Raw genomic sequence first — 69,760 nt, 5'->3', positions numbered from 1 at the left:
TGGCAGGTTAACTTTCAGAACAGCTGTATAGAGACTTTTCTGTTGTTGTTAAAACACCCACTTTTCATGTGTTTGCAATAGATTTTAAAAAATAGCTAGAAAGGATATTTAGCCAATAATTTCTCCAGCTATGGATACTTCTCAAAACTTTTCCTCTAAAAATCTGCAGTTAAAAGTTTAATAACTTTAAGTAACAAGAAATTGATGATCCTGAAAAAAAAAAAAGGTAAGGAGGAACATCTATGTTTGGGTGTCATTAGGAGGTGCCGATTATTTAAGTTATTCAAGCAATAGTATAATGGCAATTTCTCTTAATAAACTGCCCATTGTCTCCTAAAGAGAACTTCTGAGATGATTTTTATTTTCACCGAGCGTTATACAGCATCCAAAGCACTTCTCTATTTCAGTCCTGACTTCCAGCTCTACTTCTGACTCAAAATGCAGGGCTGAGTGGAGGGTGGACCAATCCAAGTGTTAAACACTTCATCTACTGCATTTTATTGATACAGTAACAAAGTGCCACTCAATCTTCAATGGATACCGTTATGAACAAAATACAGTGGTCGGAAGCACACACAATATATCTGCCTGGGTATGTTGATTTTCTTCATATGATTAGTGACCAATGAACACCTTTATCAGAAGTAATTTATCCAATGCAGTCTTCCCATGGCCTTTTTAAATTACTACAACTGTAGCACCTAAGTGAAGCCTTGATAAACAAGTACACAATATCAAGCTGAAACCAAATTTTCTGTAGTTTTTAGGAAAAGGTGTTCCTTTTTTGCTGGGGAAAAAAAAAATGTGGAAGCTTCACTGGAAAATCAGAATTTCCAGAGAAGACAAACCAACTTTATCTCTAAACAGAAAAGTTCCTGTGTTTAATTCATTTCACCAGTCATGTAAACCTAAATATTTTCAGCTATGAAATGCAGTTGGGGTGGAGAGGAAGCCACCATCTTCTTTGATGTGTTTAGTTAATTTCCAAACCTCTGGCAGCCTGAACATTGACAGAATGTCTAAATATGTGCTTATCTAACATTTGTCACTATTTGTCAGTGTGCCTGCCAAACAAAGCAACAACTGACTGTGGATTATTACACCCAAGGTGTGAAACAAGGAATTCAATGTGTAAAAGTTCCCATAATAAAATTTCTGACATTATTCATCAGCTAATAAGAAAACTTCAGTCCCAAACTGACAATAACAAGATTCAGGGCAATAACAAGAACCAAGTTCAATTGGACCATTTTATACATCTCCATTCTAGGTAAATGAAAACCATTTCTTCAAATTGAAGTGTTTTTGGTCCTAAAATCTGTAAGAGAAGTCAGCTGCAACTGCAATTATGGTGTTAACATAATTGTTATGGTGTAAACAATACTGTCCAAACGAACTACTGCTCATTCTCCCAGCTCAGTTCTCCAAATAACAAAATCCTAAGTATTAACTAGCCCTTCGCTTTTCACATTTCCATACCAGTAACATTTATGCAGCTATTTAAGGAATAAAGCTACAACCAAGATGAGTTCAGAGCAATTCTTATCACTTTAGGTAGTCTAGTTTTGAAAAATTCACAATGAACCAGAGGTATCAGAATAATTATCACCAAGTATTCTTTATGTTTTCCAAGCACAAGACGTAGAATACACATTCAAGTGCACCAGAATGGTCAGACTCTCCAATAGGCAGCAAAAGGGACAAATGTTACTGATTTAACACTACCTATGTAATTAGGGGCTTCCCTCGTAGCTCAGCTGGAAGAATCCACCTGCAATGCCAGAGACTCTGGTTCAATTCCTGGGTTGGGAAGATCCCTTGGAGAAGGGACAGGATACCCCTTCCAGTATTCTGGCCTGGAGAATTCCATGGACAGAGGAGCCTGGCAGGCTACAGTCCATGGGGTAGCAGTCAGACACAACTGAGCGGCTTTCACTTTCACGTAATTAACACCTCCAACAAAAGCATAATTTGGTAAATCCTTTTCTAACTTGAATGGGCCATTTCTCACCGTTCCTTTCCATTTCAAAGTGAATTGACTCCCAGTTAAGACAGAAGTAATGACACAAAAGCTAGATTCTGCCTAGATGGATATCCTGATTAAGCTGAGAAATGCAGTTCTCAAAATCCATTAATTCATGCCCCAGTTCAACCTATAAAGACATTTGTTTTCTTATCCATGTAAAATGTTTCTATCTCATCTTCTGGCAAGGTCAGCACAATAGAAAGATCTCAGCATTAAGTGATAACTGCCACTAATGGCATAACCATGACATTAAGTGTCTTAGTCTAGCAACTTATACTTTCCATAACAGCTTTCAGAATCATCTTTAGGTTGCAAACTAAATAATTTCTTAAAAAATAATAAATTTTTACTAAAAAGCTACTGAATATCTTGCCGTTATTCTGATTAGAGATTAAGAAGTAAAAATTTTTAAATACTTCAAATTTCACAACTTTCCATACAGGGCAATTTAATCTGCACCTGTAACTTAAAAAAAGAACTCTTACGTTGACCTAAGTGATGGGTTGACCAGGGGTCAGCAAACATTTTCTGTGAAGGACCATTATGTTTTAAGCTTTGGGGACTATATACATCATTCACTTTTAAAAGGTAGAAGCCATTCTTAGCTCAGGAACTGTACAAAAAACAGACCTCAGGCTGAAATCTGTTGACCTCTGGCTTAGATGTAGCACTAATTTAAATGATACTCATTTCCAATGTTAGCACTTGCCACCATGGACAAAATCTTAATGGTTTTAATAATTTATATCCTAATCACTTTCTGAAATTAAGCTTATACTTTAGGTTACGTTTCCTTACATTCGTACTGTTCATGGGGTTCTCAAGGCAAGAATACTGAAGTGGTTCGCCATGCCCTTCTCCAGAATGAAAAGGCAAAAAGATAGGACACTGAATGATGAACTCCCCAGGTCGGTAGGTGCCCAATATGCTACTGGAGATCAGTGGAGAAATAACTCCAGAATGAATGATGGGATGGAGCCAAAGCAAAAACAATACCCAGCTGTGGCTGTGACTGATGCTAGAAGCAAGGTCCGATGCTGTAAAGAGCAATATTGCATAGGAACCTGGAATGTTAGGTCCATGAATCAAGGCAAATTGGAAGTGGTCAAACTGCTGCCGCCAAGTTGCTTCAGTCGTGTCCGACTCTGTGCGACCCCATAGACGGCAGCCCACCAGGCTCCGCCGTCCCTGGGATTCTCCAGGCAAGAATACTGGAGTGGGTTGCCATTTCCTTCTCCAGTGGTCAAACAGGAGATGGCAAGAGTGAATGTCGACATTCTAGGAATCAGCGAACTAAGATGGACTGGAATGGATGAATTTAACTCAGATGACCATTATATCGACTCCAGTGGGCAGGAATCCCTTAGAAGAAATGGAGTAGCCATCATGGTCAACAAAAGAGTCCGAAATGCAGTACTTGGATTCAATCTCAAAAACGACAGAATGATCTCTGTTCGTTTCCAAGGCAAACCATTCAATATCACGGTGATCCAAGTCTATGCTCCCACCAGTAACGCTGAAGAAGCTGAACTTGAACGGTTCTATGAAGACCTACAAGACCTTCTAGAACTAACACCCAAAAAAGATGTCCTTTTCATTATAGGGGACTGGAATGCAAAACTAGGAAGTCAGGAAACACCTGGCGTAATGGGCAAATTTGGCCTTGGAGTACAGAATGAAGCAGGGCAAACGCTAATAAGAGTTTTGCCTAGAGAATGCACTGGTCATAGCAAACACCCTCTTCCAACAACACAAGAGAAGACTCTACACATGGACATTACCAGATGGTCAACACCGAAATCAGATTGATTATATTCTTTGCAGCCAAAGATGGAGAAGCTCTATACAGTCAGCAAAAACAAGACCGGGAGCAGACTGTGGCTCAGATCATGAACTCCTTATTGCCAAATTCAGACTTAAATTGAAGAAAGTAGGGAAAACCACTAGACCATTCAGGTATGACCTAAATCAAATCCCTTATGATTATACAGAGGAAGTGACAAAATAGATTTAAAGGGCTAGATCTGATAGACAGAGTGCCTGATGAACTATGGATGGAGGTTCGTGGCATTGCACAGGAGACAGGGATTAAGACCATCCCCATGGAAAAGAAATGCAAAAAAGCAAAATAGCTGTCTGAGGAGGCCTTACAGATAGCTGGGAAAAGAAGAGAAGTGAAAAGCAAAGGAGAAAAGGAAAGACATTCCCATCTGAAAGCAGAGTTCCAAAGAATAGCAAGGAGAGATGAGAAAGCCTTCCTCAGCGATCAATGCAAAGAAATAGAGGAAAACTACAGAATGGGAAAGACTAGAGATCTCTTCAAGAAAATGAGAGATACCAAGGGAACATTTCATGCAAAGATGGGCTCGATAAAGGACAGAAACGGTATGGACCTAACAGAAGCAGAAGATATTAAGAAGAGATTGCAAGAATACACAGAACTGTACAAAAAAGATCTTCACGACCCAGATAATCACGATGGTGTGATCACTCACCTAGAGCCAGACATCCTGGAATGTGAAGTCGAGTGGGCCTTAGAAAGCATCACTACGAACAAAGCTAGTGGTGATGGAATTCCAGTTGAGCTATTTCAAATCCTGAAAGATGATGCTGTGAAAGCGCTGCACTCAATATGCCAGCAAATGTGGAAAACTCAGCAGTGGCCATAGGACTGGAAAAGGTCAGTTTTCATTCCAATCCCAAAGAAAGGCAATGCCAAAGAATGCTCAAACTACCCCACAATTGCACTCATCTCACACGCTAGTAAAGTAATGCTCAAAATTCTCCAAGCCAGGCTTCAGCAATACGTGAACTGTGAACTTCCAATGTTCAAGCTGGTTTTAGAAAAGGCAGAGGAACCAGAGATCAAATTGCCAACATCTGCTGGATCATCAAAAAAGCAAGAGAGTTCCAGAAAAACATCTGTTTCTGCTTTATTGACTATGCCAAAGCCTTTGACTGTGTGGATCACAATAAACTGTGGAAAATTCTGAAAGAGATGGGAATACCAGACCATCTGACCTGTCTCTTGAGAAACCTGTATGCAGGTCAGGAAGCAACAGTTAGAACTGGACATGGAACAACAGACTGGTTCCAAATAGTTAAAGGAGTACGTCAAGGCTGTATATTGTCACCCTGCTTATTTAACTTATATGCAGAGTACATCACAAGAAACGCTGGGCTGGAAGAAACACAAGCTGGAATCAAGATTGCCGGAAATATCAATAACCTCAGATATGCACACCACCCTTATGGCAGAAGTGAAGAAGAACTAAAGAGTCTCTTGATGAAAGTGAAAGAGAGTGAAAAAATTGGCTTAAAGCTCAACATTCAGAAAACTAAGATCACGGCATCTGGTCCCATCACTTCTTGGGAAATAGATGGGGAAACACTGTCAGACTTTATTTTTGGGGGCTTCAAAATCACTGCTGATGGTGATTGCAGACATGAAATTAAGACACTTACTCCGGAAGGAAGGTTGACCAACCTAGATAGCATATTTAAAAGCAGAGATATTACTTTGCCAACAAAGGTCCGTCTAGTCAAGGCTATGGTTTTTCCAGTGGTCATGTATGGATGTTTGAGTTGGACGGTGAAGAAAGCTGAGCGCCGAAGAATTGATGCTTTTGAACTCTGTTGGAGAAGACTCTGGAGAGTCCCTTGGACTGCAAAGAGATCCAACCAGTCCATCCTAAAGGAGATCAGTCCTGGGTGTTCATTGGAAGGACTGATGTTGAAGCTGAAACTCCAATACTTTGGCCACCTCATGCGAAGAGTTGACTCAATGGAAAAGACCCTAATGCTGGGAAGGATTGGGGGCAGGAGGAGAAGGGGACGACAGAGGATGAGATGGTTGGATGGCATCACTGACTGGATGGACATGGGTTTGGGTAAACTCTGGGAGTTGGTGATGGACAGGGAGGCCTGGCCTGCTGCGATTCATGGGGTCACCAAGAGTCGGACACGACTGAGCGACTGAACTACTTACATTACTGACTTAATGAATTCCTCTCAACCACGTTTCAATCACTTCTCATATAACCCCCATATTTGATCATTAGATCAAGATTCTCAAGTTGAAAGAATATGTCAGAGGTAAACCTAGCCTGAGCAAAAAAATCATTTGAGCCTGAATTTCTGAAAGTTGACCATGTACAGATCAATGAGAAAATGACAATTTTACAACGTTTATGGTTTATCTAATCAGGTGTGAAATACTGATGAGGGATTTTACTGCTTTGTTACTAGATTTTAAGTGTTCTGCCTAAACATTTATTTCAGTAGAAATACAAATGTCTGGGTCAGAATCTATTTTCTAAGCACTTAATTGCTTTCTTTATAAAGCAAGAGTTACAGGCACCCACGAGCCTAAGAATTTGCTATTAGAATAGATGTCTTCTAGATGTCCACTAGTATACATGATAATGATCTTCAAGTCAAAATCATTCAGGTTCTAGCAGCTCCACATTTCTGAGTTTTTTTAACCCTTTGATATTTGTTGGTTCTTTCCATATGTTAGTCTCTTAAAGATATGTTTGAAAAACCTAATGTACAGTATTCATACTTTCTATGCAACTCCCTAACAGCGTATAGCAAAAATTTTCTATTTCCAACCACCTATAGCAATTAGAAAAATAATACAATAAAAACAAATACCTAATATTCTCCCTCCATATAACACCAAAAACAACCCCCAAACGTATTACTTATTTACAACTTGAGATATGTTCTGTCTCCACTTTTTAAATGAAACTGAGTAAAGTAACTTAGATATATAGTGCCTAGTGGCACATTTTAAAATCTTTCATAACTGCACAAAGGTCTCAAAATATTTAACTATAAGCCACCTTATCTCCAGCATCTCAATGTAAACTGAAAATATCTTAATAAAAAATATAAACTGTACCACTATTTCACTTTAAAAGCATCAAGACAGAAGTTCATTAGAACATTCTGTCAGCCATTATTACCTTATTTGTGAAAAGACAAACCCCCGACATAACTTTCACTCAAACATAGAGTTTCCTACAAGAAATGTCAATTGTCCTGTCAGTCCTTGAAATTCATTTTACAAGAATTAAATTTTGTAATTAAAATAGGTAGTCTCCCAATTGCTATTTGACACACTAGGTTAACAAATACTCCATATAAACAAGCCTGTTTGTGAAAAAATGAAATATGAACATTACCCTTGGGGGTACACACATACGTCAGAAGACACGTGATGATAAATGGGCTCCTATTTGATTGCTTTTATGACTTTTAAGAAGTGAGCATGAAAATAAAATCTTTATTTTCAGTTATTACCCACCAATAAGAGAAAGTTAGGTTCACAGTTTTAGCTAGTGACACAAAGTGAACTAGGAGGCAAATTTACATCCATCAGATACAACTAATGGACTGACTTTTAAAATCCAGGCTATCTTGAAAGCTTGCAACATACCAGATATTGCTGTGTATTCTCTAGTGACAGAATGCCAGCAATGGCTGACAATGCGTAGAACTTGTGTTTTTAATAGGTGTTTCTATATGTTGCTAGAAATCAGGTTTATTACAAGTTCGTGTCCAAAAATGAGTTAAGATACTTTAAACACACTATGTATGGGTATATTTAGGAATGTGTATGTTGCAATCTCAAGAGGGGTCAATAGTCCATATGGACTAAATTAATACTTGCCTCTGGGTAGCAGGTATGTTTGTAAATATAAAATTATGTTTAACATTAGCACCAGTGCAGAACATGCTCAGCATCATAAGATCCAAAACACCAGCACAAGTTTATCCACCTTTTAAAAAACCAATTACCTCCTTCCTAAAATGTCAAAACTAGTAGGTCACTAAATCAATTAATCTAATCCCAATGCGTAACTCTTGTACTGTACGGTTTCTCCTTTAGAAGTATAGGGGAAAACTAATGAGCTAAACAGACATTTTATGACTTAATGTCTTATATCAAGTATTTGTAAAATTGGACATTACCACATAGATAGAAAATTACTAATAGTGACAAAAAGATCTTTAAATCTGTAAATAAAGCCCCTTTCCTGTTAATCAATGTTGCAGAAGACTTAAAAAAAAAAATCCTAGAAAGGCTGTTTATTATTTTCTCCATGTATGTTTTAGTAAGTGGTGATGCTCTTGATCAAAGAATCCATTATTAACCTAATTTTGTAACAGAGGAAGAGGTAAAAAGATACTTGTTACCTTCTACAGAATCTATCAACTTAAGACCAAAATTAACAGCAATATAGGAAATTTGGAAACAGTAAAATTTTTGGTTTTCATTTCATGGATGGTGCTGCTGTTCCAACCTTATAAAGTAAAGCTGTCCACTTTCCAAACCCCAGAAATTAACAACCTCCAACCTTACCATGCTAACCAGTACCCTTTGGTTTCTTTAGAACAAGGAAAAGTTAAAGGGTTGATTATGGATGTACAATTTTGATTTTGGGACCTTTCACACATACAAATCATACTGAGCGGCCACTTACTTTACAGAGCAGTTTAAATGTTAACACATTAGCCAAATTAACTTATTGCACCCACCCTATTGGAGGAGGAAAAATCCAACACCCATAAAACTACTTCGCTTGACAGTATGTGTCTATCAACAATAAGTAGCTTAAACAACTTTCACCAGTAAGGTGTCTAGACTGATTTTTAAAATGGGCAAGTGACATTTTAAAAGTAAATATAACTGAAATTGAATCAATTATAATTTGAACCTAATGAACCATGCAGGAGCAAGGGTTAATAAACCAATGTGCTTTGAATTTGTTCAAGTATTGATATTTCTGTATATAAAGATTTAGCATATATAACAGCTATCATGAGAAGTGAAAAAGACCTTATCCCCAGAAATGAAAATATTAAAACTAAGTTAAAATACATAAAGTAGTTAGTATTCCACACAGCATAAAATTTGACAAAGTTTACATGTCCCAGTTGACCATGTGTGAAAATGCAAAGCAGGTATTAAAATTGATATTATTATGTCCAATATTTAAAACCAGTTTGTAATAGGGGGAACATCTAAATCCTTAATTAAAAAACACAAATGAAGTGAAAGCTTTAAACTGGTACACACTGTTCACACCTATATTTCAAGTTTGGAAATGCATATTTGCAAGCAGCAATACAAAAGTATTCATGAAGAATGCATAATCTCTGAAAATTATGAAAACATCCCTGCTACCAATACATTTCTAAATACAAAACTGACTACCATATTGTTACTTCTGTGTAGCAGGAGAAGTTCATTTTCAAAACAGATAAAATTCAGTCTTTAGGTGTGAATGGTATGAATGACAGTCTTTTTTTTTGTTTTTTTTAAATTTCTTAGTCGTTTGGGATCCTTAAGCATGCAAGCCTCAAAGAGGAGGGTCCACAAAGGAACCAGGGCTGTCTTATGGCATCCAGTTAAGCCAGAGCTGGGAATGCCTCTGGGTCATCCACATCAGGAGCAGAAGCACTTGACTGAAAAAGAAACAAGCAAAATTAATGATTCTCCAATCTTATTAATATATTTCCAGTGGCTACATTTAGACAGATTCTTAAAAAAACAAAGTTTTATTACAGTAAGTAAAATATGCCAAAGCTTTTACTTTCAAAAGTTAAAATTATGGATCAGACTAGGACTTGGGGGGGATAAACTGGGAGACTGAGATCAACATATACACACTACTATATATAAAATAGGTAACTAATAATGACCGACTGTATTGTAACAACCTATATATAAAAAGAATCTAAAAACAAGTGAATATATGTGTATATATATAACAGATCCACTCTGCAGAAACGAATACAACATTGTAAACTCCAGTAAAATTAAAAAAACAAACAGGGCTACAAATATTTGCAATGAACCCTGCCCTGAATTTTCTATCAAGATCTGAGAAAACTCCTGGTAACACCATGGGTTATTTGTTTTTCTAACAAATCACACTAGTAGATTCACACAAGGTATGTATGTGGATTCACTGTTGTTCAATATTCTTTTATTTTTCCCACTTGCTAATCATAAGAATAGCAATGAAAGCAGGCTAAGAAACCAATTATAATTATTTAAGCAGCATATTTCGGAGAAGGCAATGGCACCCTACTCCAGTACTCTTGCCTGGAAAATCTCATGGATGGAAGGGCCTGGTAGGCTGCAGTCCATGGGGTCGCTAAGAGTCGGACACGACTAAACGACTTCACTTTCACTTTTCACTTTCATGCATTGGAGAAGGAAATGGCAACCCACTCCAGTGTTCTTGCGTGGAGAATCCCAGGGACGGCGGAGCCTGCTGGGCTGCCATCAATGGGGTCGCACAGAGTCGGACACGACTGAGGTGACTTAGTAGCAAGCAGCATATTTATAATTGATAGGAAGGAACTCAATGGCTATTTATAGTCAAAATACAAATTACAAAACAAAAAAGTATTGAAAAGATCCATATACACAATGCTGCTAAGTCGCTTCAGTCGTGTCCGACTCTGTGTGACCCCATAGACGGCAGCCCACCAGGCTCCGCCGTCCCTGGGATTCTCTAGGCAAGAACACTGGAGTGGGTTGCCATGCTGGCCTTTAAAAAGAACCCATGTTACAGAGGGAAAAAACAAAATATCACTACACTGTTACAGATGACCATAAAATCTAGGATATTAAGTTACTACTATAATTAAACATTGTCAGACTCAATCAAGCAGATGGGGTGCCAATTTATCAGATGTAGAGAATTCAGGACATTATGGTTGGTTCTGAAATAGACTGTAAGACACAATGAACTAACTCAAATTTACTTTGGTTCCTTGCACCTGAATTTCATCTTCTGTAGAATGGGAATTTTTTTTAAAAGCACAGTACCATGACAAGCACTAAATTAAATTAAGTGTTCAATAAAGGGTGATAAACTTAACCACTGGCAGCACTAAACAGTCATTTAAGTGCTTTGAACAAAAATATAACCTAAAATGTAATTTCTTAAAGGCATGCCAACCTTTTTCTTCTACTTATATCCCCAAAAGGAGTTAGGTCAGTCATCCATCAAAAGAGGTCCCTCAAATTACTTACAACGGTAGAATATGTCTTAAAATTACCTTGTCAGTCCTGATGCCACGGTTTGGACGTCCACCACGTCCACGGCCACCTCGTCCTCCCCTGCCACCACGTCCTGGGCGGCCAAGGTCTCCAAAATTGATCTCCAGCTGAGATGTTATATCATTTGCTGGCTTCCGGAAATGGTGATCCATAACTGAGTCTTCAGCATGAGCCTAAAATTTCAAATGAAGGCCACTGGGTGATTTGATTAATAGGAAAGCAACGTTGTTTATTTCTAAATGAGCTTCCTACAACCTGTCCTTTGTGTGAAAAAATGTAGCAACAGGTAATTAGTAAGCTTTGGGATCAGCTACAGTAATCTAGCAGGAAGAATTTCTTTCACTTTTCTCCACTTCATATTCCCTTAACTTTAATTATAGGTGATACTAGCAAGTCTTGATTAGAGGTATTATCACAACTACTCAAGTGGCTGGGCCCCATCTCAAACCTACTGAAGTAAAATCTTTAGCAGTGAAGTATGAATGAAGTGTTAGTTGCTCACTCGTGTCTGACTCTTTGCAACGCTATGGACTGTAGCCTACCAAGCTCCTCCGTCCATGGGATTCTCCAGGCAAGAATACTTGAATGGGTAGCCATTTCCTTCTCCAGGGGATCGTTCTGATCCAGGGATAGAAGCTTGGTCTCCTGCACTTCAGGCAGATTCTTTACCCTCTGAGCCACCAGGGGTGAATAAGTACATTTAAAATATGCCCTTCGGATTAGGATTCCAATCTGAACCTCTGATGAAGACTTTCAGATAGATGGTATATATTTCTGTCATAAACATTACTGAATCTCTTCATTAAGTTTTAGTTGCATGATACAGTGTGCTAGGGGCTGGTGCACTGGGATGACCCAGAGGGATGGGATGGGGAGAGAGGTGGGAGGGGGGTTCTGGATGGGGAACACATGTACACCCATGGCAGATTCATGACAATGTATGGCAAAACCAATACAACATTGTAAAGTAAAAAAAGAAAAAAAGAGTTCTAGAGAGAACTTTTGCTCTATACCAACTATGACTTGAGGAAGAAATTGTGTATAGACTTCTCAAAATGCTTTTCTGTTTATACTTAAACATGTTCTTCCATATAAATTGGAGAACTACAGATTCAAGTGAAACATGTTACATAAACAACCTTCAAAAACTGTGCACAAATAAAACCATGCCTTAAATTTACCAAAGGAACCTTCTTTAAAATGAAGTCATCATATTTGTGAAATTCAGATCCCAAGCCACATGACAGACTGCAAAAATGCCAAGCAATCTCACATTGCTTAATGCCTGATTTTCTTTTGTACATTTGGGAGAATGGGTTTTAATCTTCTAGTTGGAAACTTCCTACACTAATTTAAAGTATGTTTTAATTTTTCTAAATACATGTATAATCCTCTTTTCTGAAGGGTATTTCATTCTAAATATACTGTAATATTACAACTGTTAATAATTACCTTTTCAAGTACAAATTGTTTATTTGGAACAGACTTTCATTCCTTTAATCATCTAATACCCAAACTAAATTACATCCCTTTTGTGTCTTTCTTTAAAAAGAAAGGTTTTTAAAAATATTTTCAAATTTTTTAAATTTAAAAAAATATTAATTTTAACATTTAAAAAATATTAAATTTAAAGGAGCCTAAAATACAAAATCACTAGCAAATAAGTCAATTACATATGTGAAGTGTCTGATTTTAAATGTTAGCTATTGCAAAACAACAATATCAATTTATTAGTTAAAACCATTTATAAATTTCTAGAGCAAGAAGCAAAAAAGCTTAAGGTTATATATTACTGAAAACAATCTTGAAGGTATTACTATAGTAAATAAGAGGAAGCATGGATATTCAGGTTACATCCCCACTCTTCAAGTAAACAACCAGGATCAATTTACAGGGCTTTTTTTCTATAGCACTGTGCAATAATTAAGGAAATAAGAGCTTGGTCTCAGCTGTCAATAATTCAGTTCTCCATTTCTCAAAAAAGTGTCTTCCTTTCCCTAACTACTTCATTTTTATTGTGAAGATGAAGGTAAGTATAATAAAAGAAAAAAGAGTACTCAAAACACTGTATACAACAAACTTAAAGACCAGTTATCAAGTTACAATGAGGTTGCATCCTGATAAACCCCAGATTATCTTTAAGTCCAAAATACATTTAATATACCTAACCTACTAAATACATCATAGCTTGGCCTAGCCTACCTTCAATGTGCTTAGGACATCTACATTAGCCTACAGCAGAGCAAAATCATCTAGAACAAATCCACAAAGCCTTTATTATAATGTGTTAAATATCTCACGTAGTTTATTAAATGTAGTATTCAAAGTGAAAAGCAAAAAAACCCACACAACTGTTTTTTAAGTGTATCAGTCCTTCTTTATCCTCAAGATCAGGAGCCTGACTGGGAACTGCAGTTCACTGCTGCTGCCCAGCATCACAGACAACTGAATACTGCATATTTAGCCTGGGAGATAAAAATTTGAAATATGGTTTCTACTATGTATGTGTGTTGCTTTCACACCATTGTAAAGTAAGAAAACCAAAAGTTCTACATCAGAGACACTCTGTATTCAAGTGATAAGGCCATATATGCCAATAAGGCCAGATTCCAAGGACAGCGTCACAAAAGCAGCCTAACTATGAGGGTCCAAGCATATGTAAGTGGTTGATAACAAAAATGTTTATTCATAACCAATTTCACATTTTATAATTATCAGAAAATTCTGATTATATATATATATATATATCACCCTGTGTAATAATTACTTCTGAAAAGCTCAATATAAAACACTTAAAGATGGGATACTTAACCAGATATCTATAAAATTCATTAAGAGTTTGAAGGGTATTATGGTAATGATAAAATCTAAGATTATACCAAAGTATTTCATGTCTGTGTCCTGTTCTGAAGAATAATTCTGCAGGGACCCCAGAAACTTATGAATAATTGTCTCAAACGTGCCAAAGTACTTTTTTTGCATTATCCTAGTGGAGGTGATGGAATTCCAGTTGAGCTATTTCAAATCCTCAAAGATGATGCTGTGAAAGTGCTGCACTCAATATGCCAGCAAATCTGGAAAACTCAGCAGTGGCCACAGGACTGGAAAAGGTCAGTTTTCATTCCAATCCCAAAAAAAGGCAATGCCAAAGAATGCTCAAACTACTGCAAAATTGCACTCATCTTACACACTAGTAAAGTAATGCTCAAAATTCTCCAAGCCAGGCTTCAGCAATACGTGAACTGTGAACTTCCAGATGTTCAAGCTGGTTTTAGAAAAGGCAGAGGAACCAGAGATCAAATAGCCAACATCCACTGGATCATTGAAAAAGCAAGAAGAGTTCCAGAAAAACACCTATTTCTGCTTTATTGACTATGCCAAAGCCTTTGTGTGGATCACAATAAACTGTGGAAAATTCTCAAAGAGATGGGAATACCAGACCATCTGACCTATCTCTTGAGAAACCTGTATGCAGGTCAGGAAGCAACAGTTAGAACTAGACATGGAACAACAGACTGGTTCCAAATAGGAAAAGGAGTACATCAAGGCTGTATATTGTCACCCTGCTTATTTAACTTATATGCAGAGTACATCACGAGAAACGCTGGGCTGGAAGAAGCACAAGCTGGAATCAAGATTGCCGGGAGAAATATCAATAACCTCAGATATGCAGATGACACCACCCTTATGGCAGAAAGCAAAGAATTAAAGAGCCTCTTGATGAAAGTGGAAGAGGAGAGTGAAAAAGTTGGCTTAAAGCTCAACATTCAGAAAACTAAGATTATGGCATCTGCTCCCATCACTTCATGGGAAATAGATGGGGAAAACAGTGCAAACAGTGTCAGACTTTATTTTGGGGGGCTCCAAAATCACTGCTGATGGTGATTGCAGCCATGAAATTAAAAGACGCTTACTCCTTGGAAGGAAGGTTATGACCAACCTAGACAGCATATTGAAAAGCAGACATTACTCTGCCAACAGAGGTTTGTCTAGTCAAGGCTATGGTTTTTCCAGTAGTCATGTATGGATGTGAGAGTTGGATGGTGAAGAAAGCTGAGTGCCGAAGAATTGATGCTTTTGAACTGTGGTGTTGGAGAAGACTCTTGAGAGTCCCTTGGGCTACAAGGAGATCCAACCAGTCCATCCTAAAGGAGATCAGTCCTGGATGTTTATTGGAAGGACTGATGTTGAAGCTGAAACTCCAATACTTTGGCCACCTCATGAGAAGAGTTGACTCATTGGAAAAGACCCTAATGCTGGGAAGGATTGGGGGCAGGAGAAGGGGATGACAGACAATGAGATGGCTGGACGGTATCACCGACTCGATGGACATGGGTTTGGGTAGACTCTGGGAGTTGGTGATGGACAGGAAGGTCTGGCGTGCTGCGATTCATGGGGTCGCAAAGAGTCGGACAAGACTCAGCGACTGAACTGAACTGAAGCAGTTTAATAATTAGTTCAAATAAATAATCTCCCCAAAGTGAACTTCTATGGTTCTTTAAATCAAGATTCTCTTTGGATTTTACAGATACACAAAACAACTTTATCAGGAAGAACTACAAGAAACCCAAAGCATTCTAATGAAGCAAAATGTTTTTTCTTTACTGACAGGAAATAACACACGACTGTCTCATTCATACTACCTTCATGATGCCTATGTTTAAAAAATCATCTCTAAAGTTTCTATTTTAGCGCAGAATATTTCCAAGCTTGTTTCACAATTATTTTGCTTAGAAAATTAAAATGTAGAAAGATTTTTACTGTATTTTTTACATTACAGGTTACCTTCATAACATTTCAGTTTAACTGTGACTAAAAGCTCATACTTACATAAACCCTAAAAAGATATAACAGTAGGATACTCCCCTAAGAATGTGTGCCCCAAGACTTAAATAAAAGCCACCAAATCGAAAGTCACAAGTCTTTCTCAAGTATTTTCATTAGTTTCCTTGTTTCCTAAGGAAAGGAAACTCATAAATTCTCTGGTCTTCACAAGCTATTACTCTTCAGTAAAGACTTACTAAAGATTCCTGGATATTATTTATACATGGCAAAGGCAGACAGTTTAAAGTTATACCACATAAAAAATGCCAACCTTTCAACCTAATACAAGTCTTAATGACTCCCAGTTAAGATTTTTAAAAAGATTACAACTTTAAAAGAATAATTTCTTAAGACTATATCATAATGCAGTTTATTTTCCTTTGGGGGCAATATATGTCTCAAATAATCCTATGTAAAACTTTATTTTAAAACAAAAATTGTATATGCAATTCAAGACAAGTCTGAACATTTTCAACCACCACAAAACTTCACTTTACCTCTTCACTTTTTGACTTATGAAGAACAAATCCCTTCTTCCACTGCCCATCAGCACCTTCATTTGGTTTTCGGATATTAAATTCTACTTTTGCCCGGTCCTTATTTTGAATAGCCTTCCACTCATCCAAAGTCATTTCTTTTGGACCCTCTTCCTTTACTTCTTCAACTTCATTCTCCCTGTGTGAAGATGTTTCAGTATTACACCTGGTAGGGGGCTCATAAAATCACAGAACTTATAAGTGTAAGTGAGGAAGTACCAACCTTAGCTGGTTGGTAATCATCTAGATTACCCAAGGACAGGAAAATCAGTTTTCTTTGTAACCCAATGGCTAACATGTGACTTGGTAGCGACCAGGAATTCACTGTTTGTTGAATCAGTGAAAATACGGATAACGAAGGAACATACAATTCATCTTCATAAACTCTTAAATGATCATCTATCAGTAACACAATCTTGAACTGGCTTTATTAAACCTAGAACACATTTTTTAAAACCACACTACTGTTTTTAAAACTTACAGTATGTGATTGAAATCTAATTTAGCTTCTGCTAAAACACATTTTTAATTTCCATAATACGTAATTTATAACACACATGAAGGTAATCATCTAGGCTGCCCATGACAACCAAGTTTTTACATTTAAGAATATAAGAGAACTGTTCCCCCATACTTTTTGTTAACATTAAAGCAAATCTTTAATTTCTACAAATCCAATCTTTATATATACTCCAACTTTCAAACCAGTGTGTACATGAACAGGAAACTAAAGTTTCACTAGTAATGGAACTTTCTATAAAATACTGGTTTTCAATACTTAATACAAAATTGCTTTATTTCTAATATAATTCTCAGACTATAACTATTATATATTATCCTGTTTCTTTTTTACAGAAACAAAGCATGCACCTAGGAATTCACTATTTAATCTCAATTTTCAATTGTTACCAAACAAGTTTGCTATTTTGGGAGCACCGCTTCTTTCCAAAGATAGCAGGTGATTTCAGTTAGCCTCAGAGCTCAAATAACTCACATACATGCTATTCTTTACTGTTTGAAAAATCTCATCTTAAACTCCCCAGACCAAGTTTATACTGAAATGATGCAATTTTAAGTATCAAGTCCAACCCTGTCAGTTTGCAGATCAGAAAACTAAAGATAGAAAAAGGTCCCAGTTACTCCTAACTTGTAACCTAGCCAAGAGCAGAACTCAGCATACATTTATCACATCATGAAACCATGACATCTACCTCCAAGGGTTGTTGTAAGAATCAAATGAAACAAAACTGAAACTCAAGAACTATACTTAAAGGAACCAATCAAATTCAGCCAAAACTGTTTTTCTTAAATTTACACTTGCATATGTAAGCTAATGTCATCATCATGGTCTTTAGGCTCAACACCCCGAACTCCAATTTCAGATTTCAGTCCTGGGAACTGAGCTAAAATTTGCTTCCAATACCCTATCAATACCAATATATCTCTTACATAACTGTTTGTATGTATAAACAGTTACAATCTTGGCAGATTACTCTTAAGGTTATTTAAATATGTTTAAACATTTAAACAAATTAAATATTTACTCATTTAAATAAATGAAGGTTCTTCATTAAGGGAACAATATTTGTGTTGAGCTTTGTAACTAAGTGTTGTATAAGGTTCATTTAACTTACATATTCCATTGTTTACCACACAAAATATTCATAGTTTCATATAAAATAAAACAAAGTTCAACACATCACTCAACACCATGTATTTTTATCTTACAGTAATAATAGTAATAACTAAAATAACTAACAGTATAACTAAAAATAATATATTTTTAGTAATAACTAAAAATAATAGTAATTTTCTCTAATAATAAATCAATTATTATTCCTTATTTAAGCAAATCCACTAAATATGACTTTCTAATCATTAAAAGTACTTCACTCTAAGAACAATTCTGGAGAAAAAGAGTTTAGAAAAGCATCCCCTCCCTAAATGAATGATTATGCCTTGACTAAGAATTACTGACCTAAATAATCTGCAATGCAAGACTTTAAACTACATACTGAAAGAAATGACTAACATATAACTTCTGCTTGTATTGATGGAAGACAGAGGAAGGCATAAAACTATTTCTACCAGCATAACTTGAATCTTTAAAACTCTCTAACCCTTGAACAAACAATTTCAAAACTGTCTCGTACCTCAAAACTCAGAAAATAAGAAACCTAGTGAAATGATAACATATTCTGGCCCTTGCTCTCCTCACACATTTTAAAACAAGCCAATAATGCTGTATTCCACATTCTATGTCAACAGAAAAAACCCTCAAAGAGATGGAGGAACTAATTTTAATAGTCACATTTTCTCATTTTCAACTGTCTTAGTATAAAATGTATACAGCTACTGAGCCCAAAGTACTTTGAACTATGAGCTGCAAATAATTCTCAGGTTATTCTCAGGTTAGCCCTGTGCTCAGGGCTAACAGGATTTACTAAGATACATATCTTCCTTATCTTTTTAAGACACCAATGGTAATTCCAAACAGAAATAACCATTTCTATTTGTCAAACCATTACAGCCCAACATATACATGTGTAAACTACTCCTCTACTATTTGAAGGAATGGAGTATAATAAAGTATCTCCTGTTAAAAAGCAAATATTTAACAACATTAAGCCTATAGATTGTTTTTTTGGTAAATCCCAAACATTGCAATACTCAAGCATTACCACCACACACAAAATCACTTACTTATTTTCAGTGTCCGCAACTGGATGTTCTTCACCTTCAGGTGTTTCCTCAGTCACATTTGATTGTTCCAAGTCACTGCAATTATAAGATATTTGTTTCTGAATGTATTTGGGGGACTCTCTAAGGAAAGAAAGAAAAAAAAAGGCATCTAGGTCCATGTACATGTAGTTTTTAAAAGAGTCTTTATACAGAAGTATTTTAAAATTCTCACATTCCCAGTTTTTTCCTACTGAATTTACTCCCCTGTAGAAAATAATTTAAAAATATATACTAATCCAAGTTATAGCTCAAGCACATTATTCAAAAAGTAGAATGGCAGCAGTTCTAATACAAAGCCCCGCCAAGCTTTTCAAGTTTTTATAATCACCAAAGGGTCAATAGCTAGAATACGAACTATAATATAAGTAACATACAATAGCAGAATACTCAAATAACTTCAATATAAGGTTTCAATAAAAGTGATATACCTATATGAAAAGTATCACTTTTGAAACATAGGAAAATTGGTCATTCGACACATTATAACCCAAATGTATCTAAAAAAAATGACCCATCATCTTGTAAGGAAGTAGCTGAGATGACAGCATCCATTCTTGTCCCAAGGACAAGTAAATGTTTAACAGAAGTAAGGGCAAACCTCAAAAGTAAACTATACAATTTTATTAAAATCATTTATTAAAAAACAGAAATACCAACGTTAACTCATCTTTGACAGTTCCCCAGTTGTGAGATCCGCTCCCTCCACGTTTGTCCTCATGCTTCAGGCCACTGTAATGTGAAAAAGAACTAACAAAACTGAGTTAACATAATACTCTTTAGTTCTAGAAATTCAAATTTTGTTTTATTAAAGAAGTAGATTCAAATATTAAAGTATAATAAAAACCAATATAAGACTTACGATCTATCACTCCCACTATGCCTATCAAATTCACGTTTGCCACGAGAATCAAAGCCATCTCCTCGGCCCATTCCACGTCCACGACCTCCTCGACCTCTTCCAAGGCCACCACGGCCTCGGATAGGCCGGTCAATAATCGGTCTACAACAAATGAAAAATATTACATACTTCTAAGGTTTCTGGAAAAAAAATGAGGGAAAGTAAAAGACTCAAAAATACAGGAACATATTTATTGGCTCATATCCCAACTGTTAAATATGTTTTAGAAAATTCAAAATAGTCTATTTCTAAACAGTTTTAAAGGGAATCAGAACTAGGAAATTCCCCAAAGTAAGAAGCTTACTTTGACATTCTTTTTTACTACTAATGCATACACTCTTCCACTGTTACTCATTTCACATTATAATCTAATAAAACTGCTATTCACTCATATACTTAAAAATTAAAATAAACACATCTAACCTAGCATAATTGAAGTGTTTCACTACAAGAAATCTAAATCTGAATACCAAAAACTGTTACCAAAATGTCATTAATAACACACACACTCACATGGTCTGCTGAAAAAACTGATACAATTAACCAACCACACTGCTTCCTGGCAATTATGCTCAATTTATATGTGTTAAGATGTATGTCTATAGACTGACAATACATGAAGAGATTAAGAAACAATCTTGCCTATCAACAGAAAATTCTCCTCCTTCACCCTTTTCTTCAAGTGGCTTTTCAAATCTTCTTTCACGAGGTGGTCGCCTTTCTGGTCTCCTATCAATTATCTTCCCTTCACCCTGAAGTTGTTGATCAGGTCTTCTTCCAACGCGTCTTATTCCTAAAACGGTTAGAAAAAAAAAAAACCCACATAAGCAAATCATTTCTGCAACACAAAACATTTACACCTAGACTGTTAGAAAAAAAAAATGCTACTCTTTAAGTCCACTACTAGCACTTTCTGTTGAAAAAGGCTAACACTGGGCACCTCTGAAGTTTAACAAAGTACTTCAGAAAAATTTCTATTTAAATAAACTTGTTTCAAAATTCCATTTAGTTTGCCAAACCATTTCCCCCCCTAAAGCACTCTCTGTAACTGACCTGGAAGTCCTTTAGTTATTTCTCTCACTTTTCAAGATGCCCACCTCTTAATTTAAAATTCTAAATTCAAAGAAATTTTAAGCAAATGATATAGTAAAAACAATTAATGACAGTAGCCATTTACAAATAGTCAAGCAAACCAACACAACACCAGATAAGGACCCTTAAAAAAAAACAACACACCAACACTGAAGGCATTATTTTATTTTACATAATCTGAAGAGGAAAAAAAAGAGTAAAAAGACTGATGATTTTATTAATTACAAAACTGAAGGGAAAGCAAATGGCATTTAAGATTATATCCAATGAATAATAAGGTCTTACTGTATAATATGGGAAACTATATTCAATATCTTGTGACAAACCATAATGGAATATATTAAAAAAGATTATATATACACACATGTATAACTGAATCACTTCAGTGTACAGCAGAAAGTAACATATTTTGTAAATGAACTATACTTCAATAAAAAATTTTAAAAAAGATTACATCTCTATAGTTGAAAGTAGCTACTTAACCCTCTTCCTACTGCAGTTTATATATATATGTGTATACATGCAAACATATACATACATACCACCCCTAATTTTAAAACACACTGTTATGCAACCAGAAGCTATTATTACAGAGAAATTTTTTTTGGTTTGCCCTTACAATTATGTTTTCAAGAAATCTTTAAAAACCACAGACACAAATTAAGCAAGAAGAAACAAACTTGTGACACTAAATGATGGCTGAAGCATTTACTGATTTCCCTCCTTACCCTTTTTCTGTTTGTGTCTAAGGCCAAAAGGCCCCATGGTGACCTTAAGGATAAGTAGACTGATGGTTAAATTTAGACTGTAAAATTTTAGGTATGTTCTAATTCCCAAACCACAATTTCTGCCAGTTACCTGAGGAATTGATTTCACAACAAGAAAGTAAGTTGGTTCACCCTGGTTCTTTCTAAGAAAGTGTACCACCACCAAGATGCTCCCAACTGTTCAGTTGCTTGCAGTCGAATGGTAAATGTCAAACTCTTAAATGAAATTTTAAGGCCCATTCCACATAAACTCTCAGGACAGACCACAAATGTTAGACCTTACACCAAGGCATTCAAAAAAAATTTCCTCAGAGGTAGTGTATGGGGTGGAGCCAGGGAACCAGTTCTTACAATATCCAAGCCTCACACACCCAAATGAACAATGGTTTGCTTCCCTACTCCAATATTCAGTATCAGGCTTACAGAATCTAAAACACTTACAAATAAATCCATGCAGCAATTGACATTTAAAAATGTGTCTCTAGATTTTTCACTATATTCCATGCTTTCAACATTAAAAAACAAATGAGAATAGACCTTGGTGATGTTCAGTGGTGTCGATTCTCAAGTTCCTCAAGTGGGCAAAAGACAAACTACAAAATTCATAGAATATAAACAGTAAATATCTACCTAAAGCATATCTAGGATTGTGCCAGGACCTCTATTCAAAGGCACAGAACACATGATCAGGTTAACAATCCTTCCTACTACAAGAGTCCAGGACTTTGTTTACAGGTCTGTACTTCCCCAATGCCCAGAAATGACTGCTACATAGTAGGCTCTCAAAATGAATTTTTTTCATTCAACATTTTTATAACCTGTGTTTTATGCAATTTAAGGTGAAGTGTGCTCTGAAATGCTGACCTAAGGAAAATGTTGATAGCTAATAATGGAAATTTTCCCAAGGAAAGACTACTGAATGATAAATGCAGTCCTGCTTATAAATTAATCAAATAACTAACTTTATAATTTAAAATACTAGGTTCCAGGTAAAAGTTTATTTCATAAACGGACTTTATGATCAAACTGAGGGGTTTAAAGCACACCTCACGTTTTGAACATTCAAAACGAGTGAACAAACTTCAGATTCCATTTTTTCACGTACCTTCTTTGAATTAGTGTGATAAAGGAGGTAAACTTGAGCAGTTTAAATGCCTACACTAGTCAGTGTTACTTAACATAGAAATTAAATGATTTATTACATTGTGCTACAGCCTGTAGAGCCTGCTATAAAGCCTAGCTGAGTATTTAGCCTCAAAGATGCATACTTTCTAATACTCCAACTTGTGCTTCCCTCTCCAACCTGTAATTTTAATATAATTGTTTTATTTACCACCTAGGTTCTTCATCCCAAGCCTCACAAAGTTCTCTCTATATTTCATAAAAATTCTAAACCAAAACTTAACACAATTGTTTTTATTTTTAAATTAGTTGAAGGCTATCAAACTCAACTAAAGCTAAGAACTCCTTTCTGAAGCACGTGGCAAAATTTCAACTTTCAACACACAGAGACAATCTTTACGATTCAGAGCTTAGGTCCTACACCTACTTACTACGGATCTTTAAGATTTTTCCTTACTCCTCACTACTATGCTTTTTCACCCACCACCAAAGAGAAACCAGGAATGAGGGAGAGTGCAAACACCAAGTTCACGGCAATCCCGCGAAGTTTACAATGACCTGAAAGCAGCTACTACCCGCCAATGAAATCCCGACCATGCTTCACGCACATGGGGAGAAAAAGACATAGACTCAAAAGCACTCTGCGGTGGCTACCGCTGTGACAGCCACGAGGCTCAGGCCAGGGGCACACCACACGAAACGCTGCGTGGGGGGCGGGGGGTTCGACCGGGTAGATAAAAGAGATCTTGACTCGAGAACGAGTTTCAGGATTTCCTGCCAACACGTTTTCATTCAGAAGTCCCGCTTCTGCTCAATCCCGAGTGGCCAAATTCCTCTCCCAACAGCTTGCTCACTCCAGCAAGTTATTAAGTTTGTAATAGTTAAGGGGGCGATGGGGGGGACAATAAAGCACGTGTGCACCTACAAGGGCAGCTTATTCCACAATATCCGAGAGGTTCGAACATGCGGGTGGGGGGTGTGTACGTAGGCAGAAAACTCTACCCTCTTTCTCAGGCGTACCCCGCACCATCCTGGGACAAGATGGCAAGACAGAAGCCTAAAGGAGACAACCTCACCTCAGGGCAGCAGACTGAGGGGGGAGCTCCGAGCAGGAAGAAGCCGCGGAGCCCCCGCTACCCGCTTCACTACAAGTGCTCCGAGCAGTGGCTCCCTTCACCGAGCCTCGGTCCATGCGCTCGCCCGCCAAGGAATCCGGCGGGAAGGCAACAGCCTCCCAGGATCCCGACCACGCTTCTCGGCTCAGACCTGAGGCGGGAAGGGGTGGTTCCAGTATCCTTGCAGGTGGCGGTTTGAACTTGGGCTTACACGCTCCCAACACCTTCGCAGGACCTGGCTTTTGTCGCGTTGAGGGAAACGCAGGGATATCGGCGGCCAAGGGCTGCGAGCCCTCGGAGCCCCAGAGGCGAGTGTTAGCCCCAAGTCCCCTCGCTCCTTCCTTCCATCCTGGGTGTCTACCACTGCTTTTACCTTCTTTCTTAAGCGCCACGGGCGGCTGCGTCTCCTCCTTCTTGTCAACCACGCCGACGCTGGGGGGCAGCGGATTCTTGCGATCTTTCTGGGACTCTTTACGCAGCTGTTTGCCCGCCGCATTGGAGTTGGTCTGAGCTGCGGCCTGAGCTGCGCTCTTGGCCCCAGGGCCCCCAACGCCGCCCCCGCCGGCTTCTTTTTTCTTGTTCTCTGCTGCCTTCAACACCTCGAAGGGGTCCGATTCGTCGTCAAATAACTGGTCGAATCGGTTGGTGACCACGCAGCCGAAGCCTTCCTGTAAGTGCCCAGGCATGATGGTGGCTCGGCGGCGCGTTCCTCCACGGATTGCAGCGGGCCGCGCCGAGCCAAGAGCGCCTGCTTCAGCTCTTCCCACAAGATGGCCGGGCCGAGAGAGGGGGGCTGCCTTCTCTTCCGGCGCTAGGCACACATCCGGGAGCGGCCAGCGCCGCACGGTACCACGGGGTCTGTAGTCCCGAGTCGCTTTTCCTGAGGCGGCTCCCGGCACCAGAACTACAATTCCCAGAATACACGGCTCAACAACTCTTCGCGCGCGCCTCAGAGGCGGCACCTCACCGAGGGAGTGGGGCGTGCAAGCTGAGGGAGAGCGCGGTGGGGCGGAGTCCTGCCACCTGCTAACGCCGCCCTTAAACGCTTTGGGTCTCCTGCTGCGCTGAAAACAGGAAAACGTGACGGCGTGTTTTGCTCGCGAAAGTTCTCGGTCTTCGGTTTTACTCCCCGCCTCTGGCCCAGTACTAACTTTCCCCACCTCTCCGGGGAGGATCAAGGTGACTCTCAGTCTTACAAGTGGAGACTCACCAACTTCCAGGGCCGGCGGATTGCTGAGGTGCCGCACTGGCCTCGCGAAAGTGGAACCCGCTCTCTTCCAAATCCCTAGCTGCTCGGTTGCTGGAGTTCCCTTCCTGCAGCCCTAATAATGAATCGAAGCGTCTCTGTTTAATGTTAGGCGGAATACTCTTCCTCTCGCGGGGACTTGAACTGGAGCAGCAGAATTAATCCAAAAGACAAGTTGAACTAGCAAAGTGAGTGTTGCGGGCTTTTCTTGTATGAGAAGTGCTGTCTTGCGACCGGTGCTTTAATTGTTAACTCCTGGCAGTGCAGCTCTAGCCAGACACTGGGAAAGCCTCCAAAAGGCATTGTTTGTAGAAACACTTTTTAGAGTCTAGACTGACATTAGTGCCCGGCAAGTCAAGGATTGGGTGTTAGTAAAAGGTACTCAAGAAATAACATTAAAATGTTATCTGAAGAGCATCTGAATGTGTGATGTGCTAGGAGATGCAGTGACCAGAGAGAAAGATGTCATAGAATTGTCTTTAATTCGCATTGGTATTAGCTGAGAATATTAAAGTCCGTTAAAAGTGTGTCATGCATTTTCAAGCATATTTGGTAACATGGTGAGGGTAAATGTATTATCATAATTTTTAAACCTTTTTCTATTAACGCAGAATATAGAAAATGCATCTCTATGTTCCAGGTACTATGAATAACCTTAATGTCAACAACAACTTGTTAGGTAAATAATTTTCCCTTTTCACAGGTGAAACCATTTCCTAGTTGAAATGACTTATCAAGTTCACGTCTGTAAAAGTTTAAGTGCCAGGAGTTAACTCCAGTCTTCTAACTCCACTGTAAGACACTTGACATCAGTTTTTTAATCCAGACTCGGCCTTCTGATAGAAATCAATCAATATAAATTAATTTCCAATATTTAATAAGACTTAAATGTTGTTGTATGTCAGGCAGGGTATGTAACATGGCTGAATGTAATCTTATCGATTTCTGAGCAAAATTGAAATCAAATCCTTAACAGGGAGGGCTTCCCGCATAGCTCAGTTGGTAAAGAATCCTCCTGCAATGCAAGAGACCCTGGTTCTATTCCTGGGTCGGAAAGATCTGTTGGAGAAGGGATAGGCTACCCACTCCAGTATTCGGCCTGGAGAATTCCACTTACTGTATAGTCCATGGGGTCACAAGAGTCGGACATGACTGAGGGACTTTCACTTCACTTCCTTAACAGGGAAAATAAAAGTCATATTACAGGCATGTGGCAGCAAGCCTAGTGGTTTTCTAAATACAGCCCCTATTCCTCAAAGTCAGATATTTCTCTGTGGCCTCAGCCCCTGCCACACACACTCCCCCGTCTCACACACAGACCCTACCTCCTTCCATAAGCTCTGGCTCTTACGACTTTTACCAAGACAAAGGACAAGGAGTTTTTGATCATACTCTTCATGCCCCTTTGAAAATAGCTCGGAAGATCACCATGCTTTAACAAACTCTTTCTCTTTCGCAGGGACTGTTAATATCTGCATCTTTGAGACATCTACTACAGCTCCTCTTCTTACCACTTTCTGACCTCTGCCACAGCAATATCAAGAACTAAAACTTGATGTTTTATTATGTACTTGGTGCACTTTATTTATGTAATCTCATTTAATCCTTACACCAACTTTGTGGGAAAGGTATTATTGCTTTTTTAAGATGAGAAAAATGAAGCACAAAGAGACTAAGTAACTTACCCACTCCTACCACAGTCTGGAAGGGCTTCCCTAGTGGCTCAGTGGTAACGAATCTACCTGCCAGTGCAGGAGACTGCAGATTCGATCCTTGGGTCAGGAAGATCCCCTGGAGAAGGGAATGGCAACCCACTCCAGTATTCTTGCCTGGGAAATCCCATGGACAGAGGAGCCTTGCTTGCTACCATGGGTTCGCCGAAGAGTCAGGACAGGACTTAGCAACTAAACACCACCACCACCACCACAGTCTGGAGAGTGGGGCAGGCCTGTCCTTAGTCATTTTTATCCTAGGTACAGGTTTCTGGTTTCTTCAAACAGATCTTTATGACCAGCAAGCATTCTTATAACAAGAATACTTAAAAATAAGCTATATGTAGTGAAATTGTATGGCTATGAATTTTCTTAGCACTTTTCAACTTCCTTCTCTTCCGTTTGTCTCTCCTGGAATTTTGGTTACTCCAGGGAAGTTTTAAAGCCCATTTTTAAAGTATACAAGTAAAGATCAAAATTCCAATTCTTTTACATCTCACAATTGATTTTGTTTTATATGTAGTTATTTTTGCGAATGTTTCCTTCTGAGAAGTTGGTTTCTTTATGAATATTTAAAAGTTCTTACTACTCTTAATAGGAAAAATATTGGCCAAATAAACCTCAAGAGAGAAGGAAAAGGAGATTTCTTGGCAGTCTTGTTACTCAAGTGAAAGGCGGGAGTTGTAAACTGACAAGTTATAAGATATCACTGATTAGAAATGTAGCCTAAAATATCAGCTCTCTGTAGCAATGCTTGAATCACATATTGTTCTCTGAAAAATACTTGTGCAACTTCGCAACATTATCTATAGCAAGCTCTCTAGAGTTCTCTAGCAATAAATGCTGGAAACTAGCCAAGTGTCTTGATTGAATATATGATATAGTTGCTTAATGTTAATGACACTGATAAAGGGAATAGTATACCTCCTTCCAGCCCTCACTTGTTTTTAGAATGCCAGTACTCAGTTATCAACCACATTACAACTTTTTACCCATTTCTAAATGATCTCAACCCACTGTTACTAACTGTTGCTATATTCTAATAATAATTACTAACAAGGACTACAGTTTGAGCACTTTACACTGTGCTGAATACCTTACATGAGTCATTTCCTTAAATTCTCAGAACAACACTATGGAGTAAATATTACTACTCCCCTCTTATACTTGAGAAAACTATGGTTAAGTGCCTCTCCCAAATTCACATTGCCTAGAAGAGTCCAAACAGTCTGATCCCACAGCCTGAGCACTGACCTGTTATACTTGTGAGTAACATGATAGAGGAATCAAAGTCTTTCATCCTTACATGGCTACCACTTATAGCAAAAGAAAACTATTATCTAGTACTTTGGGGACACTGAATATAGGTATCATATAAATGTTAAGAAAATCTGATTTTTAGTATACTCTGAGTATACAATGCATTTTTAAAACAAAAGCAAAAAAGGTGGTTATTATGAAGAAAATGTCAAATCCTCTATGTCTGAGGATGGAATGATAAATATAATATGGCAAGTCGTGGCTATTGCTAAACTTAGGCTATCAAAGCTAAAACTAGAACTGTTACACTCTATATTTTGCCACCTCAAACTTTATTTGAAGATTGATACTCTTGATTTTAAACTTCCCTTCCTTTTTTTCCCTACATTGTTCTCTTAAAAAAACACACACCTTTGTTGAGAAATAATTGCATACCATATAATTCACCTATCTAAAGAGTGCTATTCAAAGTTTTTTTTTTTTACTATTTTCACAGAGTGGTGCAGCTATTACCATTATCTAATTTTAGAACATTTTTAAGAAACTCATACTCATTAACTGTCACTCCTTGTTCTCTCAGCCCCTAGCCCTGGGCAACCACTAGTCTGTTTTCTGTCTCATCAGTTCAGTTCAGTCACTCAGTTGTGTCCAGCTCTTTGCAAACCCATGGACTGCAGCATGCCAGGTTTCCCTGTCCGTCACCAACTCCCGGAGGTTGCTCAAACTTAGGTCCATTGAGTTGATGATGCCATCCAACCATCTCATCCTCTGTTGTCCCCTTCTCCTCCTGCCTTCAATCTTTCCCAGCATCAGGGTCTTTTCCAGTGAGTCAATTCTTTGCATCAGGTGGCCAAAGTGTTGGAGCTGCAGCTTCAGCATCAGACCTTTCAATGAATATTCAGGACTGATTTCCTTTAGGATTGACTGGTTTAATCTCCTTGCATTCCAAGGGACTCTCAAGAGTCTTCTCCAACACCACAGTTCAAAAGCATCAATTCTTCGGAGCTTGGCTTTCCTTATGGTCCAACTCACATCTATACATGACTAGTGGAAAAACCATAGCTTTGACTATATGTAGATTTGCCTATTCTAGACATTTCATATGCATGGAAGTATGTGATCTTTTGTGATTGGGTTCATTCCCTTAGCACAACATTTTTCTAAGTTCATCCATGTTGTCGCATGTATCAGTACTTCATTCCTTTTTATGAATGAATAATATTCTATTGTATTTTATTTCTATATTAACCAGTTGATAGACATTTGTGTTATTTCTGCTTTTTAGCTTTTATGAATAATTCTGTGAATATTTACAGGACTTGTGTGGACATACGCTTTCACTTCTCTGGGATATACGTCTAGGAATGGAATTGCTCCGTCATGTAGTAACTCTTTATGTTTAGCATTTTGAGGAGCCAGACCGTTTTCCACAGTGGGTGCACCATTTTACAATCCCAGTAACAATTATGAGAGTTCCAAATTCTCCACATCTGGTATTTGTCTTTTGATTATAAGCCATCCTAATGGGTGTGAAGTGGTATCTCACCGTAGTTTTGATTTGTATTTCTCCAATAGCTAATGATGTTGAGCATCCTTAACGTGCCTATTGGCCATTTGTATATCTGCTTTGGAGAATGTCTATTTAGATCCTTGCTATTTTCTGGCTAGTTATATTTATTTTTTAATTTTAGAGTTGTAAGAATTCTTCTATATTCTAGATAAAGGGCCTTATCAGTTATATAATTTTAATATTTTGTCCCAATTCTGTGGGCTGACTCTCCACTTTCTTGGTGGTATCCTTTGTAGCATAAAAGCTTTTTAATCTAATGTGGTCTTTTGTGATGAAGTCCAGTTTATCTGTTTTTCTTTTGTCACTTGTGCTTTTGTTGTCACATCTAAAAAGCCCTTGCCTAACCCAGAATCCCAGATTTACTCCTGTGTTTTATTCTAAGTTTTATAGATTTTTAAAGTAGTATTGGATCTTACATTTAGTAGTATAATCCACTTAAAATTAATTTTTATTTGATGTATTCCCCTTCCGTTTAATTTAAATTAATTTTGAATATGTCAAACCAAAAGAAAAACTTTAGAAGAAAAAAAAAAGATTGTTATTTTTCATTTTACTCTTTTGAAAACATTTGATTTTGGACATTACAATAAGTAGCAAGTTTTTAGTTTAAAAACATTCAGTTAAGTTCCAAGTGCATGTATGTAAACCTCTTTGGAAACTGAAAATATATTTCACCCTTATTACTATTTATTCGTTCTGAAAATAAACATTTAAATCAACAACTATTTACTGAACATCTGCCTGTGTGTCAAGCACTGTTCTGAGCCATGAGGATTCTGTGATGAACAAAACAGGCAAGGCCTTGGTCTTCATGGAGTTTACACGCTGATAGAAAGAAGCAATGAATAAACAAGTAAATAAATACGTCACTGACATCATTTTCAGAGAGTAATATGTACTTTGAGAGGACAGTGTGAGGGAGGGACAACTTTTTTATATTATGTGGTCAGAAAGCCTTCTGAGCTAAGGCCTGAACAATGAGAATAAACCAGCTTTACAAAGATTTAAAGAAGAAGCTGAAGAAACTGAAGTAAGAAAATACGAAGTAGGAAGGAGCTTGTGGATTCCAAGACAAAACACAAAAGCAAAAACAATTTCTTATACCTAAGGCTGATTCATTTTGATGTATGGCAGAAACCAACTCAATACTATAAAACAATTATCCTTCAATTAAAAATAAATACATAAAAAAAAGTCTCTGAGTGTCTGTGGCAAATGACCATGAGATTGGCACGGTGAATTGAAAGATCTTACAGTGAATACAAAGGTAATTTAGTCTGTGTGTGCTTTCAAGTGCTTCCAGTTTTCTCTGCCAAGAATTCCCTGAACATGGTAGTAAGGCTTAAAAATTAAAATATATTGTAATCAAAGTCTTATTTCTTATTCTAAAATAAGCCATATAAAACATTCTTGAAATTTTAACCTGATACTTTAGGCATTGAGAGAACAAAGCCATTCTTATTGATCCAGTAGGAGCTCCAACATTGCTCTTTTTCACTACAAGTTCCCCCTCGGTGCTCCTTGGCTTCTCTGAAGTAGGTCAGAGGTAATAATATTGAACAAAGATTATTGGCAAAGGTTTCTTCGTGGTGATAAATTTACCAGGAGGTACCAAAAACAACCAGTCCATCCTAAAGATCAGTCCTGGGTGTTCATTGGAAGGACTGATGTTGAAGCTGAAACTCCAATACTTTGGCCACCTCATGCGAAGAGTTCACTCATTGGAAAAGACCCTAATGCTGGGAAGGATTGGGGGCAGGAGGAGAAGGGGATGACAGAGGATGAGATGGTTGGATGGCATCACTGACTCGATGGACATGGGTTTGGGTGGACTCAGGGAGTTGGTGATGGACAGGGAGGCCTGGCGTGCTGCGATTCATGGGGTCGCAAAGAGTTGGACACGACTGAGCGACTGAACTGAACTGAACCAAAAACAAACAATACATGAATACAGGTGGTATCCATAAAACTGAAAAATTAGAAGAGATAAGTGCAATGCTCAGATATAATAAACAATAAATAGGAGCCTTTATCCGACTCAATTGACATGAGTTTGAGCAAACTGGGAGATAGTGAAGAACAGGGAAGCCTGTTGTGCTGCAGTTCATGGGGTCGCAAAGAGGATTTAGCAACTGGAAAACAACAATCACATACCTTAAATGGATCTTCAGAGACACCACTCTTGATTGCTGACTGGCATCTTTTAGGTTTCTGCTGCTCCCAGAAGAAACAAATGGTAAAGATGAAGGAGATGGAGCCTCATGGTTGACATTCACATGTGGAGATTATGTGTAAAAATTTTGGAGCAAATTGTATATGTGCAGAGATCTCAGGTTAGGCAGAGACACAGGAGTGAGAGCTACAAGACCTCACCATCCACCATTACCACAGGGAGTTTCTTCCTCTAGTGCCAACTTGGTAGAGATTGGGTCTGAATTTATTAAGTGTATTCCTTTTAAATTTAAACTGAGGCCTCTGCTTCTCTAGAAATTGCATCCAAAATTTTGCATATTCCCAGAATAGACATTGCTTTTACTAGATCTTCTGAAGAATTTAAGAGCAAATATGCAGAAACAGAAAGTAGATTAGTGGCAACCTACACCTGTGGAGGGGCTTCGGGACAAATAGGCAGTGACTGCCAATGGGTATGGAGTTTGTCTTATGGATAATTGAAGCGTCCTAAAATTTGGGAGTTCTCTGGTGGTCTAGTGGCTAGGATTCAGTGTTTTCACTGCCATGGCCTTGGGTTCAGTCCCTGCTCAGGCAGCTGAGATCCCACAAGCCACTTCAGTTTAGTTCAGTCACTCAGTTGTGTCTGACTGTGCAGCTGCAAGGACTGCAGCACACCAGGCTTCTCTGTTCTTGACTATCTCCCAGAGTTTGCTCAAACTCCTGTCAGTTGAGCCAGTGATGCCATCTAACCATCTCATCCTCTGTCACCCTCTTCTGCCCTCAATCTTTTCCAGCATCAGGGTCTTTTCCAATGAGTTGGCTCTTCAAATCAGGTGACCAAAGTATTGGAGCTTCAGCTTCAGCATCAGTCCTTCCAATGAATATTCAGGGTTGATTTCCTTTAGGATTGACTGGTTTGATCTTGCATTCCAAGGGACTCTCAAGAGTCTTCTCCAGCATCACAGTTCAAAACCATCAATTCTCTGGCATTCAGCCTTTATGGTCCAACTCTATACATGACTACTGGGAAATATCATAGCTTAGATTAGACCATTGTTGACAAAGTGATGTCTCTACTTTTTGATGCGCTATCTACGTTCGTCATAGCTTTTCTTCCAAGGAGTGTCTTTTAATTTCATGGCGGAAGTCACCATCTGTAGTGATTTTGGAGCCCAAGAAAAAGTCTTTCACTGTTTCCATTGTTTCCCCATTTGCCGTGAAGTGGTGGGACCAGATGCCATGATCTTAGTTTTTTGAATGTTGGATTTTAAACCAGATTTTTCACTCTCCTCTTTCACCTTCATCAAGAGGTTCTTCAGTTCCTCTTCTTTTTCTGTCATTAGGGTGGTGTCATCACATATCTGAGCTTATTGATATTTCTCCCAACAGTCTTGATTCCAGCTTGTACTTTCATCCAACCCAGCATTTTGCATTATGTACTCTGCATAGAAGTTAAATAAGCAGGGTGACAACTTACGGCCTTGACATACTCCTTTCCCAGTTTGGAACCAGTCTGTTGTTCCATGTCCAGTTCTAACTATTGCTTCTTCACCTGTGTACAGGTTTCTCAGGAGGCATGTAAGGTGGTCTGGTATTCCTATCTCTTTAAGAATTTTCCACAGTTTGTTGTGATCCACACAGTCACAAGGCATTTGGCATGGCCAAAAAAAAGTTCTAAGAGTGTGGTGATGGTCATACAACTCTGAATATACCAAAACTCACTAAATTGTAAGCTTTAAGTGAGTGAATTGATGGTATCTCAATAACAATTTTTAAAAATATCTGTTTATTTATTTTTGACTGCATTGGGTCTTAGTTTCAGCACGCCAGATCTTCATTGTGGTGTGAGGGCTCTCCAGTTGTGGCACATGAGCGCTAGAGTGCATGGGCTCCGTAGTTGCAGCTCTCGGGCTTATTTGCTCCATGGTATGTGGGATCTTAGTTCCCCATCCAGAGATCTAACATGCGTCCCCTGCATTGGAAAGTGGGTTCTTAAGCACTGGACCACCAAGGAAGTCCCAATAAAGTTTTCTTTTAAATGAAAAGTTTCTAAGGCATTCAAAAGACAAAGGACCCCTGCTGTCTGGCATGAATCTCGGACTGTTTCTTATTTTCTGATCCCAGAATACAACAATCATGCTTACTATGTGTCAGGCACTGTACTAGGTGCTTTACATGCTTATGTTATTATATAAAAAACTTTGAGGTTATCTACACTAAACATGAAGCCAACAAATGGTTTCTTTCCATTATGCCACCTGTACTCCTCAGACTTTTCCAACTAAGTACCCATCATAGCTAGACATATGTCTCTTTTGATGGCATTGTAGGATATTCTGCCCTTCCGTTCTGTTCAAATAACTCATCACATTCTAACAATTCTCAAATATCTCTTTTCCTCCATGCCCATGGCCAGCCCTCCAATGAGGCCTTTATTTCTCTCTAGGTGTATCACTGTGACCCTGACTTCAAATCTCATCAAGTTTGGATTATTTGGTTATGTTCCCCCTAGACTTGACAGCTTTTCATGTCGCTCTGTTACTTACAGGATAAAGTCCCAAATCCTCAGGAAAACACTGAAGGTCTTTAATAACCTGATGTACCTTCTTTCCAGCCTCCTCACCTTCTTCCTGCCTCCCACCACATGCACCATATTCCTTAAGCCATATAAGACTACTCATTCTATCCTATGCACATGCTCCATGCCCTTTATGTACCTTACAATTCACACCTTGTTCCAGTAATATGTGGCAAATTCCTTCTCACCCACCAGGTCCTACCTTGAGTTTACTTCCTGTAAGAAGTTTCCTGCAGTGCTCAAATGTCATGCCCCCTTGCCCTCTCTTATGCTCTAATAACTCATTTCTACTCTATTTGCAGTACTTACTACACTGAATTGTCATTACTTGTCTATTTACCTCTTCTAATAATTTGTAAATATTTGTGGTAAGAGTGTTTTGTTTAGCTGTTATGCCTGATGCTTAGCCCTTGAATGGATCTATTGAAGGAATGTGCCCAGTATTTCCCACTAGATTTCAAGTCCTTTTATTTCCAGTGCCTGGCATACTTCTATTTCCTAAATAGCTGTTCAGTGAAACTTGATGCTTATTGAGCATTTACTATGTACCAGGCACAGTGCTAGTTATTTAATGTAGATTAAGTCATTTAAAATTCATAATAACTATGAGGTCAGTGTTATCATTAACCCAATTTATGTAAGGCACTGGAGGCACAGAAAGATTCAATGACAAACTGTGTGACCTTGAGCAAGTAAATGACAAAACCAAAATTCAAATAAAGTCCAGTGGTTCCAGGACTTCCCTGGTGGTCCAGTGGTTAAGAATCTGCCTCCCAGGGCAGGGCATATGGGTTCAATCCCTGGTCTGGGAAGATTCCACATGCTAGAGCAATTAAGCCTGAGCACCACAACCAGAGAAAATCCACAAGAGCAATGAAGACCCAGTGCAGTCAAACATAATAAATAAATAATTAATTAAAAAAAAAAACTCCAATGGTTCCAGTGTCCACACTCCTACTCTATGTTGTATAGCCTATGTGTGAGTGTCTGTCAAGTGAGAAATGATTAAATAGAACCCTTTCCAACCTCTACAGGAACAAAAGTCCAGGAACTATTAGCCTATTTAAGGAAGGAAGATAGAAAGTCCTTTAGGAACTGGAATGCACTTAATTTCTCATGGGAATAATGTCAGATTTCATTGGGATTGGTTAAAATACTGTGAGAACTTGAGGCGTATTACAGGCAATATAAGCAATTGTGGATTGACAAGTCAGGTTGGGAGGTGGCAGAGCCTGGTCTTAATCCTGGGACTGTGCGAAGAAAGGTCCTCTCAAGCCATCACCCCACTGAGGAGCCATGGGACCTGGGGCAGGTTCTTAACCTTTCGAAGCCTCAGGTTTCTTATCTGTTAAATAGGGGTATAATTGTTAGAGATTTCTGTGGAAAATTCTTAAAGAGATAGGACTACCAGACCATCTTACCTGTCTCCTGAGAAAACTACATGCAGGACAAGAAGCAACAATTAGAACCAGACATGGAGCAATGGAATGGTTCAAAATTGAGAAAGAAGTATATCAGGGTTGTATATTGTTACCCGCTTATTTAACTTTATGCAGAGTACATCATGGGAAATGTCAGGCTGGATGAATCCTGAGCTGGAATCAAGATTGTTGGGAGAAATATCAACCACCTCAGATATGCAGATGATACCACTCTAATGGCAGAAAGCAAAGAGGAACTAAAGAGTCTCTTGATGAAGGTGAAAGTGAGAGTGAAAAAGCTGGTTTAAAACTCAACATTTAAAAAACTAAGATCATGGCATCCTGTCCCATCACTTCATGGCAAAAAGATGGGGAAAAAGTGGAAACAGCAGATTTTATTTTCCTGGGCTCCAAAATCCGCAGACTGTGACTGCAGCCTTGAAATTAAAAAACGGTTGCTCCTTGGAAGGAAAATATGACAAACCTAGACAATTAAAAAGCTGAGACATCACTTTGCCGACAAAGGTCTGTATGGTCAAAGCTATGATTTTTCCAGTAGTTACGTACGAATGTCAGAGTTCGACCACAAAAGAAGGCTGAGCGCCAAAGAACTGATGATTTTAAATTGTGTTGGAGAGACTCTTGAGAGTCCCTTGGACTGCAAGGAGATCAAACCAGTCAATGCTAAAGGAAATCAACCGTGAATACTCATTGAAAGGACTGAAGCTGAAGCTGAAACTCTAATGCTTTGGTCACCTGATTTGAAGAGCCGACTCATTGGAAAAGACCCTAATGCTGGAAAAGATTGAGGGCAGGAGGAGAAAGGGGCGACAGAGGACGAGATGGTTGGATGGCATCACCGACTAAATGGACATGAGTTTGAGCAAACTCTGGGAGATAGTGAAGGACAGGGAAACCTGGTGTGCTGCAGTTCACGGGGTCGCAAAGAGTTGGACATGACTTAGCGCCTGAACAACAACAAATTGTTAGAGATCTCTTAGGATTGTGAGGATTCAATGAGCTAACACTTGTTAAACTCTTAAAGCAAGACATGTAGTTAAGTCCAATTAAAAAAAAAAAAGGAAAGGATAACAGAGATGAAAAAATTTTTTCTTGGGGAGGGTTGCTAAAGCCAAATAATCATTTCGCTGATTTGTGAATAGTGACTAGCACCTTTCTAAATGAGAGGAAGAAGGAAGAGAAAGCATTCAAACTTAAGCCAATTCTGCTAATTTTTATCAAGTTTGCAAATTAATTGTTAGGAAAGAAAATGCATTGTAAACATTTGCTAAAGGGAAATGTTGGGGACACAGTGTGAGTGCATGCTCAGTCACTCAATCGTGTCCCACTCTTTGTGATCCTATGGACTGCAGCCTGCTAGGTTCCTCTGTCCATGGGAGGAGGCAAGAATACTGGAGTGGATTGCTATTTCCTCCTCCAAGAGATCTTCCCGACCCAGGGATTGAAACTGCATCTCTTGCATTCTGCGTTGGCAGGCTGATTCTTTACCACTGAGCCACCTGGGAAGCCCTAGGGACACAGCACAATAAATAATATTCTTAAGGATTCTCCATAGCTCATTAAGAGTTGCCCGACCATATATTTATACTTACAGAACACATATCTTTTGAGGAATTTAAACAGCTTTTAAAATTAGAACATTTCTAGCTCAAGGGAATTCTGGATTCTGCTAATAATTTTAAGGGCTCTGTTTCCTTCTTTCCCTCAATCACCTTTTACCCCCTTTCCCCTCTAGCTATAAAATGTCCCTTGCAAACAGCTTTTTAAAGATGCATTTCCACTAGTAAAATCCATGAGTTCTTTTTTTGTTTATTTTGAGAGGAAATGGTTAAGAAAGTAAAATAAAACAGAGAAATACTCAGTGCCCTTGGCTGCCTGCCAGGAAAAATGCCAAATGTCAGATGAGAGGCCTTGCTGGAATCTACCCAGTAACAAAACCGAGGGGTTGGCCCACCACAAGATAATCCTCCAGGGAAATTTATACCAACAGCCTAAAATTGGATGCTTTTAGGAACTCTTCTCCAGCAAGGTCTTACAACCAAACTTCATAGTAAAATATTAGGGTCTTAAGCTCCCAGATCACTTGGTAAACAAGAGCCTGAGATCTCAGGTCACATAAAAAGGATTCAAATATGTGAATACTTTAATCCATTTGGGAGACCATATAACATAATGATGAAACACAGGCCCTGGGGCTAGAGAGACCTCTGTTTTGATCCTGGCCCTCTTCTTTACCTTCTTGATGATTTTGCACAAGTTGCTTATTCTCACCAACCTATTTCTTCATCTGTAATATCAGAAATAAAACAGTAGTCAGAGGGTTGATCGAGAATTAAATCAAAAGCCCCTAACACATTTAAGTTCCTTGCTCACTAAATGTTAATTACCACTACTACTAGTTTTGTCAGCCCTCAACACTGAAAGGTGGAAACCAGCATCTTCTAGTACAGAGGCTGCAGGACCAGGCTACTCAGGGTATTCCCATTATGTCTACACCAGTTCAGTTCAGTTCAGTCGCTCAGTCGTGTCCGACTCTTTGCGACCCCATGAATCACAGCACGCCAGGCCTCCCTGTCCATCACCAACTCCTGGAGTTTACCCAAACCCATGTCCATTGAGTTGGTGATGCCATCCAACCATCTCATCCTCTCTCATCCCCTTCTCCTCCTGCCCCCAATCCTTCCCAGCATTAGAGTCTTTTCCAATGAGTGAACTCTTCGCATGAGGTGGCCAAAGTATTGGAGTTTCAGCTTCAACATCAGTCCTTCCAATGAACACCCAGGACTGATCTCCTTTAGGATGGATTGATTGATCTCCTTGCAGTCCAAGGGACTCTCAAGAGTCTTTTCCAACACCACAGTTCAAAAGCATCAATTCTGCGGCGTTCAGCTTTCTTCACCGTCCCAACTCTCACATCCATACATGACCACTGGAAAAACCATAGCCTTGACTAGACGGACCTTTGTTGGCAAAGTAATGTCTCTGCTTTTAAATATGCTGTTTAGGTTGGTCATAACCTTCCTTCCAAGGAGTAAGCGTCTTTTAATTTCATGGCTGCAATCACCATCTGCAGTGATTTTGGAGCCCCAAAAAATAAAGTCTGACACTTTTTCCACTGTTTCCCCCTCTATTTGCCATGAAGTGATGGGACCAGATGCCATGATCTTAGTTTTCTGAACACTGAGCTTTAAGCCAACTTTTTCACTCTCCTCTTTCACTTTCATCAAGAGGCTCTTTAGTTCTCCTTCACTTTCTGCCATAAGGGTGGTGTCATCTGCATGTCTGAGGTTATTGATATTTCTCCCGGCAATCTTGATTCCAGCTTGTGTTTTTCCAGCCCAGAGTTTCTCATGATGTATTCTGCATATAAGTTAAATAAGCAGGGTGACAATATACAGCCTCAATGTACTCCTTTTCCTATTTGGAACCAGTCTGTTGTTCCATGTCCAGTTCTAACTTGCTTCCTGACCTGCGTACAGGTTTCTCAAGAGACAGGTCAGATGGTCTGGTATTCCATCTCTTTCAGAATTTTCCACAGTTTATTGTGATCCACACAGTCAAGGCTTTGGCATAGTCAATAAAGCAGAAATAGATGTTTTTCTGGAACTCTCTTGCTTTTTCAATGATCCAGCAGATGTTGGCAATTTGATCTCTGGTTTCTCTGCCTTTTCTAAAACCAGCTTGAACATCTGGAAGTTCACGGTTCACGTATTGCTGAAGCCTGGCTTGGAGAATTTTGAGCATTACTTTACTAGCGTGTGAGATGAGTGCAATTGTGTGGTAGTTTGAGCATTCTTTGGCTTTGCCTTTCTTTGGGATTGGAATGAAAACTGACCTTTTCCAGTCCTATGGCCACTGCTGAGTTTTCCACATTTGCTGGCATATTGAGTGCAGCACTTTCACAGCATCATCTTTGAGGATTTGAAATAGCTCAACTGGAATTCCATCACCTCCACTAGCTTTGTTCGTAGTGATGCTTTCTAACACCCATTTGACTTCACATTCTAGGATGTCTGGCTCTAGGTGAGTGATCATGATTATCTGGGTCATGAAGATCTTTTTTGTACAGTTCTTCTGTGTATTCTTGCCACCTCTTCTTAATATCTTCTGCTTCTGTTAGGTCCATACCATTTCTGTCCTTTATCGAGCCCATCTTTGCATGAAATGTTCCCTTGGTAGCTCTGATTTTCTTGAAGAGATCTCTAGTCTTTCCCATTCTGTTGTTTTCCTCTATTTCTTTGCATTGATCGCTGAGGAAGGCTTTCTTATCTCTCCTTGCTGTTCTTTGGAACTCTGCATTCAAATGGGAATATCTTTCCTTTTCTCCTTTGCTTTTCACTTCTCTTCTTTTCACAGCTATTTGTAAGGCCTCCTCAGGCAGCCATTTTACTTTTTTGCATTTCTTTTCCATGAGGATGGTCTTGATCCCTGTCTCCTGTACAGTGTCACGAACCTCTGTCCATAGTTCATCAGGCACTCTGTCTATCAGATCTAGTCCCTTAAATCTATTTGTCACTTCCTCTGTATAATCATAAGGGATTTGATTTAGGTCATACCTGAATGGTCTAGTGGTTTTCCCTACTTTCTTCAATTTAAGTCTGAATTTGGCAATAAGGAGTTCATGATCTGAGCCACAGTCTGCTCCCAGTCTTGTTTTTGCTGACTGTATAGAGCTTCTCCATCTTTGGCTGCAAAGAATATAATCAATCTGATGTCAGTGTTGACCATCTGGTGAAGTCCATGTGTAGAGTCTTCTCTTGTGTTGTTGCAAGAGGGTTTTTGCTATGACCAGTGTATTCTCTTGGCAAAACTCTATTAGCCTTTGCCCTTCTTCATTCTGTACTCCAAGGCCAAATTTGCCTGTTACGCCAGGTGTTTCCTGACTTCCTACTTTTGCATTCCAGTCCCCTATAATGAAAAGGACATCTCTTTTGGGTAAGTTGCCCTAAAGAATCTAGGTAGTTCTAATAACTCAACCATGAGTTTGGTAAAGGGAACCTAAAAGGTAATAACCTAAATCAAAGACAAATGATACACTTAATGATAATGGTAACTATTTGAGCACCTAATACATTATCCGACTTCATCATCAGAGTAGCCCCTAAGGGAGTTATCATTGTTGTGTTGAGTTGCTAAGTCATGTGCAGCTCTTTTTTGTGCACAAAACAACTGCAGGTAACCATAACCAAAAAATGTGCAGCCAGGCTCCTCTGTCCATGGGATTTTCTAGGCAAGAATACTGGAGTGGATTGCCATTTCCTTCTGCAGGAGATCTTCCCGACCTAGGGATCAAACACATGTCTCCTGTGTTGGCATGTGGATTCTTTACCACTGAGCCACCAGCGAAGCCCAAGGGACTATCATTAGCCTTACTTTACAGAGAAACTGAAGCTGTCAGTTTTCCCTACCTACTAAGTGTTGAAACGGGGATCTGTCCATGGAGTATCAAACACTGCACCTTCTTTTCTTTCATCTCCACTGTAAGACCTTGGATTTGAAAGCTGTAAAATTTAGCAATGTAATCTAGAAAAGCTCAGTATTTTTACTCAACATGAACTGTGGCAAAACCTGAAAAAGTAGTTCCTCCTAGCAGCCTCTACCCCACCTCAAGATCAGAACCCTCTTAAGCACACCTCTCATCTCTTAGGCACATACTTGGTTTGAAGAGGTTTTTAGCAAGTCCTGTTTTAATCATACTGGACACCAAAAAACAAGGCTGATACCCCGAAACTGTCCTGTCAAGCCACACTTGATCATGAATGCCTACCAACAAGGCAGAGCTTTCAGAGAAGGCTGAAAGAGGCAGAGCACTCAAGGCAAAGCAGTGGGGTGCCCCAGATAGCCCTGTGGCAGAGTGTATTTTCCAGACATGAACGAAACAATGTCTCATTCCATGTTCTCTACTGCAATGTGATCTTGCAACTCCCCATCAAGAGGGGAGTCCATTGCACTTGCCTTTGAGTCTGGGCTGGTCTTCATGAATTATTTGACCAACTGAATGTGTTGCAAGTGATGTTCTGGTTTTTCCAAGGCTGAGTCATAAGCATTTCAGCTTCTTCTTGGATGTCTTGGATCCCTCACTCTTGAGATACTGTCTCTGAGAAATTCAGGCCACACAGAGAAGTCATGTGTGGGTGTTTCAGGTGGCAGGCTCAGGGGAACTCCCAGTCGACAGCCAGCCTCAGCTAGCAGCCTTGTGAGTGAGGCATCTTGGACATCCAGCCTAGTTAAGTCTTTAGATGACTGCAGCCTCAGCCAGGGCCAGCTCCAAAATTTGTAAGGCCCTGTGCAAAATGAAAATTCTGGACTCCCTGTTCAAAAAATACTAAAAGAATCAAGACAGCAACAGCAGGACATTGAACCAAGCATGAGGCCCTTCTAAGAATGGCGTTCTGTGTGACTCCACAGGCCACAGCCGTGAAGCCCACCCTGGCCCTAGAAGACTGATTGCAACCAGCTGAGAGATCCTAAGGGAAAACTTCCCAACTGAGCCCAGTCAACCCATGGAACAATGATAAATTGTTATTTCAATTCACTAAGGCTTGAGGTGGTTTGTTATGCAGCAATAGAATCATGAGAACACTCCCACAAAACAACTGCAGGTAACCATAACCAAAAAATGCTAAAGGCAACAAGTCTATGAAAGGATCCTCTGCTCAAATACACACAGAAGGTTGATTTTATACAATAAAACACATAAATCTCAGATCTAGGAATAGGGCTTCCCTAGGGTCAGAGAGGTTTCACTCCTTTGGGCAGACTGGGAGAAGAAGACAGGCAGTATAGGTGCCTCAGAAACAGCTGAAAGAATTTAATGGAATTATATTAAAAATAAAAGTCAAAGAAAATATAAATAAACTGTATTCTGCAATTACATTTATTGCAGCTATGGAAAGAAGTTAAAACTAGGAGCCAAACCATTTTGGTTGTCTCTCTAAGGTATCAGGGAGAAGAAAAAGTTTCCTAGGAATGTATGAATAGTTTGATTTTCTAAAAAAGTGGAAAAGTAGAATTCAGCAAACTACAGCTTAGTTACTTCAGTGATTATCCTGTGCTAGATTCTGGAATAGCAAGTTCAAAGAATAGTTTCTTAATTACTAAAAGAGGAAGAACTGATCACTAGGATCCCACACTGATTCATTAGGAATAATCGTGATAAACATAGGGCTTTGGCACACAGCGGGTCATCAAAAAATACTTGCTGTACGAACTAATTTTATTTCTTTTTTTAAATGGAGTTACCACATATTTCATAAGGAATTCAAGGCATTTAGCAAAGTATTTCATGAATTTCTTTAAGGGAAAGAAATGTGGGCCACAGGATAGTAGAGTTAGGTGATTTTGTAACTGATTAAACAATCAGTTACAAACGCTTTGTAAAAGAAGGAATAGACTGCCTGGCCTATCTAGCATAGCATGGATTTTGACATCATTGTTTAGCCACTTGTGAATTTCTAGGACTTGGGAAAACTACATAATTTCTCTTAACCTCAGTCTCCTTGCCTGCAGAAAGGGAATAATATCCCAAACGGGACAGGCATGAAGTAGTTAAACAGAAAACCCCAGGTCAATTGGCCCCCAGAGAAGCAGAGCAGGTGGTTCCTCTGTCAGGGAGACAATTACAGTGAGAAGCAGGAAACAACCCAAGAGGAAAAGGGTTTTGAGTAAGAGGAGAGTCTTCCGGGCAGCACTTGGCTCAGAAAAGTCTTCTTTTCAACAGACTTCAGGCATGGGTCTGAAAAAAGTCCCTGGCATTCTAGAGCCTTTTGACTGGAGGGAGAGTCATGGCTTCTGATATGTGTGGCTCTCTTCTATTGCTACTACGTATGGAACAAAACATAAGAATAATATAAATTCAGCAAAAGAAATACATAATGCAGGGAAACTCCATGCTTAAAAGACCCAACTTTGGGCAGCTTCAGAGACTGAGATTTCTTTGCAGTTGGCAGATCAGCGTTAAAATAGAAAAGCAAACAATCCAGGGACAGTCCAGGCAGCCTAACACAGGACCTGGTCTTCCCTTTCAAAGCCCTCCAGTGTAGCCTTTTAAAAATTTTATTTATTTATTTGTTTTTGGCTATGCTGGGTCTTTGCTGCTGCATGCTGGCTCCTTTCTAGTTGTGGTGAGCCGGGGCTACTCTCTAGTTGAGGTGCGCAGGCTTCTCATTGCAGTGGCTCCTCTTGTTGTGGAGCACAGGCTCTAGAGCATGCGGGCTTAGTAGTTGTGGCACACAGGCTTAATTGCCCCACTGCATGTGGGATCATCCCGGATCAGGGATCAAACCCATTTCCCCTGCATTGGCAGGCAGATTCTTAATCATTGGACCACCAGGGATGTCTCATCGTAGACTTCAGATGTTATTTCCAAATGAGGTTATATATTTGATTGTCCTGGAGGTGTATTTACAGAATTAAAAGTGGGTCATGTTCATTATGCAATTTTAAACTTGTGTTTCATTGCTGGACATACCACCTGTAATGTGTTATCAATTAATGTTTTTAATAATATTAATAAACCTATTAAGACAATTCTATAATTATTTTGTGCATAGCTTTTATCATATATTAACAAAATTGTTACTAAAAACCACTTAATGGAAACATGACCACAATTTTTGTAACTCTATTTTAGCATTTTTTAAAAAATATACCAAGATTCTCAAAAGCTACATGTGGCTGGGGCTTCTCACAGCCTCTGAGAGAAAATGGACCAAAGCCAAGTTCAGAGTTATGACAGTTGAAGTAAATGATCCAGGCCAGGACTGCATAGGTGCCATTCCCTGGCTGAATTTCTCCAGAATCAGAGACAAGACTTGGTAGTGATGGCATGAGCTTTATGAGTTACAAGTTGTGTGTTTGGAAGCTCTTCCTCTGTAGACACTAGTTTTTACACATTAAAAAGGGGGAAGTGTTGTGTGTAATGAAGGAAAATGTCTCAGAGATCATTATGTCCAACTTCGAACCCTTTACATAAAAATGTTATACAGCTATTAATATCCAAGTGGAGAGAGGTGGTCTTCAATTCCTAATCCAAAACCTTTGGAATCAGAGGTTTTCAGAATTCAGAATTTTTCAAATTTAAGAAAGATTTTAATAGGTACATGAGTGCGTGCTAAGTCACTTCAGTTGTGGCCGACTCTTTGCAACTCCATGGACTGTAGCCTGCTAGCTTTTCTGTCCATGGGATTCTCCAGGGAAGAATATTGGAGTGGGTTACCATGCCCTCCTCCAGGGGATCTTCCTGATCCAGGGATCAAATCCATATCTCCTGTGGCTCCTGCATTATAGGATCTCTTACCGCTGAGTCCATAATATGTGCATATAAAGTATATTATGTAACACTCTAATGGGGTATACAGCCGACCCATAATTGTAATCAAACATTATTTCTGCAGCAAAATGTATGAATATTCATACTAAGTGGGAAATAAAGACTATAAATAGCTACATAACATGAGCTCAGTTCAGGTTTTGCCACTAAATGAATTCAGATCAGATTATGTCTTGCCAGGAATGAGTTACAAAACCAAACCAAACTAAACACCACGAACTTGCAGCTTTTAGAACATTTCTACAAATTGGTGTTATGCAGTTAATCCCAGTCCCACTCTGAAGATATGTCTTCATATTAAATGGTATTTATGTATACCTAAATTTGTTTCAATATTAACAGTCTGTAAATTGAGCATATTAGATATGCCTTACCCTTTGCTTTTTCATCACTGATCATTTGTGTTTTTGTTTTTTCTCTTATAAGTTCCCAAGGTAAAAGAAATCCTTCAGCTATGGAAAAATATAGGTTAGTAATTGCAAAACTAGTTTTCCATATACAAGAATACCATGCTATTTTTAAACACAAAAACACCAGCATATTTGTTGGTATATTTTTTTAAAACCTGAAATTGAATCATTTGTTTTCGGGGCTGTATCCAAAAAATTACACACTGCATTAAAATTTCAAGTTAAACACACATACATGTATTCTGACCATACCACCCCTCTGCTTAAAAACTTCCAAGCATTGTCAGCTTTGTTTTATTTCCATTTCCCAGGTTTCCAGAGAGGCTGGCAGCTTTTCTAATGTTTATTAGGCATTTGTACTTCCCCCAGAGCCTGTTTCTCTCTGAGGGAGTCCTTTCAGAATGCACAGCAGGGAGAGAGAGTGGTGGGTAGAGGGGAGTTACAGAAAATGTATAGGTGGTGGTCTAGGGGATGGGGAGGAGGGGATTAGGAGAGGAAACAGAAGAAAGTAGAGAGAGAAGGAACTGTCACGTTGAAGTCTTGTCTTATCCCAGGAGTCCACCTTCCTTTTCTTCCTTGGGGCTGCCTTTCCTCGACACTCCTTTCTTTTGTCTTACTGAATCAGATCCATTTTCTCCTGATGTGACTCTACCATACTCTTTACTTTAATTGGGATCTTCTTGCTTAGACATAGACATCCTCCCTGAAGAGAATAAAGGCTTAAGGATAGAGATGCCCAGACCTAGATTCTGGTCTTTCCCACTTGGAAGAGCATCTGAGAACCAAGTATAGAGACAATGAGGGGACACATCTTAGCCAAATACAGAGATACTCATCTTGTCATTCTGCTCTGGTGTTGCAATACCTGCAGTTTTGAGTAGTCTTTATACTAAAGAACTGGCATTTATCACCAATTTCCTGGAGAAAAAAATGATATCCTAGTAGGAAAATCCCAGTGGGTCTACCCCAGTCTCTTGTAGGAACTTGTAGCCCCAGCATACTGCTGGCTAAGTTATGGAAGGTAGACAAGGGAAAGGAGAAATAAGGGGGCCCATATTTACAGATCTTCTTAGCTAGACTCAAAGGGAAAATTGATTGCTACATCTTTTTTAGGTACAAAATGTGTTGAAAGGGGGAGAAAAGGACAATTACTACAATCTGATTATCTTCCCCAGTTCATCTGACACATTAGACACATTTCTTGCCTTTATCTCACTCGTTACTTTCATGACTCTTCTGATGCCACAGCAAAACAACAATAAAGTATCATCTTTGTGATCTTCCCTGAAGCCAGTGGAGCATTAGGTCAATGGGAAGTGATTAGTCTAGAATCAGATAGATTTGTTTTCAGGCCCAGCTTGGCTGTTTATTGTGTAACTGTGGGTAAATCTCAAAGCCTCCATTTCATCATCAGTAAAATAGTTTAATCTTACCTAACTCAAAGGGTCATTAATTTGCTCATGAATATTTTTTAAGCACCTGCCTGCCAGGGACTGTATTAGATGTTGAGGATAGTTAACAAAACAAAATCCCATCCTTATACATCTTTCATTCTAATGGGAGACAGAGAATATACCAAGAAACTTAAATATATTAGATGGTAACTATGGGGAAAAAAACCCAAGTAAAAGCACTGGGGTGAGGGAGCTGTTACTCTCTGCTATAGGGTGGTCTGAAAATCCCCCATAAATAGGTGCTATTTGAGTACAGACTAAAGAAAGTCAGAGTAAAGTGTATTCTAGGCTGTTGTGAGATTTAAATGAGATAATGCTGATACCATCTTAGCACAGTATCTGGAATACACGGGGTGCTAGATCAATATTGTGTGCTAAGTTGCTTCAGTCATGTCCAACTCTTTGCGACCCTATGAACTGTAGCCCATCAGTCTCCTCTGTCCATAGGATTCTCCAAGCAGGAATACTAGAGTGGATTGCCATGCCCTCCTCCAGGGGATTTTCCCAACCCAGGGATGAACCCAAGTCTCCTGCCCTGCAGGCAGATTCTTTACTCCTGAGCCACCAGGGAAGCCCATATCAATATTTAGCTGTTTAGATTATTAAAGAAGATACTGCATTACAGGGAAGGTAAAAAGTTTTCTAGTTCTACCTGAGATACTCTTGAGAGACTATTAACTACTGTGAAAGATAGGGGTGATGGCTGATGGAACTTTTTACACACACATTTTATTCTAGCAATAAAATACCACTTCTAAGAGCAAAAGTACTTCTGTCAGAGTGGGATGTTTTAAGCCAGCAAAAAAGAGTGTGAGGTAGGATATACTCATAGAAAAGTGTTCCGATTCATATTCTCTGTAACAAATATTCCCTATTCTGCAGTTTCCATGTGTGCTAAACTATGCCCCATCAACAATAATAATGGCAATGATGACATTAATTATGCTGTTTATATGTTTGTAAAAGCCTTTGTTTCAAAGGCCTCAACTGTTTTATGGACATGACCTAATTTACTCTCACAACTTCCCCAAAGGAGGTCTAGTCCCGTTTAATAGATGAGGAAACTGAGGTATAGAGAAGCTAAATAATATCTTCCAGGTCAAACAATTACCTGGGCAACTCTGATCTACATCTCAGACTTAATTTTCAGGTAAGGTCCTGTTTTGCCTTCATCTCTCGGGAAGTGCCTTGGTGGGTGCAATGAAAGGAAGCCATGATGTCAGATGGCCAAAGTGCCACCCCGTGCTCATCACTTAGTCAGTAATCAGTAAATGTTATTTTTTTTTTTTTTGAAAAAAAGCTCTTTAAGAAGGGACTTCTTTAATGCTACCAAAATATTAACTATCTATCACACTTCTCTCTGTTGACTACCTCATACTTACATGGTAAGGTGGTATCGATAAATACAAGTCTTGGTTGATGAGAGAAGACTAGTTTGGAAATATCCATATGCTTTTAAATATAGATATTTGGTTTCTGTCTGTGAAAGTCAACAGGAACATAGCAAGGAAATTCATTTTTGTCTATCACCTTCTATAGGCTAAGCCTTTTACATATGTCGTGTGTTGTTTAATCCTCACTTTTACAGAAAAAATGATTGACCATGCTTTACAAATACAAGCAAAGTATCCAAAAAGTTAAGTTGATACCCATTTTTTCTCTGGTGGTGAAGCTAGATTTCATAGGTAGACACTTCTTGAGACATGAGGAAGGCCTGAAATCTGGACTTCAGTGACATCAACACCTTCTCTGGTGCTAGAGGTGACGTCTTGTAGTTAAATGCTGCAGACTTTGGAAAATTTTTCACTTAAATTCAGTCATTCTTATTGTTCAAACTGGTAAAATGATGTTGTTTTTTAGTCGCTAACTTGTGTCCGACTCTTTTGTGACCCCATGGACTATAGCCCGCCAGGCTCCTCTGTTCATGGGATTTCCCAGGCAAGAATACTGGAGTGGGTTGCCATTTTCTTCTCCAAAAGTGATGTTCCCAGTAGATAACTTATATATGTATAGTACCTAAGCAATCATCAAAAAGCTATGCAAAAACACTCCAAAGCACTACAGATAAATCAAAATAGAATTCTCAAAAATGTTCAGGTAATCCACAGGAAGATATAAAAAAGAAAACAGAAATGGAATACAATAAATAGAAAATAAAAATAAAATGGCAGACTTGAGCCCTCACATCTCAATAATTATATGTAAACAGCCTAAATACACCAATCAAATGACAGACTGGCAGAGTGAATTAAAAAATATGATCCAAATATGTTGTCTACTAGAAACTCACTTCAAATGTAATGAAATAGGTAGGTTGAAAGCAAAAAGAGAAAGATATGTCATGTAAACATTAATCAAAATAAAGCATGATTGGCCATATTAATGTCAGAAAAAAGTAGACTCCAATAAAAACAAAATTACCAAAGACAGAGAGGGACAATGCTGCTGCTGCTGCTGCTAAGTCACTTCAGTCGTGTCTGACTCTGTGCGACCCCACAGACGGCAGCCCACCAGGCTCCACCGTCCCTGGGATTCTCCAGGCAAGAACACTGGAGTGGGTTGCAATTTCCTTCTCCAATGCATGAAAGTGAAAAGTGAAAGTAAAGTCGTTCAGTCATGTCTGACTCTTCGAGACCCCATGGACTGCAGCCTACCAGGCTCCTCTGTCCGTGGGATTTTCCAGGCAAGAGTACTGGAGTGGATTGCCATTGCCTTCTCTGAAATATGTATGCAGGAAACAACAAGCTACAAAATATGTGAAACAAAACTTATAAAACTGAAAAGAGAAATAGACAAATTCACAATTATAGTTAGAGACTTTAATACACTTCTCTCAACAATTCATAGTACACCTAGACAAAAAATTAGCAAGGATATAAAAGAACTCAGGAATACCATCAACCAACAGGATCTAATCAACATTTATAGGGTATTTTACCTAACAGCAATAGAATACACATGCTGTTTGAGTTCCCATGGGTTATATATCAAGAGAGACCATAGCCTATGAGGTTTGCTATAAAACAAACCTCGACAAAATTCAGAAAGTTGAGATCATACAGAGTCCATTCTCTAACCACAGTGCAATCAGATTAAAATAAATGAAAGATTACAGAAAAAACTGCAGGCACTTAAAACAAATCAATTTAAATAATTCCTGGGTTAAAAAAGGAAGTCTCAAGAAGAATAAAATAGTACACTGAAATAAATAAAAATACAACCTTTTTGTTGGGAGATGCAACTAAAGCAGTTCTTGGAGGGATTTCTTCCATCCTTTGACTACCCCAGTACTTTGCATGTTCCTTTAACAAAACACAAAACTTTTTTGTTTTAAAACCATTTCTTCCATATCTTACTTCTTCGTTAGATTGTGAGTAGACGGTATCTAGCTTATTTCTCTCTGCCAGCATCTGGCTTCAGTTCAGTTCAGTTCAGTCGCTCAGTTGACTCTTTGCGACCCCATGAACCGCAGCATGCCAGGCCTCTCTGTGTATCACCAACTCCCTGAGTCCACCCAAACCCATGTCCATTGAGTCAGTGATGCCATCCAGCCATCTCATCCTCTGTTGTCCCCTTCTCCTCCTGCCCTCAATCTTTCCCAGCATCAGGGTCTTTTCCAGTGAGTCAGCTCTTTGCATCAGGTGGCCAAAGTATTGGAGTTTCAGCTTCAACATCAGTCCTTCCAATGAACACCCAGGACTGATCTCCTTTAGGATGGACTGGTTGGATCTCTTTGCAGTCCAAGGGACTCTTAAGAGTCTTCTCCAACACCACACTTCAAAAGCATCAATTCTTCAGTGCTCAGCAGTCCAATTCTCACATCCATACATGACCACTGGAAAAACCATAGCCTTGACTAGATGGACCTTTATTGGCAAAGTAATCTCTCTGCTTTTTAATATGCTCTCTAGGTTGGTCATAACTTTCCTTCCAGTAAAAGTTGTTTGAACAAAGGAATGACTAGATAGAGCAAGGTACTTAGCTGAGTTAAACTGTGGCCAAACCAATTTTTGAGTGGAATTAGAGTGTTTACAATAATTCAGTGCGAGGTATGTGGGCCCTTACACAGTGGGGCTGCTGCACAGACACGGTTCTTGAGCTGCTGCCTAGCTTGTCCCATAGGAAACCCTCCTTGGATTTTAGCTGCCAAATGTGGAAGTGCCTGTGAACAATGAAAGAGAAAATTCAACACACATAATCCTGTATCTCTGCCCTCAGTAAGAACAGTTTTTTTAGTTAAATCAGATTCAACCCTCTCCTTAGTCCCCTGCCTCAACTGTAAGCTTTCCTATCCCTTCCTCCGTTCCCCTATGAATAGGTTCATGAAACTGTAAAACCACAGGGTTGAGAAAGACCATAGAGATCATTTGTACATGTTCCCATTCAATAACTGAATACTACCCTATAGTCAGTGGGCTTCCCTCGTGGCTCAAACGGTAAAGAATCTGACTGCGATGTGGAGACCTGAGTTCTATCCCTGGGTTGGGAAGATCCCCTGGAGGAGGGCATGGTAACCCACTCCAGTATTCTTGCCTGGAGAATCCCCATGGACAGAGTAACCTGGCAGGCTACAGCCCATGGGATTACAAAAAGTTGGACATGACTGAGTGACCAAGCACACACATACCCTATAGTCAATAGGCTGGTGAGCTGCCAGTTTTTCTCACAATTGACTCAACTCAGAACTGTCTGAGAAGAGCATTAGCGAGAATCAAAATGTGAGGCATAAGCTCAGGAACTGAGGAAATGACCTAAGAGAGAGGCTGTGAACCCTCCTCTTTCAAAACAAATGTTTCTACTACACACATAAAGGCAGGCCTATTCTTGAAAGTTAACTGGAGTTGAAAGCTGGAAACACGTTCCAGAAGGTGACTGTGCTAAAATCGCTCAATAGTTTTACATGTTATGAGGCTGATTCTATTCCTAGAGAACTAGGAGTGTGATAAAATCCCTAATTATACATAGTCTTGACAGTGTATTTCCAGGATTCTGTAGATGTGTCTAAATGTGTGTGTTTTTGCCCCCACAACTGATAATGCAGTCAATTGGTTGACATATCCAATATGTTGTACAGTTACATTTCTCATAGGGAATGAGTATATGGCACACTAGTTTTCATATATATGTCTCTCAACTTTCAATCATATCTTGGTGCTCTTATAATTCAATTTATGAGCTTTTAAAGAGTATAACCCTTCCTGGAAATCTGGTGATTATACTTAATTAATGCCACCTTCTGGTAAACTCTCTAGTTAGTCAACTAGCTCTATGGCCCAAGTCACATCTGACTTTACCCCAGATCTTTCATGCAGGTGATAACAACATCCTAACAGAAGATCCTTCTGCTAGTACTTGACTTCTGTTAGAGGGAGGGAACTTTGTTTTCAGGAAGTTGCTTCTTCACTCTTTGATTGGTGCCTTTGGAAATGCTAAAGCTTGCCTCCCTTTCTGTTTCTTCTCTTTGATCCTTGTTCTGTCCCTTGGGGCTCTGCTGAGAAAATTTAAGCTTTGGTTTAGTTAAGCCAATGATACAAACCTAAAATAACAAAGTAAAGTTAAATTAAATAACCAGTAACAGCAACAATATTATCTCTGCACTCTTATTTTTCTTTTGTGATAATTAAAAGGTAGGAGAAGTACAATCATCAGCCCCACCGAAAACCTCACCAGGGGAGCAATCCAGGGAGTAGGAGTCTCCGAGGATCTAGGAGTTTCCGAGGATTGCTGCAAGTCAGCAGTAATTACCCTCCCACTGTCCAGTCAGCAGGGCCAAGCTCTGACTTTATCCTCACCAGCCTCGTTCAAGGTGCATAGGAACTGGCATCATTACAGCCTACTTAATAACACACACTACCCGTGGGGATACTGGATTAAGAAGGGAAGAACCAGTGGGACTTGTTTGTCAAGATCCTAAAATGGGAATTTGCCTAGTTATACACACAGCAATGAGTACCAGCAACATTAATAGTGGCAAGAGTGATGGAATCAAAAAGCTTGACTCTTGGTCTGCTGTAATTATTAGATGATGTGCCCCCAAAGTGGAAAATTCTTGAAGAGATGGGAATACCAGGCCACCTGACCTGCCTCCTGAGAAATCTGTGTGCAGGTCAAGAAGCAACAGTTAGAACAGGACATGGAACAATAGACTGGTTCCAAATCGGGAAAGGAGTGCGTCAAGGCGGTATATTGTCACTCTGCTTATTTAACTTCTATGCAGAGTACATCATGAGAAATGCTGGACTGGACAAAGCACAGACTGGAATCAAGATTGCCAGGAGAAATATCAATAACCTCAGATATGCAGATGACACCACACTTATGGCAGAAAGTGAAGAAGAACTAAAGAGCCTCTTGATGAAAGTGAAAGAGGAGAGTGAAAAGGTTGGCTTAAAATTCAGCATTCAGAAAACTAAGATTATGGCATCTGGTCCCATCACTTCATGGCAAATAGATGGGGAAACAGTGGAAACAGTGACAGACTTTATTTTTTTGGGCTTCAAAATCACTGCAGATGGTGACTGCAGCCATGAAATGAAAAGATGCTTGCTCCTTGGAAGAAAAGTTATGACCAACCTAGACAGCTTATTAAAAAGCAGAGACATTACTTTACCAACAAAGGTCCATCTAGTCAAAGCTATGGTTTTTCCAGTGGTCATGTATGGATGTGAGAGTTGGACCATAAAGAAAGCTGAGCGCTGAAGAATTGATGCTTTTGAACTGTGGTGTTGGAGAAGACTCTTGAGAGTCCCTTGGACAGCAAGGAGATCCAACCAGTTCATCCTAAAGGAAATCAGTCCTGAATATTCATTGGAAGGACTGATGCTGAAGCTGAAACTCCAATTTGAAAAGACTTTGATGCTGGGAAAGCTTGAAGGTGGGAAGAGAAGGGGACAACAGAGAATGAGATGGTTGGATGGTATCACTGACTCAATGGACATGAGTTTGAGTAAACTTCAGGAGTTTGTGTTGGACAGGGAGGCCTGGCATGCTGCAGTCCATGGGATCGCAAAGAGTTGGACAGGACCGAGTGAATGAACTGAACTGTACCCCAAAGTAGGCTGGCAGAATTCACATTTTTAATTGAGAACAGTGTACCTCTTACCCTGGCCTTAAGATACCTGTTTGGCTCAAATTACATTTTGTTGAAGATGATTTTGCATTAATTAGAGAGTGTTTAAACTTTGAGAAGGTTATAAGTAAGTTTATAGAAATTGTGGATGACAGTGCTAAAATGTTCCAAGCAACTGCTGAGAGGTGATGATTGAAAACTTGAAGTTCCTCGAATAGGTGGCTCTGTCTTTTCTACATTTGAATTTTCTCCCTTCCTCTCAGTTTTTAAGTCCTATTGAGATGCTTAAGTGGTCTGGATTTGGAATACCAAGCAGCACACAAATATCTGGGAAGCTAAGTGCAGGCTTTGAAGCGTGTGTGACAGTGGCTTCTAGAATGATGATAATAATTTACCCAGAATGGCCCCCTAGGCCTAACAGACTAAACACCTTTCCTGTTCTTTCCATCAGCAACACCTTCTTCCCAGTCACCCAGGCTGAAAAACTGGGGCTTATTTTCTTCACTTTTTTTCTTTTCCCACCTCCTCTTCATTTTGCTTTTGAACCTTTTTTGAAACTGGCTTTGCAACTTTTCCCCCCTTCTATCAAAACTTACTATCAGCATTCTTGACCTTTCCCATTTATCATTGCGAAAGCCTTCATGCTAAAAGAGACATCGCCTGTTAACAGTGGTTATCTCTGGGCTGGAGACTAAGAGGCACTTTTATGTTTTTAACTATACATTTTCCTTGAAACCTATTACTGGCATGAACTGCTTTTGCAATCAGAAAAGAAAATTTTTTTGTAATTCAAAAGGACATGGGAAAGGGAAAGGGACATATTACTCAAAGAGGCCTCTTTGATGTGATAAAATAGGAATGGGAGAGAACATTTGAGAACAAACACATTTCTGTATGTTTTTTACATGTAACATAACCCGGAACCAAACTTTAGTTCCTGTGCTAAAGCAGCACAACTGTCTTCTATAAATAGAAAAACTCAGTCTAGATTCTTATACAATATCATCTGACAGACAAGATGGAAAAGGCATGTTAGTCAGGGACTGACCAAAGAAAAGGGAGGGAAGGAATGAGGAATAGAAAGTCGTAAACAACTTATAACACGAATTAGTTTTCGGAGGGACTCCTCAGTTTTAAACCTACATAATAGGAATTGCCTTTTTCCTTCAGACTCATCACTTAGACTCAGTGGTTTACAGTCACCAAGAAGAGCCAGCATGTTTTCCTGACCTGCCTCCCCTTTCACATATGACAGTGCTATTTATGGAGCTGCTTGGCTGAGCTGCCTGTCCCAGGGATCCAGGCCCAAGGAAGCCCTGTGTACTTTGTGACACGTTCTTCTCAAGTTGGGCAATTTTTAAGACTAGCCAGCAGCTGCTACTAGCTGCTAACAGGGCAAGGGAGAGGACAACACAGAAGACTCTTGGGAAAAAGAGCCTTCATCTGGCTTCCTTACTTCCTGCTGGACCCAGCCCAGGGCCTGGAGACTTCAGCTATCACTCCTCTTAACTCATCTTCCCTGAAGTTAGGGCTAATGGGGATTCTGAGATTAGGACACAGACTTATATTTGTTGAGGTATGGAGAGGGTTCTGGAAGCCTTTTCCAAGCATGCCTTCACTAATGAGTCCCGGTCTTAGCAGGAGTACATGGATTCTATTGACAGTAAGTAGGGAACTAAGAAAAGAGACACTCAACATATGTCTGTTGAATGACTAGTAGAACATGGTGGTCAAAATCATAACCTCTGGAGGCAGCCTCACTGGGATTCAAGTCCTACTTAACTGTGTGACCTTTGCAAAGTGGAAGGTCTCTTAAGTAAGAACACCCACCCACTTTCCAGTCCAGACTCTAGTTTAGTAATTGAGTTTGCTTGGTCAAGTCGTTTGGTTTCTCCAAGTCTCAGTTTTCTCATCCATAAAGTGGGGTAATTATACCTGTCTTGTCTACCTTAAGGGGTTGTTAGTGGGATCAAATGAGATAATGTCATAAAAGCCCTTTGTAAATTAGAATATACTATACAAATGCAAGCTATTATTACATTTAATTCTAGTGCCTAGTGAATAATATGGAGAAGGCAATGGCACCCCACTCCAGTACTCTTGCCTAGAAAATCCCATGGATGGAGGAGCCTGGTAGGCTACAGTCCATGGGGTCGCTACGAGTCGGACACGACTGAGCAACTTCACTTTCACTTTTTCCTTTCATGCACTGGAGAAGGAAATGGCAACCCACTCCAGTATTCTTGCCTGGAGAATCCTAGGGACGGCGGAGCCTGGTGAGCTGCCGTCCATGGGGTCGCACAGAGTCGGACATGACTGAAGCGACTTAGCAGTAGCAGTAGTAAATAATAAACTGGTGGAATCAAGAACCCCATTGTCACCAGCCTGAATCTTACAGAGCAATTTCCCAATTCCACCCACTCTACCTTCTAGGCACTGCTACCAACCTCCCCCTATGACTTCAGTAAAAGACAAGACACAGTACCACAGTAAAATTTTCCCAATTAACTTTCTCAATCAGAGCCCAGTGAAAATGTATCCAAAAGAAAAGGGGAATGAGTAGCAGAGTGTGTACTGGTTCTTTTAGGTCAGCTCTTGATAATCTTCCTTCATAGCTCAGTTGGTAAAGAATATGCCTGCAATGCAAGAGACCCCGGATCAATTCCTGGCTCAGGAAGATCCCCTGGGGAAGGGAAAGTCTACCCACTCCAGTATTCTGGCCTGGGTCGCAAAGAGTTGGACACAACTGAGCAACTTTCACTTCACTTGCCTCGCCTATATATTTGGGATGTTGTGTTTGTTTTGGTGCCATGAGTCTGTGGTTATTTCCATGCTATTATTTGGGTGTACATCAGCAGGCTAAGGTTCTGGGCTGCTTTTGGCCATGGTTGGCTAGGTGAGCATGCATGAGTTACATTCCTCTCACTTTCTTCCATCTGTAAATTTAGCGGTTAAAATAGATGACCCATTGGTCCCTTCCAGTCCTAGGGTTCTAGAATTCATCTGGAATCAGGATCGCCAATTCCTCTGCCCAGTCCAGACACTTTTCTTCAAACTGTTTGCTATTAGGCATGTGTGATTTATGCTGAGATGAGACAAAGAGCAAAGGAAAAAGTCACAAATATGGCAATCACAGGAGTTAACTGTTAAGTTTCTTTCCAAATCCTCTTCCCATTCTCTCTTGTAGCTCTTCTCTAGAGTGGGTTAAAAAGACCCTTTTAAAAGAGGTGGAAGCCAGAGTTAAGAGCTTGGAGTGAATTTGGAGTGAGAAACTGTTAGCTCAATCTATATTTTCTGCAACTTTGGGCAAGCTAATATGTTTTATGTTTGTAATTGTTTTACAGTGTGTGTGTTAGTTGCACAGTCGTGTTCCAACCCTTTGCAACCCCATGGACTGTGCCCGCCAGGCTCCTCTGTCCATGGAGTTCTCCAGGCAAGAATACTGGAGTGGGTAGCCATTTCCTTTCAATCTTAGTTACCTGCTCTTTTTTTTTTTTAATTTTATTCTTAATTGGAGGATAATTGGTTTACAATGTTGTTTTGGTTTCTGACAAACATCCATGTGAATCAGTCATAAGTATTCATATATCCCCTCCCTCTTGAGCTTCCCTCCCACCCTGCCCCTATCCCACCCCTCTAGGTGTGTTACATAGCAGCTTCCCACTAGCCATCTATTTTACACATGGTAGTGTATATGTGTTGTTGTTGTTTAGTCACTAAGTCATGTCCCTCTCTTTGAGACCCCATGGACTGTAGCCATTCAGGCTCCTCTGTCCATGGGATTTCCCAGGCCAGAATACTGAAGTGAGTTGCAATTTCCTTCTCTAGGGGATCTTGCCAACCCAGGAATCAAACCCACGTCTCCTGAATTTGCAGGTGAATTCTTTACCGCTGAGCCACCGGGTAGTGTATATATGTTACTTCATCTTTAAAATAGGGCATGGGGCTTACCTGGCAGTCCAGTGGTTAAGACTTCACCTTCCAGGGTAGGGGGTTGTGGGTTTGACCCCTGTTCAGTTCAGTCACTCAGTCATGTCTGACTCTGTGACCCCATGGACTGCAGCACACCAGGCTTCCCTGTCTATCACCAACTCCCAGAGCTTACTCAAACTCATGTCCATTGAGTCAGTGATACCATCCAACCATCTCATCCTCTGTCGTCCCCTTCTCTTTCCACCTTCAAGCTTTCCCAGCATCAGGGTCTTTTCAGATCGATCAGTTCTTCGCATCAGGTAGCCAAAGTATTGGAGTTTCAGCTTCAGCATCAGTACTTCCAATGAATATTCAGGACTGATTTCCTTTAGGATGAACTGGTTGGATCTCCTTGCAGTCCAACGGACTCTAAAGAGTCTTTTCCAACATCACAGTTCAAAAGCATCAATTCTTCGGCACTCAGCTTCCTTTAGAGTCCAACTCTCACATCCATGCATGACTACTGGAAAAACCATAGCTTTGACTAGATGGACCTTTTTTGGTAAAGTAATGTCTCTGCTTTTTAATATGCTATCTAGATTGGTCATAACTTTTCTTCCAAGGAGCAAGCATCTTTTCATTTCATGGCTGCAGTCACCAACTGCAGTGATTTTGGAGCACCGAAAAATAAACTCTGTCACTGTTTCCACTGTTTCCCCATCTATTTGCCATGAAAGGATGGGACAAGATGCCATGATCTTAGTTTTCTGAATGTTGAGTTTCAAGCCAACTTTTTCACTCTCCTCTTTCACTTTCATCAAGGGGCTCTTTAGTTCTTCTTTGCTTTCTGCCATAAGTGTGGTGTCATCTGCATATCTGAGGTTATTGATATTTCTCCTGGCAGTCTTGATTCCAGCTTGTGATTCATCCCGTCCAGCATTTCTCATGATGTACTCTGCATAGAAATTAAATAAGCAAGGTGACAATATACAGCCTTGATGTATTCCTTTCCTGATTTGGAACCAGTCTGTTGTTCCATGTCCTGTTCTAACTGTTGCTTCTTGACCTGCACACAGATTTCTCAGGAGGCAGGTCAGGTGGCCTGGTATTCCCATCTCTTCAAGAATTTTCTACAGTTTGTTGTGATCCACACAGTCAAAGGCTTTGGCATAGTCGATAAAACAGAAGTAGATATTTTTCTGGAACTCTCTTGCTTTTTCAATGATCCAACAGATGTTGGATCCAACGGTGTTGACCCCTGGTTTGTATGCTAAAATCCACATGCCTTTTAGCCAAAAAACTAAAGCACAAAACAGAAGCAACGCTCCAGTACTTTGGCTACCTGATGTGATGAGCAGACTCATTGGAAAAGACCCTCATGCTGGGAAAGATTTAAGGCAAAAGGAGAAGGAGGTGGCAGAGGATGAGATGGTTGGCTGGCATCACTGACTAAGTGGACATGAATCTGAGGAGATAGTGGAAGACAGAGGATCCTGACGTGCTCCAGTGGATGGGGTCTCAAAGAATCGGACACAGCTTAGTGGCTGAACACCACCAACAGCAATATTGTAACAAATCCAATAAAGACTTTTAAAAAATGGTCCACATGAAAAAAAAATTAAAATAAAATGAGGCTAATACTTGCCATATTTTATAGGCTTGTTAAGGGTAAAACAAAATTAAAACAAAAAACCCTGCTTAAAGTCAGAGTGCTCTGTTGTTATTATTTACAATACAACAGAGATTGGAATCTCTGGAAGCTGAGGGCACCTGGGGGCACTTAGATTCAGGCAGACTAAATGTAAAATAAAATTACAATTGCTCAGATTGGAGAATAAAAGCATTGCTTGTTGCCCACGCATCCTTCCATTCTCCATAGCAAATTCTTCCTAGGACCTCCTTGCTGAGTTAGATGTCAGATGTTCCCATTCTCAGATGATTCAGGCTTACTTTCTTTTAAACGCCTCAGATGTCTGACACATAACTACCTCTGCATTTAGAAACCTCTAAGCAGAGCCATGGAGTTTGGAACTGCCTCCTGCAGCTAAGCTCCATAGGTGCAAGGCAAAACCGCCAGCCGCTCCTCACTGCCAATCAACGTGATCTAATTGCACGAACAGTGATGGGCCCAAATATAGGCCAGCAGCAGGGGTTCATGTTGGCTGGGGTAAACCAGGTCACACACTTGAAGAGGACTGGCTAGGACAAGTCCCTTCATTGTGTAGCCAAATTACCCTTAGTGAGTTCAGGGCTGTCTACCTGGAGGAAGGAAACAACTTGACAGATTCTGTCAACATATTTTCCTCTTCACCCTCCCCCTGGGCAATCTCATCCATTCCTACCATTTTTTTTTTTTTTTTGATAACTTCTACATTTCTATCTTCAACCTAGATGTTTTACTTGAGAGTTAAACTACTATCTATTGACTGCTTATCTCACTTGGATGTCCCACTGGCGCCTCAAACTCAACAGATCCCAGGCTGATATCCTCACCTACCCACCCACACACCAGCCTCTCCTTTCCTGGTACTTGCCCTCCAGTGGATGAGCCCTGTCTCAGGGGATGATACTCTGTCCAAACAAAGGGCTGGCCCTTGACATTTCCCTCCAACAGCCCATCTTCGATCAAGCCCTAGATGTTCTGCTTCCCAAATATCTCTGAAATTCATCTGCCTCCATCCATCCCTGCTGTCACTCGCCTAATTCAGGTTGTGATCATCTTTTGCTTCAATTATTGCAAGAGCCTCTCAATTGGTTTTCTTACTTTGATGCCTGCCCGCCTCTAATCCCAATTCCACAACAGGGATCTCTGAAATCAGCAAGTCTGATCAAGCTGTTTGTTCCCTTGCTTGAATGTTTAAATAGTCTCCAGCGCTCAGAGAAGAAAACTCAAGCTCCTTGACACAGTCTTCCAGGTTCTGTGTGATCTGGCTGAGCTCATATCTCCAGCCTCACCTCTCACCACTCCCTCTCTTTTATCCCATGTTCTGGTCCACCAGTTCTCAACTCTGGCTACACATGAAAGCCACCTGGGAAGCTTTTAAAAATACCCAAGGCTGGGCTTCATCTGAGACCAATTAACCCAGAACCTCTGGCAGTGGAGCCCTACCTGACTGCTCCTGGGTTCCTGCAGCACACCATACCCTCTCTTGTCTTTCTTCCTTTGCACAGGCTCTCAGCTTTGCCTGAAACACTTCCCTTTAACCTCCCCTGCCATCTGCCATCTGGCTGACTCATTCATCCTTGAAGCCTCACCTTCAGCACTGTGTTGTCCTCTAAGAAGCCCTCCCTGAGCCCAGTGCTTCCATTTGGGGTTAAGTATTCTCTCCCATGTGCTTCCAGATAGACCACCCTGTACCTTCCCTTTGGCAGTAGCATCGTCAGTCACACTGTGTAATTCTTGCCTGTACAGACACTCTGACTTTGAGCTCTAGGAGGGCAGAGACCGGGTCTGCCTTACCTCGCCCTAATCTCCAGTATTTAACACAGTGTCTGGCACATACAATGGGCTTAGAGCATTTGTGGAAATAATTTAGTTAATTTTACAAGGTCATCTTGGTTTACTCCAGTCTTGCCAGTTCCTCATAGCAGCAGGTCTCTAGTCATATCTATTTCTGAGTTCCCTTACTCAGTCATTCTTCTCAAGTATTTGAGAATCTGGTAAGGTATCACTTTTAACTATCCTGAAATAAATTGGATTTCCTCAAATGAAAAATTCCCCACAGTGAGGGCCTGAGGCATATTGGAGGAGAGGCAAAGAAAGGGTCTCACAAATTCAGTCTGCCTGAGTCTTAGAACTATACCCAGAAGACATGGGCAGCTTCCACTGTTTGCACCAATTCCACCCCTCCCCACACAGGGAATTGGGCCACGATTTGCTCATCATTACCAAGGACTGCCTCTCTACATGACTGAGATCTTAAACAAGAAAAGCTAAGAAAAACTGAAAGGGTTGTAGTAAACCCTGAGTTGATAACCCCAAAGGGTAGAATCTGGCTTAGGCTCTTGCCTAAGAGAAAACATGGGTGGACATCACTCCAACATACCCTGCTCAGAGGGCCTCTGCCTCTCACTTCCACCAGTTTTGGAAGCCCCCCCCATGGACACCAGACCCCCTACAGCTTAAAGCCAAAAGTCTGGTATGCAAGTTTCCTGAGGGTCTGAAAAGCTCTGAGCTCTTCTCCAACCTGCACCAAGCTGGTTCTCTCCAGTCAGAACTATGAGCTGCCACCAAGAAGACCTGGCAAGGTCCCAACTTCAAGCCGTATAAATGAACCAAAAAGAGTAAAACTAACTAAATAGGAGTGGGCTGGGGGAGAAGAAAGAGCAGGAAGCAGAGACAAAGAAGAAACGTTTATTATGGTAGTGATAGTAATGAGACCAGCTAATGTTGATTGAATACTTAGCGTGTGCCAGGCATTGTGCTGAGCTCGTTGAATCCTCACAACAAACCTCAAACCCTGGTTACTGGTGTGGCCACAGCCCTGTGTTAGTAATGATGCCAAAAGTCTGTGCAAGGACTCAAGTTGAAGGGAAGCTAATGGACTTAAGGATTTGGGAATTGTTGAGCAGCTGGAACTCCTGCCTTAGTGGAGGAGGGGTAAAGGAGACTTGGAAGATTTAGAAGTTTTGTTTTTTCTTTCAATTAAAAAAAATTATATTTTTGACTGCTCTGGGTCTTTATTGCTGCTCGTGGGCTTTCTCTGGTCGCAGCAAGCAGAGGCCACTCTCTAGTTGCTGTTTGCAGGCTTCTCATTGCAGTAGCTTCTCTTGTTGCAGAGCATGGGCTCTAGAATGCTCGGGTTCAGTAGTTGGGGCTTAGTTGCTCTGTGGCATGTGGATCTTAATTCCCGGTCTCTGTGGATGTTAAGATTCTTAACCACTGGACTACCAGGGAAGTCCCAATGTAGAAGCTCTGAAGAGATTAGAGGGGTTCCAAGCTGGTGATGGTTGAGCAGGAGCCCCTAGTATGATGATGAAGGTGAAAATAAGGTTCTGGTATCTGGATCATGTAGGTGGGAGATGAGAAGGAATCAGATGTTGTTGTCAAAAATGGCAATGGGGGAAGTGTAGGAAAAATGAGCTTCATTCTTCTCATTTATAATTAGGTATTAATCCCAGTTGTGTGTCAGGCAAACCTCTAGACTCTGAATAGTGATGAACAGGAAAGTTAAAGCCTTGTGATCAAGGGTTTTATGTCCCTGTAGGAGTGACAACAACAATCAAGGAGCAAGTGTATAAGAAAGAGGCCAGGAAGTGATTAAGTGCTGGCAAGTGGTAGAGTGGGTATATGGATTTAGATTTGGGCTATGTGGTTCAGGAAGACCTTCCTGAGAAGGTGGCATGTGAGTGGAACATGAAAGACGAGGAGGAGTCAGCCACAAAATCAGGGGGAAGACTGTTTCAAATACAGAGACCATTTGGTGCAAAGGCCCTAATTGGAAACAAGCCTGGAAGAAGACCAAGGCCAGCATAGCTGGAAATAATGAACATACAGAGAGTAGTGTGGATGAGGTCTGAGAGGTGGGCAAGGGCTGATAGGGGGAGACCTTATTGTCCCACAATTTGCTGTTTGGATTTTAATCTAAGGATAGTGGGAAGCTATGAAGGGCTTTAAATAAAAGAGGAATGGCCTGGGGTATGTGTGTGCATGTGTGTATGTGTGTGTGTGTTTGTGTATGTATGTTTATTAAATTGATCTTAACTGTGGAGCAGCAGTGGATGAGAGGAAGGAAACAGGGCCCCAACAGAAATAAGCCATTTTTCACAAGAGGTTGTTAGGGTTTTTTTTTCGAATCTTGAAGTAGAATGCATTTCCAAGGGTCAACTTCCAAGGTCAAGAGTAATCTGAGGAGTCTGCCCGCTCCCTGTGGTTGTTTGTGAGGAAGTCAGAGCAAGGCACAGACCAAACCTCTCATTATAGAGGAGAGGGTGTGTGTGTTTTTCCTTTCCACTGAGAAACAGACAACAGAAGAAATGTATTTATCTGAAAATCTCCCACTCACCATCCCCTCTCCCTGAGTACCTGAAACCCCTTTCCCAGTATTTTTATCCTTCTTATGGTTTAATAACGTAAGCTCTGTCTAATGTCTAAGCTGGTTTCCCTAGGGGCCTAGCTTGGGGAGTTCCCTTTCCTGTCATTAGAACCAGCTAACTGACTTCATTTTGTTTTCCTGCCCCCATTACTAGGACCTGGGAGTCACTTTCCAGACTCCACACTGCCCCCTTCTCAGGCTTCAGATTATCCCTCTGGGCCTCTATTCCTCTTGCTCCTTTGGTGGTCCAGACTCCTCATTTTCATCAGATTTCATGCTGAGCAACATGCTGGAGTAAAGGAGGAAGTAACTCTGGCAACCTAAAGAGATACTCTGCATCCCTGGCGGCTGCTGCCCTGGTTCCTCTGGCCTGGCGCAATGGGCAGGCTATGCCTGGTCCTAGCTGGGGTTCTATAAACCCCCTACCATGAGGTTTCTGGCAGAGCCCCTGTGAAAATATGAATGATTCAGAGCATGGAGCCAACTTTTTTCTGACTCTTCTTTTAGTTCTGGTTGTCATGACACTGCGCTGAAAGCCACATACAAGAGTGGCTCATGTTGAGTGAAGACACACATGGGCCTGACTCTGCACTAGGGTCTCTGTTGGCCTGTCTCATGAGACCCTCACCATTTTCCTACAGAGATGGGATCTTGATCTCCATTTTTATAGAGGAGACACGGAGGGATTGAGTGACCTGCCTACAGTAATAGAGATGGGATTCTAATAGGAATCAAAAGTTCATCTTTGTTTCTCCTTCATCAGCATTCAGTCTCAAGGTAAACTTCTGATGCTGTTTACTTTCAGGGTCTCAATTACAAAAACATTTCCCACCATGACTCAACTACCCATACCAAGATTTTCTCTCAGTATGGGCCCTGGGGAGATTTGGAGGAGGTTCTGATTGATGATGTAAAATCTAAGGTTCTAAATTTCTCACAAACAGCTTGTTTTCTCAATTAATGGACTTTTAAGTGTTACATATGAAAGCATTTCCAGTGTCTGGAATTGTAAATATAATGTTGTCAATACTTAATTGTTCTTTCTAGATTTTTTTGTTTTGCTTTAAACATGCATTTGTATTGCTATCAGGAAGGAAAAAAAGAAGAAACTGGAAAATAAAACAATAAGAAAATAGGGGAAAACAAAAGAAGAAAAGAAAATAAATTGTTCAGACTTATCTTGAGCCATCAAAGCTAACAAGTTTCCTGTGCAGAGGGTCTTACTGCAGTCACATAGACCATCCTTAGACTTAAATTCTGGCCTGGCTGAAGACCAAGTCTTCATATCTGTAGTACAGGGTCAGCACCCTGGAACAGAGATGAAAATCAATACAGATTGGTGGGTTAAATCAGCTGTGGTCCAGGATACACAAAGAACGCCAATATGTGGCCAGTTTGAGGTTAACAGTTCCACAGATTTATTCCCTGTTGAGGTATGAGATCATTTTTAGTGAGACTCAGATTTTCAAGACTTGAGAACTGATGTCATGATTCAATGAGTTCCTGAGGAAACATGTGGACTTTTTTGGCTATATAGTCTCAGTTTTGGGGTTCATTTGGCATAATGCCATGCTAGATTTGAAAGCAAATGTCAAGCACAATTGTAATATATATAGAAATAGGACTTATTTTCCTCATCTGGAAAATGAGAGGGTAGACCAGATGCTCCCTAAAGGGCTTTCTAGCACTTGTGTGCTCTGGGATATGTATTGTGGACATAGTATTTCACTTTTTGTTTACTAAAATCTGAAAGGAGTGAAGAAGATAATATCCAGCCACCAACTTCCCAACCCTGTTATAGCTGACCTACAAATTGGATGTCTAAAGGATTATGTTGCCTCGGGCTAAATAAATAGAATAGGTCAGCATTCTGAGAAGATGCTTGGACTGTGGCCTTCTAGATAAGCCCTACGCCCAGGTATTTGCAGCGACTGCCCTATGTCACAGACAGAAGGATTATTCCACGCCCTTTGAATGGATTTGTGAGAAGAAATTAAAATAAATAGTCATGTGTGGTTGTGAGAGTTGGACTGTGAAGAAAGCTGAGTGCCGAAAAATTGATGCTTTTGAACTGTGGCGTTGGAAAAGACTCTTGAGAGTCCCTTGGACTGCAAGGAGATCCAACCAGTCCATCCTAAAGGAGATCAGCCCTGGGTGTTCATTGGAAGGACTGATGTTGAAGCTGAAACGCCAATACTTTGGCCACCTGATGCGAAGAGTTGACTCATTGGAAAAACCCTGATGCTGGGAACGATTGAGGGCAAGAGGAGAAGGAGACGACAGAGGATGAGATGGCTGGATGGCATCACCGACTTGATGGACATGGGTTTGGGTAGACTCCAGAAGATGGTGATGGACAGGGAGGCCTGGTGTGCTGCAATTCATGGGGTCGCAAAGAGTCGGACATGACTGAGTGACTGAACTGAACTGAACCAAACTAAAGCCAACTAAAATATTCAAGCCCTTCTAATTTTGTGTTTTCACCCAGAATGTATATGATGATTTTTTATTCTTTCTGTGTCTTTCCTTTTTTTTTTTTTAAAAAAAGCAAGTAATCTATAAATAACATTTACTTAGGCCTCTTTTTGAAAAAAACCCATGAAATATTGCCAATAAGCTCTCCAATACTTGTGTATGTGTGAGGTGATACTTGGTGACAGAACCATGTAGAAGCTAAGAGTTGAAGTCTTAGATTTCTGTCTTGCTACTTAATTAGCTGTGTGACCTTGAGCAAACTACTTAACCTCTCTGAGTCCTCATCTATAAAATGGGGATATTAGCAGTTCTTTCTTTCCTTCCTTCCACAAATACTTCTTTTAAGCACCTGCAATTTGTGACTCAAGGTTCTGGGAATAAGTGCAAGAGTGAGCAAAGATGGAGTTCCTTTTCTCATGTACCTAAAAATCTAGTTGAGTGAAACAGACAATAGGTAAATATGGATGCCAGGTGACAAGCGCAGTGAACAAAGCAGAGTGAGGGGCATGAGGAGAGAAGCTATTTAGAAAGGGTGGTCAAAGAAGGCCTCTCTGAGAGGGTGACAAAACATGAACTAAGTATAGAGAAGAAAATTCCAGGTGGGAGTGGGAGGAACAGCAGATGCAATGACCAGAAGGTGGAAGATATGCTTTGAGTGAATGTTTGAGGAAAAGTAAGAAAGAACATTATTCCTTGTAAAGCCTTTAGCTTTTACTCTAAATGAGTTGGGAAGCCACTGGGGGTTTGAGCAGATGAGTAGTAACATGATCTGATATATATGGAAAAGAATCATCTTTCCAGATGTTTTAACATGTCATTTGACTATGTTTTTAAAGAGTGCCTTCTCAGGCATGTAGTGAGACTGACCTGAGTTTATGAGGTGGTATGTATATGAACTGCTTAGCCCAGTGCCTGCCAGTAGACTGCACTCAAGGGGCAGCTCTTATTATGTTAGTGGCCTTGATGATCCATCACCAAGGTTCTCCCTGATGGTGATTGGGCATCTCTTGGGGGCCAAGGAAACAGGGGGAGAAAACCAACTTTTATTGAGCACTTACTCTGTGCCAAGCCTGTACTTATTTAGCTTCAGTTAAGTTCAGTCATTCAGTCATGTCTGATTCTTTGTGACTCCATGGACTGCAGCATGCTGGTCCTCCCTGTCTATCACCAACTCCTGGAGTTTAGTCAAACTCACTTCCATTGAGTCGGTGATGCCATCCAAAATTTAAAAAAATAAAAAAAATCTCATCCTCTGTCGTCCCCTTCTCCTCCCACCTTCAATCTTTCCCAGCATGAGGGTCTTTTCAAATGAGTCAGTTCTTTGCATCAGGTGGCCAAAGTATTGACGTTTCAGCTTCAGCATCAGTCCTTCCAATGAATATACATGACTGATTTCCTTTAGGATGGACTGGTTGGATCTCCTTGCAGTCCAAGGGACTCTCAAGAGTCTTCTCCAACACCACACTTCAAAAGCATCAATTCTTCGGCGCTCAGCTTTATTATTTATTATTTTTTTACTTTATTATTTACTTATTTAGCTTAGATACAATATAGAACAAAGCAGCATGCTTTGAGAAAGGGAAAGCAATGACATCTGACCACAAAGAGCTCCTCTACCTTTCTTCTTCTTTTTTAATATTTGTTTATTTGGCTGCACCGGTCTTAGCTGTGGCATGTGGGACCTTTAGTTGTGGCATGTGGGATCTAGTTCCCTGACCAGGGATAGAACCCCAGGCTCTCTGCGTTGGGAGCTCAGAGTCTTAGCTACTGGACCACCAGAGAAGTCCCAGCTCCTCTACCAGTCTTTTCATGGTGCCCAAAACTAGTCATAACTTTGGGTGTGGACACTATTGAAGGGTACATTTTAACCTGGGGGTAGTAACACCAGGCCCTATTCATCCATTTTCACTTTGATTTCATGGGTCAGATGAACTAACTGGCCACCCCAGTGGTCCTTGAGTTTGAGGACTTGGGATCAAAATCCAGTTAAACCACTCAGTAGCTGTGCAGCTTTGAAAGAGGTGTGAAATCTCGCTGTGCTTCAGGTTTCCAGTCTTAAGAATGATAGTGATAATTATCTCTTAATGTTTATGTGAGCCAATGTGAAGTGATACATGCAAAATGCTTTATCTTGCATAACAATATTATTTGCACAATTAATGAACCAACAGAAGAAATTTGAAGGGTGAAACACGGGACTGGTAAAAGTTTTCAGGAGAAAGCAAAGGACCATTTTCAGGAGAAAGCAAAGAACCAAAAATGTTATGGTACAAGTATAAGAAGTTTTGCAGGATGAGCCCTTGCAACAGTGGAAATAGCTGATAAAAAGATGCTAAAACATTAAAAACACACACACACAAAACTAACTTGAGTCTTTGCAAGTTCCGACAACGGAGGCAGAAGATTCAAGTGATCCAGCAAGAATTTTTGATCACTATGCTGCAGGGTACTGAATGATAGGGAGCCAGACAATTAGATGGGCCATAAAAGGAATTCAAACAAGGCAGCAAGAAAAACATTTAGATATGGGAAAGGACAGGATCAGAAAATTCACAGAGTAAGAAATGCAACTAGAAGACAAATTAGTGAAACAATATGTGCTGATCAAGTTAGCAAAAATTTAAAAAAATATAAATTCCTTGACAATTATGGAAAAATAGGGCTTTCTTACACAATTCTTCCTCAGTATCTGTGGGGGAATTTGTTCTAGGAATGCTGTAGATATGAAAATCTCAAGTCCCTTATATAGAGTGGCATGGTGTTTGCACATAACCCATGTACATCCTCCTCCCCTATACTTTAAATCATCTCTAGATTACTTATAATACCCAGTACAAGGTAAATGCTGTAAAAATTATTATAAATATGGTGTACAAACATACCCCTC

General features: G+C 39.9%; 1 protein-coding gene and 2 long non-coding RNA genes across 6 annotated transcripts; 1 reads left to right on the top strand and 2 right to left on the bottom strand.

Annotated features, from left to right (window-relative positions):
* Nucleotides 1-9,096: 9,096 nt before the first annotated feature.
* SERBP1 (SERPINE1 mRNA binding protein 1) lies at nt 9,097-24,995 on the bottom strand. 4 transcript variants are annotated; one of them, XM_081490720.1, is made up of 8 exons: nt 24,581-24,995; nt 20,754-20,904; nt 20,073-20,213; nt 19,871-19,960; nt 19,175-19,294; nt 16,433-16,610; nt 11,111-11,284; nt 9,097-9,502 (listed from the first exon to the last, which is right to left on the bottom strand). In XM_081490720.1, exons 1-8 carry the CDS (start codon nt 24,891-24,893, stop codon nt 9,446-9,448), a joined length of 1,224 nt encoding a protein of 407 aa, XP_081346846.1. In that variant the 5' UTR covers nt 24,894-24,995; the 3' UTR covers nt 9,097-9,445. The 4 variants fall into 4 exon arrangements, with proteins under 4 accessions (XP_081346846.1, XP_081346847.1, XP_081346848.1 ...); XM_081490721.1 differs by having other exon boundaries at nt 19,175-19,249; XM_081490722.1 differs by having other exon boundaries at nt 19,871-19,942.
* Nucleotides 24,996-25,172: 177 nt separating this feature from the next.
* LOC145506351 (uncharacterized) lies at nt 25,173-30,249 on the top strand. The gene is made up of 2 exons (XR_014053791.1): nt 25,173-25,641; nt 26,913-30,249. It is a non-coding gene; the product is annotated as an uncharacterized LOC145506351 (long non-coding RNA).
* Nucleotides 30,250-50,182: 19,933 nt separating this feature from the next.
* LOC145506354 (uncharacterized) lies at nt 50,183-61,538 on the bottom strand. Its single transcript, XR_014053794.1, has 3 exons — nt 61,473-61,538; nt 58,403-60,622; nt 50,183-51,544 (listed from the first exon to the last, which is right to left on the bottom strand). It is a non-coding gene; the product is annotated as an uncharacterized LOC145506354 (long non-coding RNA).
* Nucleotides 61,539-69,760: the final 8,222 nt, after the last annotated feature.

Source organism: Giraffa tippelskirchi, chromosome 5 (genome assembly GCF_054371585.1).
Source record: "Giraffa tippelskirchi isolate mGirTip1 chromosome 5, T2T-mGirTip1v1.2.pri, whole genome shotgun sequence".
Taxonomy (NCBI): Eukaryota; Metazoa; Chordata; class Mammalia; order Artiodactyla; family Giraffidae; genus Giraffa; species Giraffa tippelskirchi.
This window is presented reverse-complemented; position numbering and strand designations above follow the sequence as displayed.

Coding starts and splice junctions, on each gene's coding strand:
- SERBP1 (XM_081490720.1), bottom strand. CDS start 24,893: ATGCCTGGGCACTTACAGGAAGGCTTCGGCTGCGTGGTCACCAACCGA. Junction 20,214..20,753: donor GGAGAATTTTCTGTTGATAG/GCAAGATTGTTT, acceptor CATTTGTTGTAG/ACCGATTATTGACCGGCCTA. Junction 11,285..16,432: donor ATAAGTCAAAAAGTGAAGAG/GTAAAGTGAAGT, acceptor TTGAAATTTTAG/GCTCATGCTGAAGACTCAGT.